The sequence below is a fragment of the Labeo rohita genome, chromosome 18 (assembly GCF_022985175.1).
Source record: "Labeo rohita strain BAU-BD-2019 chromosome 18, IGBB_LRoh.1.0, whole genome shotgun sequence".
NCBI classification, from domain to species: domain Eukaryota; kingdom Metazoa; phylum Chordata; class Actinopteri; order Cypriniformes; family Cyprinidae; genus Labeo; species Labeo rohita.
Genome location: NC_066886.1, coordinates 27,070,744 through 27,142,832, shown reverse-complemented (window position 1 = coordinate 27,142,832; position 72,089 = coordinate 27,070,744). Strand labels below are relative to the sequence as shown.

At 37.7% G+C, this 72,089-nt stretch overlaps 1 long non-coding RNA gene across 1 annotated transcript; it reads left to right on the top strand.

The window, feature by feature from the left end:
* Window positions 1-43,670: 43,670 nt before the first annotated feature.
* LOC127180516 (uncharacterized) lies at window positions 43,671-46,102 on the top strand. Its single transcript, XR_007829659.1, has 2 exons — window positions 43,671-44,922; window positions 45,353-46,102. It is a non-coding gene; the product is annotated as an uncharacterized LOC127180516 (long non-coding RNA).
* Window positions 46,103-72,089: the final 25,987 nt, after the last annotated feature.

Genomic DNA, 72,089 nt, shown 5'->3' with positions numbered 1-72,089 from the left:
GGGGGACGACGAACAGAGTCCAGGGTGGAGATGACGAAGGGAAAACAGGAGGAGTCAGAGTGGATCAGACGGGGGGAGCAGCCATGACGGAGACAGAGGGGATCTGGAGAAGAAGGAGCCAAGCAGGACCCAGGCCGCAGCAATGAAGGTGACCCACAGTGGGGCTGACGGAAGGTGAAGCCATGGTGGAGAAAATGTTGACGACCCCAGGGGCTGATCGATGGCAGCAGAGCAGGTGGTGGTGGAGCCCGAGGTGGAGAGCCAACGAGCCAGGGTGATGCAGGAGGATCTGGAGGGCCAAGGCGGAGCAGGTGGCTTTGGCGACCAAGGTGGGGATCTGGAAGGCTGCGGTGGAGCCGGAGCAACAGAGGACCAAAGTGGAGCTGGAGGGAAGGAGGAGCCTGACTGCTGGAGGGAGTTGCAGGCGGAGGAGTGGAATTCTGAGGCGGCGAGTGGTTGATGACTGGCCAGGGTGAAGCCAGAGGGATAAGGGGGCCCAGCTAAGATGGTGGACTGATGGACCACGGTGGAGAGGAGGGAGCTAGGAGCCATGGTGGAGCCTCTGGGTCGATGGGCCGAGACGGAGTCTGGAGGCAGACACAAGGTATCCTCCAGTCACAACGCCAATGCAGACTGGTAGACCCGCAGCGAATCCAGCACACAAATGGTGGGCTGAGGGTGAGCAGAGAAGCTGACAGGAAGCAGTGGCAATGGGACTGAAGATGGCAAGGCTGAGGAAAGGCATGGTAAGAAGAGGCAGGTGAGGGAGGGTGGGTGGGTTTTCAAAACAGTCCAAAAGTTCTGGGATGTGTGTACTGCCCACACACACCAAATAGCCATTCTCACCACCGGGAGTGCCAGCGACAGGGGAGCGACCTCCATGGTCACAGAAGTACAGGCAGACAGTTCTGGCAATAAGGCAGTTCATAAACGGCCTCCTTAGCCATAACAGGACTGGAAGGAAGACTGGGTATTTTCGAGCAAAAGTCAATTAAGTCCCCAGAGTCCTGCCTCAGCTCACCCTGAGTGGTGGTGCAATAGGCAGGGCTTTCCTCCGTGCCCTTTCCTTTCGGTTTCCTTTTGGTTGCCTTACCTTAGGTTGAACATACCTAAGTTTTTTGTTGTTGTTGTTTTTTGCATGCCTGTAACTGAAGAAGTATTGGATATATCTCAATAGGATTTTTGATCCTAGTTCTTAATAAACTTTTCTTTTGGAATCTTCATATATAAGACCCTATATGGTTTAGTCCCAGAGATATGGGGATCTCAATTCAGCTCCATACCCATTTTCAGTGGTCAAAAACCAAATAGTGGTCTCTTTGTATACTGTTGATATTTACTGTATTTTTTTTGCTTGTTTTTCTTGTGTCAAAATGTGTCATAAAATTGCATAACGTGACTGAGTGCTAAAAATGTACTGTAATGGTCAAGTTGAGGCATATTAACTTGCTCTCAGCAGTCTGTACATACTCTCATCCCATAACAGTGCAATCATAAAATTGTTTTTTTTTTTTTTTTTTTTTTTTTTTTTTTTTTTGAAGGACCACAAAACATACTAAAATGTACATGTCAATGTTACTTACAAGTAATGAAAAGACCATTCTGCTTAAACACAATGCTTATTGATAATTTTGTTGACTACATATACAGTCATGGCCAAAAATATCAGCACCGTTCCAATTCTGTCAGAAAATGCAACCCTTCTCTCAGAAAATTGTCACAGTAGCAAATGTTTCTGTACTCACGTTTATTTTTTTTTAATAATAATTAATATTATTATTTTTTTGCATTGGAACAACACAAAAAATAAGAAAAGTCAAATCTGATACAGTTCCACACAGAACCAAAAAAAAAAAAAAAAAAATGCACTGGACAAAATTATTGGCACCCTTCACTTAATATTTGGTAGCACCTCCTTTGGAAAAAATAACTGAAATCAGTCGCTTCTTGTAACCACGAATGAGTTTCTTACACCTCTCTACTGGAATTGTGGACCACTCTTCTTTTGCAAACTGCTCCAGGTCATTCAGATTTAAAGGATGCCTTCTCCCAACTGCTGTTTTGAGATCTCTCCACAGGTGTTCTATGGGATTCAGATCTGGACTCATTGCTGGCCATTTGCAAAACTCTCCAGCGTTTTGTTTGTAACCATTTCTGAGTGCTTTTTGAAGTGTGTTTTGGGTCATTGTCCTGCTGGAAGACCCATGACCTCTGGTGGAGACACAGCTCTCTTACACTGGCGACTACGCACTACGTTGCGCCCCAAAATTCTTTGGTAATCATCAGATTTCATGATACCGTTCACACAGTCAAGGCATCCAGAGCCAGAAGCAGTAAAGCAACCCCAAAACATCTTTGAACCTCCACCATGTTTGACTGTAGGGACTGTGCTCTTTCCTTTAAAGGCCTTATTTATTTTTCTGTAAACAGTGCCATGATGTCCATTACCAAAAAGCTCTACATTTGTCTCATCTGTCCACAGTACGTTCTCCCAGAAGGATTGTGGTTTTGTCACATAAGTCCTGGGTCTCTTACCATAGCGTTCCTTTTCATCCAGATGGTGACAGAGAGTGCGAGCTGACACTGTTGTACCCTGTGTCTGCAGATCAGCTCGAATTTGTTTGGAAGTTAATCGGGGTTCTTTATCCACCATTTGAACAATCCTTATTTGTAATTTTTCATTAATTTTGCTCTTCCATCCACGTCCAGGGAGGTTAGCTATAGTGCCATTGGCTGTAAATGTCTTGATGATATTGCGCACAGTGGACACAGGAACATTAAGATCTCTGGAGATGGGCTTGTAGCCTTGAGATTGTCCATGTTTTCCCACAATTATTTTCTCTCAAATCCATAGACAACTCTTTACACTTCTTTCTTTTCTTTATGCTCAGTGTGACACAACACAATAGTTGAGTCAACTGAGTCAACCGTTTCGACAAGGTGTCAGTCATTTTGTCCAGTCCATTTTTGAGTTCTGTGTGAAATTTTATCAAGTTTGACTTTTCTCCTCTGTTTTTTTTTGTGTGTGTGTTACAATAAGCATGTGAATACCAAAACATTTGCAATTGGAACAATTATCTGAGTGGTGTTGCATTTTCTGACAGAATTGCAAGGGTGCCGATATTTTTGGCCATGACTGTATTAGCTAAACTTCACTTCGGATATGTGCGCTAACTTGCTCTGTGAAGGCTTGTGTTCCAATTATATATATGTTATTGCCGTGGTTGAATGACAGGAGTATCACTGCTATCCAGAGCGCTTTAGGAAGCAAACATGGTATTGACACGTTTTTTCTAAGAATACAGTGATTCAATCGCAAAATGTTTTGCACCTCATTCACAACTGTATTTCGAGCTTCATAGTGCTGATTGTTCACCCCAGACAGGTGTTAATACTAGGTGTAAACAAGCTCTCATTAATTTGAAACAAAATTAATACATTTATGAACTGAGCTCTTTGATCTGATCAAGATGGGCTGTATTTTGTCTTTTTTGTGTGTATATGGAGTTCTTGATTCAGTCCTCTTCTGAAGTCAATGTTACCCCTCTGATGTGTCTGCTTGAAGTCTCTACACAAGAAACAAATAAAAATAGCAACAATGTCGCAACACCAGTTCATAATCAATACAAAACAATTATGATGTGAAGAAAAACTTTTTATTAATAAAAGCAAGGAAAACAAAGACAGACTGACTCATCAGTGGTTTGAATGTGGCTGATTTACGTCAGTTATTATTGTTATGTGCATGAGCGTCTTGTCATAATACTGACTAATAAAGCGATCTGTTAACAACAACCATTTTTGGTGGGCGGAGGGCAAGAAACTTTAAATGTTGCAAAACATGCAAGACTGTTAGTAAGTTCACATAATTTCTGAGAGAGAAAATCGTTTGATAGCTTCAGCATTCACATTTAATTAACCCAGCAATATCAGTATCTGAAAATCAAAGACCAAAATATGCAAATGAAGCTATGATGTGTGTTTGGGCAAGTATGTTCTCTCAGTAACAGATTATACTGACGGATGATGGCTGTCCATCTCCCTTCTATCTTATGCTGATATTCTTGCTTTTTCACAGAAGTCAGGAAGTTTGATGAAGGATGATGACAGGAATTAATCAATCCCTACCCCTGTCATCCATGACAGCAAATAGAAAGCTTCTCATATTAATATGTCCTCACGTCAGTCAATTTGAACAGGAAAGGAGTCTGTTTGAGAGGAGAATCTCTTCAGATAAGCGTGGAGTAATGAGCCGCTCACTGACTCTGCTGTGGGTTATATTGAGAGGAGATAATCTGAGATTGAGACTGCATGTTACAAAAAGCCTTTTCATTAAAATAGAATCATGGGAATAATTCATCAGTTATGCTTAAAAGCTTTTAGTGTCCGTGACAGCCTGAAAAGTAGCAGACTTGTGTTAAGCATGTTCGCTGACACTTCTGCTGTTGCTTTTACTGTAGAAACATTGTGGATGGCAAAAACATGCTAAATGTGTTCAGTGTAGACATACTGCATATGATCATACACTTATAATTTATAGATTCATTTTGTTTTCAAAGCTGTCATTTTTGAGAATACTGTTAGGATCAAACATAGCTATATTTATGTTAATGATTTTTAAAATTTTACATGCTATATACCTTTGCAATTAAGATGGCATTTACAATTGCCTGTTTGCAATGGGGAGTCAAGTGAGGATTTTGAATGGTAAATAATATCATTTTAGTACATAAACTGTCCAGCAAGAATAAAATGTTTTGACATTTCATTGTTGATGCGTGACGTCAAACTTAGCAAATAAATACAATAGGGAGCACTAGCACACATCTTCTTTACAGAATTTCCAAAAAAAAAAAAAAACACACACACACACACAAGTGAAGAAGAAACTGAAACAACAGATGCTTCCACATGTGATCTAACAGGATTATCAGACATAAAACATCATCAAAACTGCATAACGTTATGGAATAAAATGTCAACCAATGAAGAAGTAATAATGACTGTCAAGCTTTGAGGTGCTAATCAACTCCATCTACATTTTGATTATATCACTCTGAATCCAATTCAGTCTTTTTTTCAGCTTTTTGTTCAAAATGTTGTTTATTTCTTTATTTTTTTATTTATGAAACGTACCTACATTCAAGTGTTTAAAAAAAAAGAATGCAAGCAGATACCCTGTTCTTTTTTTATTTGTGTATGTTCACATATTCATATAACAAAATATATACAAATTAATGCGTAAATAGGTAGTATACTTAAAGTATGATGCGAAGTTCACTTAAAGAAAACTTGTGAGTATACTTGCCGTATAAACCTACTAAACTAGTAGTTTACTGAGACTATACTTCAAAGTGTAGTAAAAAATGCTACTACAAGTATTTAATTAGTAAACGGTGCCGTCACACCGACAGAGGCCGCTACCACGATAGTTCATTGACATGAGCGTTTTACCTCAGACCAGCTGTCACAGTCCAGTAACTTTCCTTGTTTCGATGCTGAAGCAGGGATGTAAGTTAGACAAGAAAATCTCTTAATGAGTGATTGAGGTGTTGTGTTGCTGGATGTAATAATGAACATAGTGGTCGTCACTTACTCCCGACATCTGAGGCACTGAAGATGCAGTGGATTACATGTTTGTGAAGGGAATGTGCCTCCCAATCTACATATATCCATCTATGCTCGCGCAAATCATTTGTGATCCAGCTTCACTTACAGCAGAAGTGTGTATAAGCGTTTTTTTATGAATCTTTGCGATCGACTTTCCTTATAACGTGGTAGTTAGGAAGTTTAGCGGCTAAATGCATCTAAAGTAAATTATAAAGTAAAGTATCTCTCAGAGCAACAGAGAGAAGAGAGGGGTGGGGCGAGCAGAGCTCATTTGCATTTAAAGGAACAACCCCTATAGAATGAGATGATTTTTGCAGAGCTCGTTTTGACACGGTAAAAGGGGTGTTGTTTTATAAAACCATTGAGAATTTTTAATCAAAGTATATTAGAGACTTTTTTATTAAGACCCTAAAGAATCATATCAACTTGTGGAAAATGGGCATCCGATGACCCCTTTAAGTATACTTAATAAAATAAACTTGAAATATACTACTTTTTGGGTTAGGGTAAAGCATTATACCAACATTTTAAGCCTTTTAACAATGTAATGTGCTAGCTGGGATCTTGTATATGATTACATTTAGTGTTTGTTTGAACCAGGGTTTTATTATAGTTAACTTTAAATAAATAAATACATTAATTAATTAAGAAATACTGGTTAAATCTTATAGAGCGTTTTGACTATCGTTATTTGATTCGCATCTTATTTTACAAGTACCACCCAATGGAAAGGAAAGGACCATCTGTTTAACTAACCAAAATTCAAAGGTAAAGGAGCCGCATACTGTGCAAAACTCCTGGCATACCCATTATCTAGGTTTCCTTGGGAGATTTTAGACTTTTTTGTGGGCTCTATTCATCAACAAGTCTGTGAACAATCAATGGTTGTGCCATCTGATGCTAAAACTAAAGATTTAGTACTGTGTACAGAGCACCACTCTCTCCTAGACACGCATTATCTTTATTATGTGCATAAGTTTTAGCCAAATTCTGGCAGGATTTCTTGTGTCTTACTGTTCGTATTTAAATAAAGCTTAAATGGGGTGTTAACAGTAAAGCCCACTTTATTCACAGTTAAATATGAGAGCAGCCATGGGACGCTGGGATAGTTAGTATTATGGGGCTTAAATGTGTCCAGGGCAACATGAATCTGCAACCCATCAAAGTTTTAACAAGCAAAAAATGTTCTCATTGTCCTCCTTTTGAAACATCTTCTTTCAGAACATTATCCTATACATGCAAAAGAGCGCACTGAATGATTTGAACGACAAATGCTGGATGCTTGGAATTGCCTGTCAAAGAGCTTCAACATAAATCCAGCTGAAAACCTGTCGAGATCTTGAAGCATTTAATGGATAAAGGCAACACTTAAACCTTGAGGAAACAGACAGTTTTGTTGCTGAATTGTAGAGCAGGTTGTTATAACAAGCAACAACCAGTGCTCTGAAAATGTGTTTGGATGCTGTTATCTGCCATGAATGGTAACGTACAGAAAGCCCTCAGATTAGTGTGTATTCACAAAATCAAGAGCAATTCAAATTATCCTGCAGTCAGACTCTTTTTGGTATTTACGCTAGTGTTATTTTAGTTAAATATATAAAAGAATGCAAGCTCTATATTCCTCAAAGAACCATGATAAAAACACTTGATTTTGTGTAAATCATGGTTTTCTGTTGTGGGACAGAAATGCCTTCAGTGTAAAAAGCACAATGTGATTCTGCTGTTGAAGTTCTTCTGCAGTGTCATTTACACGCTGCTTATGTCTGCAAAGTGCAACAGGCCTCAGTGTTTCAATGTGCAAACTTAATTCAAAGACTAGTTTACTTAACTAAATCTTTGAATTCCCTCGTTGCCAGCAGGCAGATTAATTTGTGTACTTTCAACAAAATGCTTATTAGCATTTTATGCATTTGGCAGACACTTTTATCCAAACCGAGTGCATTCAAGGTATGCATTCCATCTGTATGTGCGTTCCACGGAAATCAAACCCATGACCTTGGCTCTCTATGCACAGCTTATAGTTTTGGTCCAGCTCCAATGCAAATGAACCTAACTTCAGAAGACTTTAATCAAAGATGTCAAGCAACTTTTTGTGATTAACATTTCATGCTCTTGTTTCTCAGAGCACTTTTGCAGGAAAATATTTCAGATATTGCATTCAAACCTTAGTGAAGCTAGAATTTCATCATTTATTAGCATTATATAAGTCTGAGATCATTTATCTTAAGTCATTTTTTTATTAAGTCATTGTTATTTTTAAAGTAATTCCAGCGATCACAATAATATGTCTGTTCAGTCTCGCTCATTTGCTAGCCTCTGCATTCATCAGTTTTTCCTTTGTAAACTCAGGCTTAATTTGATTAGTTACACATACGGTACTTGAGTCAAAAAGTCAAAACAAGAAATTGCAAGCCTACATCTGAAGTAATATGTAATCAAGTAATGTGGCTATTAATGTATCTTTAATTGCTTTAATGCATTCTTTCAGCAGTGGCGAAGATAATATAATTAAATAATAATAAAACATGATAAAATATATGAAAGAAAAAGATAATAGACACAGCGACAAAAAGATGAAGATCTTCTGTGCCTCATTCTCTGATGTTTCCACCTGCTAATGTAACTACACAAATGAGTCAGGAGTTCATCTGTTGAACCAGGAGGGACGGCATTGGCCTTAAACAGCAGCTTTAAGCATTTTAAATGTTTTCCAGTCTGTTGTTCATCTCAGTATTGTGGGAGTTTAAGCTCATTCCAATTGCTGTGTCCTCAGGCAGAATTTTCTCCCTGACAGAAAAAAAGGAAACAACCCAAAACAACGGAAATCAGGACAGAGGGTTTTTTTTTTTTTTAAGGGCTGTTCATTGTAAGCGTGTGTTTGGGGTGGGGGGTACTTCTCTAATCCATTATACAGAGATTATTTTATTTTATTTGTGTGGTTTTGGCCAGCCTGGCCGCAGGGCTGAGGGGGTTTTTATGGACTAATCCTCCACAAAGCTTGTAATAACCTGTCAGTTCATCCCATGCCAAGAGCCTCTTCTCTCTCCCTCTCTCTCTCACTGATTCTCTGCAACCTGATTTTTTTTTTCCCAATCATAATGAGATATCATGTATTATTAGGGCTGTTGGTTTAACAAGTTAATTTGGTGTGATTAATTATGAAAAAAAAAAAAAAAAAAAAAAAAAATGAATGCATTTAACACACACTCACTCCATCCAGACCTGTACATCATCTTCCATTGCAATGCAGTTGCTGCAAACATGATGCAGGATTTTTCTCTTGTATATATTAAATAATATAGTTTAGCAATATCGCATGAGCAAGAGTGCTGTTTTCTCCAAATATCTGCACTACTGCAATTGTGAATTGTGGTTCATAATTGAGTGTGGTGCTGACAACAGTTCACTATGCAAGAAGTTAATATTGTGTTGAATTTTAGACATGATTAAATTAAACAAACACACAAACAAAAAAAGCTCCAAACAACTGCTGTGCCTTTCTGAGAAACACAGCAGTCCAAATTAATCCACATTTTCGAACTAATGATTCAATGATTCAGTGACTCATTCATAACGACAGTCAGTTGATTAGTTTCTGAATGAATCAGACGTTTGAACGAATTAGCTGAATGAATCACTCACTCAACTCAGACAGCGGCGTGCCACCACCTACTGGTGGTTTTAGTTTTATATTTAAAGTTTTGTTTTTTGTTTTGCTCTGCAAAAGTCATCCCATTCTGAGGGATTGTTCCTTTAAATGCAAAGGAGCTCTTTTCGCCCGCCCCTCTCTTCTCCCTGTGGAGTGACGAGCTGCTCTGAGAGATTGTTTACTTTAGCCGCATTTAGCGCGTTCAGCCGCTAAACTTGCTAACTAGCAAATTATTAGGAAAGGTGATTGCAGAGATTCATAAAAAAAAAAAAAAAAACTTATACTCACTTCTGCTGTAAGTGAAGCTGGATCACGAATAATTTGTAGATCGGGACATTTATGTAGATCGGGAGGCGCATTCCCTTCACAAACAAACTTAATCCATTGCATCTTCAGTGGCTCAGATGTCGGGAGTAAATGACGACCACTGTGTTCATTATTACATCCAGCAACAAAACACCTCATTCGCTCAATCGGAGATATTCTTGTCTAACTTACATCCCTGCTCCGGCATCGAAACAATGGAGGTCAGACTGTTACAGCTGATCTGAGGTAAGATGCTGATATTATTTTTACAGATTAATTAAAAACCACTGCATTGATTTTTATCATTATAAGGTAGATTTGTACACTGCCAACACACATTAATGTTCAAACAACATGTAAAAGTGAAGTTTGCATCCGATGACCCCTTTAATGATTTCAAATTTCAGTATTCGATATAAAAGAATGTTAATCTCATAGCATTATTTATGCAATTCTGCAATTCGTGACCCTGAAAAGTCTGTGAAGGTCTGTGTAAATATATCTAAATGCCACTTCTGATGCATTGTCTGATATGGCCACAATGTAGCCTTCAAAGTTTCTGTAATAAATTCTACATTGAATTAAAATATTTTTATATAAAGCTATTTATTTATTTTCTGACAGTAAACTTGCTCATTAGCACACCCGGTACAGCATAACTCTTGGTACAAGAGTAAAACTTTGACACCACTTTTCTCAAATAGGCAATCTTTGTTTTGTTTGTCGGTTCCAGTGACTATTCAATACTTTTGCCATTTAACACATTCATCTATTCATTGAAGCGCAAATGAAAATGGGACTGTATTAACACATCACTATATTTTTCTAGTACTCCCAGCATGGTCAAACCTCAGCCTGGGTATAGATAAGGAACTCCACAGGCTGAGTGTAGTGTTGAACATAAAGATGGTTTACACAGGCAATTTCCACATTGCCTATCAGCGACATGCAGAAAATGAAAAATGCATTATTCAGTATTTACATCCTGCTATATTAGACATAATGCATGTTACAGAAGAACAACTACTCATATTCCCCATGGAGAGATGCAGCCCTACAGGACTCAGCTATTAATGTCATGTGTTGATAAGCACGGTCAGCCACTGTAAATCTCATTTTCTGTAGAACAGTTCCACTATTGCTGCAAGAAGAGAGAAGCATTAATATATTAATGTATTATTTATATTTGTTCCATTATTTGGAATATTTAATTCTTTCAACATTATTCATTTATAAATATTGTTTTTTTTTTTCCTCTCCAAAATGTAATTTTGGACTTCTTTCCAGTAGATACTGTATGTACATTTTGTATTTTTTGCATGCCAAACACTATGGTTACTGTCAAAGCAGTGTGAAGTTTCATATTTCATTTTATGTAAAAATAGTGCCCTGAGAAAACATGTTTACTTGGAGGAAATGTGGTAGGCCTTGGAGGCATGAACTTGTAATGAAGTGATTATTTAAAAATGATCAGCATATATGCGTGCATATGAAACCCTTTTGCCTTGAGCTACAAATCAAAAATTCACATCTCAACATATTTTCAGATGTGTTTGTACACATTCCAGAATGCTGTGCAGCAAAACCGCAAAACTGATGCATGTCATGATCAAGATTATACTGTACACTTTAGAGGGGGACATAGCAAATTATGCTGACAATATAATTTATAATTTAAAAAAAGTACAAAAGTGTTCAAAAAGTAATCAATTTGCACTTGTAAGCCCCATTTTTACTAATTAATTAATTGTTTGTAATTTTGCCACTTTTGTTTTTGTGAGTTTTCTATGGAAGCCTGTTTCCACCTCAATAGTTAAAAAAATAATTAAATAGATTAAATATAATATAATTAAATATAACTAAAAGAAAAAGAAAAAAAAAACATAAAACATAAACAAAAAGTTTTTCTAATATCTCATAAGTTTATAACATTGTAGCAGATATTTGTTTTCACAAAATCCATTGTTTCATCATTATTAACATTAATTGCATGTTATTTTCATGAACTAAAAATGAGCAATACTTCTACAGCATTTTTTAATCTTAGTTAATGTTAATTTCAGCATTTACTAATGTATTATTAAAATCACAAGTTGTGTTTGTTAACATTAGTTAATGCTCTGTGAACTAACATGAACAAACAATGAACAACTATGTTTATTTATTAACTAAAATTAACAAAGTTTAATGAATAGTGTAATAAATGTATTGTTTATTCATTCATTCATGTTAGGTTAATACAACTTTACTAACACTGTACCAGATACTGTGTATTTTCATAGTTTTCCTTTCACAAAATCCACAAAATTCTGTGGCAAAGTGGTTTCTTTGTTGTCTCAAAGCTTGATTTTTGTCCACAGATGAAAATAGACACAAAAACTCCATTAACCACGAGAGGAATTGACTCTAACCCCAATCCCCATGTGACAAAATCACATCCACTTAGAGAGCAGAACAATAAAGTTCCCTCACATCACAAAACCTCTCTGCCACACTCACGCTATACCAAAAGCAGCCATTTTAGCTCAGTTTTGTACTTAGCTGTATTTTTAGGGGTCTGCTGCGACCCCAAACATAACACAACGTACATCACGCCTAATTACAGAGAACGGATGAAGTGCCCGCGCAGCCTCGCAAGCTGGCTAGCAATGGCAGCCTGTCGCTGGTAAATACAGTACTCAACACAAACCTCCTACTCACATTATTACAGAGCAGGGACAAGGTTAGGGAGGAGAGGAGTGAGGGATGAGGTGATGTGGACTGCATCTATTGTTAAAATGAAAGAGGGGATTGGTGAAGGAGGCAAGTTGAGAGTAAAAACAGATGAAGGGACAGATGGGAGGAGGAAGAGGAGGGTAGACAGATGATCTCTTCTGGCAAGTAAGAAGGCGCTTGTGGGCTAATCTCACTGACAACTGCACTTTCAGCAGGGGAATCACAACGAGCGAACAGGGCAAGAGATGTATTGATTCCAAATAAACTTATATTTCATTCACCAATTGAAAATGTATTGTTTGATGTATTGATTGAAAATGTATTGTTAAAATGTGTTGTTACATTTGTATTAATGTATTGATGGTTTCATGTGAACGGTTATTGATAGTGAAAAAAAAAGGTTCTTCAGATTAATAAAATGTTCTGCATACTAAGATACTAAGAAAAAAAAAGGTTCTGTTCACTGAAAGGTTCTTTGGAAACCTAAAATTGTTCTGCCATGGTATCACCCCCTTTTGGAAATGTTATTTTTAGGAGCGCAGGATCATTTAAAAAGTGCAAAACCTTTTGTGAGTGGTGCTAAAAGCACGTTTGAAAACAGATTAACTGAATCTGGCAAAGTTTTATGACATTGGTTGTTATGTATCGTGGCTGTTTGCAAATAAAATGTCCGGGGAGCAGAGGTACGTAAAAGGTTAATGCTCTATTGTATTTGAAAATAATGTACCACAGTAAACCTAACTGATGTTAACAAAAGCAAACATAAGATAAAAACACATTTGCTAAATAAAATCACATTTGAAGCAACCATGCCATTTTAGTTTGCATTCACAAGTTTTTGGGACGCGTACCAGAAACTATTGTGTTTTAAAAGTGAAAGTTGTGACGTATTGTCAAATATACATACTCAAAATCGGTGCTCTGCATTTAACCCATCACAAGTGCGCACACACACACAACAGTGAGAAGTGAACAAACACACACACCAGTTGGGGGAATATTACCATACTCAGTCATGGTATTGAAGGTGGAAAGATTGTTCATTCACAATCCCCTCCTTCAATACCTGCTGGTGCAGGAATCAAACCGGCTGCCTTTGGTTTACAAGCCCGACTCTCTAACCATTAGGGCACGACTGCCCCATCTGGTACCCTGTTTGTACCAGAGCAAGTGTAATGCTGTACCAGGTGAAGTTTTCAATGTCAGAAAAACACATATATAAAAGGAGAAGTCCACTTCCAGAACAAAAATTTACAGATAATCAACCCCCTTGTCATCCAAGATGTTCATGTCTTTCTTTTTCAGCCATAAAGAAATTATTTTTTTGAAGAAAACATTTCAGGATTTTTCTCCATATAATGGACTGCTATGGTGCCCCGATTTTGAACTTGCAAAATGCAGTTTAAACATGGCTTCAAACAATCTGAAATATAGATGTAATCGAGGAAGAAGGGTCTTATCTAACAAAACGATCGGTTATTTTCATTAAAAAAATACAATTTAAATACTCTTTAATCTTAAACGCTCGTCCTGTCTTGCTCTCCCTGAATTCTGTGTATTCTGGTTCAAGACAGTTAGGGTATGCCGAAAAACTCCAATTGAATTTTCTCCCTCAACTTTGCTACAGAAGCACCAACCCAGTCTTTGCAAAGTTAACATGCAAAGAAGATCACCCCAAAAACATAATTTCTTTATGACTGAAGAAAGAAAGACATGAACATCTTGGATAACAAGGGGTGAGTACATTATGTGTCAATTTTTGTTCTGGAAGTGGACTTCTCCTTTAAGTTGGTTATGCAATCATCAAATTTTTTTGTTTACAAATCATGCACTATGGTAAAAATATTTTATAACAGGTTATAACATAGCATTGTGCAATGAACTTCACGTAAATTAAATCTTCCTCTGTAATCATAGTTACAGTTGTTTGTGAAAGTTGCTGGTGTTTTATTTGAATGGTGTTTTAGTTGCAGCTGGAAACAGCAGAGAATTGTATGTATATATATATATGTTTTTGAAGTTTTGCAGAACTACATAGAAAGACACCCTTGGACAACCAATGAACCTAGTTTTGAAGATGTTTTGAATGAAGATATTTTCAGTGGGGTCCAGTGTTATTTTGAGTTAAAAAAAAAAAAAAAAAAGTTATACTAAAATGATGACAGAATGTTCGCTTCTGGGTGAACTGTTCTGTTGGTGAAGTTGTGGAGTTGTGGTCCTGGACCAAAAAGGTTGAGAACGCCCTGACATATGTCAGAATCTGTGGAAATATTGAGTTTTCGTTTTGCAGAAAGGAACTCAGTGTTAAAATTCTTGAGGAAGCCAGTCTTTTCAATGGTCCCAAAAGCACATCTTCCCCATGTCATCAATGTTACGGTAAGCTCTCCACTGTCTGGGATTCAAACACAAAATTGCAAAAACAAGAGGTGCTCTTTTGGGAGAATTGTCTAAAACAATGCACCGCTTTGCCTGAGAGAAATCCATGCTGAATACATTCACACAGCAATTCACCTTTTGACATTTGAACAATTGTCAGCTGTTCTAACAATTAAAAGGTACCTACGTGTGTACATGTTGTCAAGGTCCCATTGGTGTTTGGAAGCTCTTCCAGATCACTCACCCTGGCCTTCTAAGGCACATAGAAGTGTGTTTGCTCTCACACTGAAAATGTCTGAAGCTGCCATTGTCTTAGGTTGCCTTGAAAATCAGCTTACCCTGACTCTCCAATGTGATCTTATTAGTATTCATAGGAATGCGTTCTATAAACTATTCATTCTTGCATTCAAGTCTTTTTGATAGTTTGTTTGGAAAGACACTGATATGGGCAATATCAGCAAACTGATGCCTTCTAATAGAGTTTTATATACATTGATGAGTAAAAACATGACCAGTGACCAGTCACAGAAGGCAATTTTGAATATCTCCTAACATGGCCACATATTAGGATCTGGGTAAATTGTTGGTAAGCAAACAATCAGTTTTTGTAAACAATGTGTTGGATGCTAGAGAAATGGGCAGGAACAAAGATCTGAGTGACTTTTTCGAGGGCCAAATTGTTATGCCAAGGCAACTAGGTCAGAGCATCTCTTAAACAGCAAGGGTTGTGGGTTGCTCCTGGTCAGCAGTGCTGATTATTTACCAACAGTGGTCTGAGAAGCATAAACCAGTGTCAGGGTGTTGAGCACCTATACCTCAACAATGCTTGAGGGCAATGAAGGCTATCCCATCTGGCCTGATCCAACAGAGGGTCTACTGTGGCACAAGTCACACACAATTTTATTGATGTCAACTGCATGAACAATATGCACCACACTCTGTTTCATATGTGACTCTGGACCACAAAACCAGTCTTCAGTAGCACGGTTATATTTGTAGCAAATGCCAAAAATACATTGTATGGGTCAAAATTATTGTTTTTTCTTTTTTATGGCAAAAATCATTGGGATATTAAGTAAAGATTATGTTCCATAAAGATATTTTGTACATTTCCTACCGTAAATCTTTTAAAACTTTTTTTTTTTTTTTTTGATTAGTAATATGCTAAGAACTTCATTTGGACAACTTTAAAGGAGATTTTCTCAATATTTAGATTTTTTTGCATCCTCAGATTCCAGACTTTCAAATAGTTGTACCATGGCCAAATAGTGCTATGGCTTAACAAACCATACATCAAAGGAAAGCTTATTTATTCAGCTTTCAGATGATGTAGAAATCTGAATTTTAAAAAAAATGGACCTTTATGACTGGTTTTGTGGTCCAAGGTCACATATAGGGCTGTGTAGGTGCAGACTCAGTATGAGTGCCTATGATGACTCTTGTCCACCGTCAAAATGTAAGCATCAGAACTAGATAACTTAGAGCAGTGGAAAGACAGTTGCCTGTTCCAATGAGTCCCATTTTCTTTTGGCCATGGCCATGTACACTACGTGTGTGCCATTTACCTGGGCAAATGATCGCACCAGGATGCACTGTGGGACCAGTGGAGAGAGTGTGATACTTTGGGTAATGTTCTGCTATGAAACTATGGATCCAGTTATACTCATATGGACAAGTGCTGCCTAATTAAAGATTGTTGCAGACCAGGTACAGCCCTTGATGACAATAGTGTTCCTTGGTGTAAGAGACATCTTTCATCATAATAATGCACTCTGCCACACCACACACATTGTTTAGAAATGGTTTGAGGAACATGATGAAGAGGTGTTACCCTGGGCTCCAGATTCCCCAGATCTCAATCCAATTAATCATCCGTAGGATGTGCTGGACCAACAAGTCTGATCCATGGCGGCTCCACCTCACAAGCTACATGACTTGAAGTGTTTGCTGCTAACATCTTGGCACTTGAGGACAAACAGCACATCAGGCAGGTACTTAGCTCATCGCCTATATATTACTACAGAAAACATTTGTTAAAATTGAACTTTTTAATCTAATTAATTGCATGATGTTTTGATTAATTCATCTAATTAATTGCAAAATACATTTGACTGTGAAAATCCCCACAAAAGATTATTTAAATCTATTTTGTGTTAAATTAGAAAGTACCAAGTAGATATTACAAATTGTAGCTTTAGAAAGACATATTTGTTTGATTTGACATTTTTTTTTAGCTATCTCTTTAATGTTATTATAAGTATTATTATTTTAAATAAAATGATACTCTTAATAATCAGGTGGCGGTAAATGCCTTTATGAGTCATTGATTCATTTGAACAGCTGATTCATTCAGAAATTCAGTGAAGAGCTCACTTTATAAATGGGCCGTTGAATTATTGGTTCACACGATTTGTTCAAAATGCGGCTTAATTCAGAAACTAAACACTGCTGCATTGCTCGGAAATGCACGATGATGAACAGGTTTGGGGGCGGGGCCAGTACGTTAACTGCACTGGCTAAATTATTATTATATAATTTATTATTATTATTATTATTATTATTATATTATTATTACTATTTTAATAGTAAATGGTACTTCTTCTCTTTCTTCTTTTTTCACATAAAAGGTTGAAATGCTAGTTTTAAGATTCCTTTTAATAAACCAAGCAAACTTGCAGAACTTGACAGCTAATCATTAGCATGCATTTTCAAAGCTGTTTTAAAGCTGCAACTCTGACATTTTAAATAACTCATTGTGTGTTCCACTGGAAAAAGTATGATTTTGAGTGGCATGATGGCAAGTAAATGAGAGAAATTACATTTTACAGCAAACAATCTGCAGAAGGTGCAACTTGACTGAACAGAACACATTTAGAATGTGTCATTTCTGCCGCGTTCAGACAGACATTTTTTTTACAGTTATTGTGCAACTTTGTTTTCAAAAATACACTTAATCACACTTAATTGTTTCAGTGTCAATGAGCATGCCATGGCTCCATTTTAACACAGAGAGAAAAAAAGTTAAACAAATCTATTCTGTACTATTTCTGTATTTTTCGACCTGAGAAGTTTGACCCATGTCAGTTGCATAATCTCACGTCAGTCATGGTACAAGTGCCAAACACGAGAAAAGTTGCCCCTGGCTAGTATATGAAATTGTGATACTCACCAGCTGGCTAATAACTGGCCACTGGTTGTCCTTCTTTTTTGTCCTTAAACAAAGCTCCAAATGTGTTCATGTGAAACTGCTAAAACTGTCAGTGGCCTATGATCCACAGAAAAGAAGAAAAATTCCTCCTTCTCTTTCTAACGTTTGCACACACGCTTACACGCGGAGGAAGATCGTGCTCAGTGTGTTTTGACAGGCTGTGGCCGACAGCACAGGCAGCCGTGCGATCAAGGCCCCGGTAGATAATTGGCTCGTCTGTATCCATGAAAGCGCTATTAGACTTTTGCACTCATTCGGTCCAGACGCAACACATTCTCCAGTCCCTTATACATCTCCAAGTCAGACTCTGACCCCTGTGGGTCTTGTTCATCACAGTCATTAACCTCTTGACGCCCTTGGGGGCATCCAGGCATTTAAGCCTGTGGGCGACGACACCCGTGTAGCCCAGCTGACAGTGAACAGACGTGGGCACAGAGGGAGCAGGGAGCCCTGCCTGAGTGTGCTATTGATCTGTCTGGATTAGGAGCCCTTGTCTGTGGGGGCATCTCCTTCAGCTGACAGATTATTACTAGCTTTGCTAGGATTTCAGCCACACCAAAGACTCCCTGCACAATAACTGTGTTTGGCAGAAATGTATAATATCATACTATGTGCTTCAAGAGAGGGAGATGGAAACTACAATGGAAAAGAATAAATGTGATGCGATCTAGGAAAACCTGTCGGATGTCGCGGTGGGATGTTTTCAGGAAATTCGAAAAATAGGTCGAATGTCAATTTTTTATCAAATTAGGTTTTCATTAAATTATTTTTCTACAACATCTTGTCTATCATCTCTGAAAATATCTTGGCGAAATTCACTTGTTTAGTGCAGAAAAAGCGATTTATTGCAGAAAGCAGAAATGACTGTGTCTTTCTCTTATGTTAAGAACGCACTGCTTAGGTGCTTTCCCTTAACAACACAAAAACAGTTAACCTATTAAAATAAACCACGTGACATGTTTTATAAAGGTGTATCAATGCACATTCTCAGTCTTGTGTAAACTACGGCACGCATAGTTTTTTATTTATTTATTTATTTAATATCATGAGATGGTGGAGTGCAACAACGCAGTCTGAAGTACTGTAGCTGCTCAAACGATCTTACTCGTCTCAATCTGCTCAGTATTGGTGATGTCAGTGCCCTAAACGATGTTATAATGGACTATTTCACATCCAGAGATGAAGGATCGGATGATGAAGTTACTAAAGAGGAGGAGTCCAATGACAGTCTGTTATATGCACAGTGCGCAAACAGTTGCGCTGCACTCACTTTTCTAAACTACAATGTACACTATTCGTGCTATCTAAACATACAAGGGGTGATCAAAAGTTTGAAGACTATGCCCATTATAAACAAGAGAAAACAGATGTTAGTCTGTTTGTGTAATGATGCAGTATAGTGCTCCTGACTTGACAGACAGCTCTCGTTAAACCTGTGAATTGAACGTGAAACTTGTCTCACTTTAAACCCATTTTTCTTCAAATTCCATTCCTGAAAATCATAGCTATCAGACAGTTTAAGATAGCCATAACTTTGGTTTCGTTTAAGATATGGACAAAATAAAAACAAAAGTTTTGGAATGGAGTTGAACCAGCTTTCATATGGTATCAAAACCTAAAAAAGGTAAAATTTCACCATGTGTTGGATTTTCCTAGATCGCATCACAAATTCATCAAGCTGCAGCATTTTCATCCGACTATCTGTCTTTCATTGTCATTGTATCTATCAATACAATCTTTATAATGTATCTGTTCTGTAAACTGTTCTATCTTTCTATCAACCATTGGTCTATCAGTCATTCTTTCAATCATTCTCATTCTATCAATTTATTTGTCTAAATAAATTAATTTTTATCTATCGTTCTATGATCCATTAGTCAATCCATAGTTGTTCTATCAGCCATTCTGTCTATCATTCTATCAATCAGTTTATCCATTGGTCTATTAGTTCTTCTATCAGTCAGCTATCAGTCATTTTGTTGATTGGTCTATCAGTACTTCTATCACTTGTTCTATCTATATCGGTCTATCTATCATTCTATGCACATCATTCTGTCAGTCAGTCTATCTGTCGTTCTGTCAGTCCTTATATCTATCGTTCTATCAACCATCAGTCTATTAGTCATCCTATCATTCATTCTATCAATCGATTTTTCTGTTGGTCCAGCAATTATTTTATCAGTAGGTCTATCAATCAGTCTATCTATGTTATGCAGAAACCCAAACTGATCACACTTGTAACACAGCCAGTGTTTCATTCAAAACTTGTCATTGTGCATTCATTTGGATTCCAATCTCTCACCACGCAACCACTGAGTATGGGAGAGAAAGAGAGTATGGGGGCAGGCAGAGGGTCATGAATCATGGATGAGCCCGAAACCATGCTTGAACCATCTCTGCATGGTGAAAGCTGCCATTGTCCTACACAATTACATAGGTGACCAATTCACCTTGACAGGCCACCTCAATTTCATTAAGAAACTCAATTAGATGTGCAGTGTTACAGGAACCAAATAATTGCTTATGGCCCACCATACCATCTTCAGAGATAACTGTACACATGGAGAGGTTTCCTCCTTGTTGTCCAGGTACTTGGACAGTGGCCCATTGTCCGATGAGGTTCCGTTCACAGTGATAAGTTTTGGCCAGGTTAAAGCACGCTTCATCAACATAAATATTTGTGATGGTTCTCATCAGCATCAAGCACCATCACTCTCTAAAATATATATGCAATGCATCAAATAGTAACAGTATAGTATATAGTGCTGTACCTGAACATACTCAGCCCTCACGGGCTACTGTTGGTAGGCTGATTGATGCCACATGGGCAAAGGTGTCATTGTTCTCCTCAACTGCCTGATTTATCTCTGACAGTGTACATCAATTCTGGTCATCACCATTTCCACCATTGCCCACTCTTGCTGGCTGGTCAGCACATGCCCACCACTATAAGATTTTCTGTCAATTTCTGTCTCATAGGTCCAATAATGATGAATAATGGTGTAATGGTAAAGCATGTATATATCTTCCACACTTCCAGGTTTTCTTGAACATTTTAGATGACAATTGATCTTTTTAGATTTGGATTAACTGATCTAACAGCCTCTGCCATAGTAAGACCTCAGTTCACCACATGATTAATGATGATGGCACCTTTCTGACATATCCCTCTTCCTATGCCTTGCTATCCACCATGCTCCATGTTAAAATAAATTGCTTGTGTTTACAAAACCCCCCACCCCTTTTACATTTTTTTTTCAATTGCTAACAAGCATTGTTCAATACTGAAGCCACATTTTCAAAACTGCTCACACATTCAGCCATACAGAAGTCTATGCGGACCAAACTGTGAATTGTTTTTCATTGCTTTTTAAACTAAATGCATGCAGTGACCACATTTTTCAAAATCCACAAACACTTTTGTCATTCTTACTCCACAACCTGAAAAACACTATACATTTTCAGCACATTTTTCAAATTCTAACAAACTGTTTTCAAAACTCATAAAAGCACATTCAAATCAGAACAATGGCAAACTCTGTCCATTTCTGCTATACTGTAATATTAATTGAATAATAATTATTCCAAAGACAACTAACTGCAATTTCAGATGAAAAGCAAGCCAGATTTCCTATTTTTAGTCTTCTTCTTTCTTTCTTTCTTTCTTTCTTTATTTTTTGATAAATGGATAGTTTCAGAATGATTTTGTTTGGAAACATGGATTAAGGAAGACACATTGGTGGGGAAAAAAAGAGTGGCAGAGAGAGGGAGGACTAAAACTCTCACAGTACTGAACATCCATCTATCTATTCCACACATTTTCCTAGGCAATTGTCCTATGTAGGGTCATGAGGAGGCTAGAGCCTTTCTTGTGTCATAGGCAGGACAACCCCCTGGACAGATGGTCAGTCATCACACACATTCATATTCACACTCACTTACAGTCTCCAGTTTACCTGTCATGTATGTCATTAGATTGTGGGGGAAACCCAGAGGAAACCAACATCAACATGGAGAGAACATACAAACTCCACACAGAAGTTTTTCTTTCTTTCTTTCTTTCTTCAAGTAAATTTTGTAAATGTTGATGGGTTTTTGTTTTTGGTATGTAAATATATAGGGGTGAAAATGTTGCTTTCCTTATTCATTCTTTGTGCTGTAATACAATCGGTAAACTGAAAAGATGTTATTATTATTCTATAATGCACAATCTTTTGTGACAAATCATTGAAATTTCAAAGATAAAAGTTCATAGTTTATGTAATGCTCCCTGTTGTTAGTAATTTTTAGATCAGTGTGTTATGAATGAAACGTATGTTTTGAGAACTGTTGCCAGTGTTATGGTGAAACAAGCTTATTTTGAGACATACATGAAGTTTATTGTTGGTCTGAGTGAGTTTTGGAGGTGAGATAAACAGTTTGGCCAAGATTCATGTTGGTAATGCAGACTGTATGCACAGTTTTGAAAATGTGGCTTCAGTATTGAACAATGCTTGTTAGCAATTAAAAAAAAAAAAAATTAATTAGCAACAAGAAGTATTCATTATATCTGATTACATGTAATTTAGATGTCTGTACAAACACACATCTGTGTAGCTCTCGAAATCCCTATACTGTATATAGCTGACAAACCAATGTATTATAATATAGGTTTATCAAACAGTTAAGTGATTAACCATTTAGATAAGTTAGATTAAATAATACAAATGTATTAAACTGAATGAGAAGACATGCAAATGAAAAGCTTGATAGGAAGAGCTTTGTGTTGGTAATGAAATAGTAATAAAAAAGAGAATGAAAATAATACTTTGTAATTGTGTGTATTGTACCAAGACAATTGAAAATATGCTGAAGTGTTTGAAAAAAGTGCACTTTTGAGGAACTGTTGCTGATATTAATACGAAGAGTTTTGAAAATGTAACAGTTGCTTGTGAAAATAGTACCAAAGCAAAAAAAAAAAAAAAAAAAAAAAAAAAAAAAGACAGCAAAAGTAAAACAGTACAAGAGGGATTCATTGGATGGATCGACTCTCTTTTCTCATTTCTTCTGTTTGGCCCAATTCATTAATGAGGCTGAAACTCTGCCTGTTAAATTTTTCATATTGTGGTGTTGTGATGCTGCTCTTAACAACTGGGAATTAAACTGACAGTTGATTATGTTCATATCTATAAAGATTTGTCACAATTAGTACTGTTGATAGATTAAATCATACAAATCTTTAAAATGTAATGACAACAACAACAATATTATTATTATTAATAAATATTATTATTAATATTACTATTATTATGTTTGGATAGTTACATAATTCCATGAAAATATGGTGAAACGATGAGCTTGTGTACCCTGAGTACACAAGCTAAATTCAAGATGTTCTTGCCTTGAATTAAACAAGATATCAAACTCATTACTACTGTAAATGAACGTAGTGTAGAACATCAATAGCAATATCTAAATTTGCTTTCAAGGTTATTAGCCTTTATTTTTATAATGGTTCAGGTCATGTAGTGTTATTTATTAAGAAAATGCACTGAAAGGACTTCAGATTACCATAATGAATGAACAGATTTCTTCTCCTCCATTAATGTGATCATTTATACAGGTTTCAAACATTTTTTCTTGTCAGATAACAGTGGGAGGCATTTGCCTTTAATCTGATTCACAGCGTCCACAGATTTTAGTCATGTTATGTGTAATTTAACTATTTAAGAATAAAAATAGAAATAAAGATAATGCTGTGAAATATCACACATTATTCCAGCCCATATATAAGAACAATATTCAACAATTTTAGCTTCATTAGCAAACATTGTGCAGTACTTTATTCTACAGAATATGCTATTTGCAGTGTCCTTACCTCAAGTACTGGTTAATGCAAACCTACATGGGATAAGGTTAGGTTTTGCGGTAGGTTCAGGGTTAGTAACTAGTTATTACCTAGTTATTGTTATGTGCTTATTATAGTAATTACATGCAGAACAGGACTGTAAAATAAAGTACTTCTGGAGTGTAAAATCAAGTGTGCACACACACACACACACACACGATTAGAAAAGCCCCCAAACGACAAATATTTAAAAAACATTCAAGATAAAAATACCATCATGTCAAAATATGGCTTTAAAAGTCATTATATTGGCTGTTTTACTTGTACATATCATTAAATATAAAATATGTCATAATTAGGATTGTCAGTCTATTAAACATTTGAATCAAATTAATTGCATGATATGCTTATTAATCATTAACTACTGTAAATGTATCTTTAGAAGTCATTATATTGTTTATCTCTGTACAAACACACTTCACATTTAGCCTACATCAAGCTTGAATTGCTCAAATGGTAGGAAAATCCCTTAATACAGAACTGATGTATGGATCAAGAGGAATGATTAATCAAATTGTTTTATATAATTATCTAAATCAACGTGTTGAATTGACAGTGCGATAATATGTCTGTGATTCTCTCGGTTTCTCTCTCTCTATATATATTTTTTCATCTTCTTTTAGCCCTCCAGCTCCAGCCTCGGAGCAAAATGAGGGTGCCAGCCAACAGCGCCAGCCGAGGGTGGCAGTTTGGTGCCAAAGATGACGTATAATGTAATTAAGGCTCAGTTCCACAGTGGCAACGCAGACATGTTGCGACGTGAGGAATTATGAGTCCAAACCGCAGCTAGGGGCTCTCGTTTGGGCCACTGCCTTTTTAATATATGTTCATATTGGACAACAGTGCAGAGAGGAGGGTCAGTAATAATACTGCTGAAGGAAATATGAGGCTGGGATGAGGGGAAGAAATGAAGGATAGAGGCAGATAGACTGTGCTGGTGCTGTCCAACCCAAGTGTGGTCTTGTGCTTTCTGTTGGTTATTGTCCTGGGACAAGCTGGTGCACTACATAACCTTACTAATCCAGCGTTTTGTCCCGATCTCTTGCCTTTTTATTCTCTCCAGACTCTACCAATGTGCTCAAGGATGTGTGGATAGAAAGTGAACTGTATAAGGGCTATTTAAATCAGTGCTGAGGATATTAGAAACCTTTCTAATGACACAAATAATTACTTCCTTTTGAAATTTAATGGGTAGTTAAAAAATTAACTTCTGTCATCACTTACTCAAGCATACAAGCACACCCTATTCTGCTTCATGAAGTGCTGATTAGGTGACCAACATCAAACAAAACTTGTTTAAAAAGAAAACAAGTATAAAAAACACTAATATATACTGACCAAAATTATAAACGCAACACTTTTGTTTTTGCCCCCATTTTTCATGAACACATCTCCGCATAGAGTTGATCAGGTTGTTGATTGTGCCCTGTGGAATGTTGGTCCACTCCTCTTCACTGGCTGTGAGAAGTTGCTGGATATTGGCAGTAACTGGAACCTGCTGTCATATACGCCAATCCAGAGCATCCCAAACATCCTCAATGGGTGACATGTCCGGTGAGTATGCTGGCCATGCAAGAACTGGGATGTTTTCAGCTTCCAGGAATTGTGTATAGATTCTTGCAACATGGGGTGGTGCATTATTATGCTGCAACATGAGGTGGTGGTCGTGGATGAATGGCACAATGGGCCTCAGGATTTCGTCACGGTATCTCTGTGCATTCAAAATGCCATCAATAAAATGCATCTGCAACTGTACAATGAAAACCAAAACGTTGACATCAGCAAACCGCCCTCACGGGACAGCAAACCGCTTCCTCCGTGTCTGCCATCTGCTCTGTACAATGAGAACACCTCTCCAAAGTACCAGACATCATCAAATGTGAGCATTTGCCCACTCAAATCGGTTACTACAATGAACTGCAGTCAGGCTGAACCCCAGTGAGGACAACGAGCATGCAGATGAGCTTCCCTGAGATGGTTTCTGACAGTTTGTGCAGAAATTCTTTGGTTATGCAAACCGATTGTTGCAGCAGCTTCCGGGTGGCTGGTCTCAGACGATCTTGGAGGTGAAGATGCTGGATGTGGAGGTCCTGGGCTGGTGTGGTTACACGTGGTCTGCGGTTATGAGGCCGGCTGGATGTACTGCCAAATTCTCTGAAATGCCATTGGAGACGGCTTATGGTAGAGAAATGAACATTCAATTCACGGGCAACAGCTCTGGTGGACATTCCTGCAGTCAGAATGCCAATTGCACACTCCCTCAAAACTCGAAACTGGTGTGTGATAAAATGGCACATTTTAGAATGGCCTTTTACCGTGGCTAGCCTAAGGTACACCTGTGCAATAATCATGCTGTCTAATCAGCATCTTGATATGCCACACCTGTGAGGTGGATGGATTATCTCGGCAAAGGAGAAGTGCTCACTAACACAGATTTAGACAGATTTGTGAACAATATTTGAAAGAAATAGGCCTTTTTATAATTATAAAATTATAAATTATATATATATATATTCAAAAGTTTGAACATTTATTTGACCAAAATACAGTTAAAGTTTTTTTTTTTTTTTTTTTTTTTTTTTTTTTTTTTATTCTTTGAATGGAAAGGTTAAAAAAAAACACATTAATTTTAAACAGAAATCTTTTGTAACATTATAAATGTCTTTACTTTCACTTAACTTGAATGATGTAATGTGTCCTTGCTGAATAAAAGTGAATAATTATTTAAAATATGTCTTTTGAAAGTAAGTTTAGGAATATAAAGCAAAACTTTTAAAATGACAAAACTTTCATTTTTAAGTTAACTTTGAGAGTGAGTGTTAAGTTTGCATCTCAAATGAAACCATGGCCTTCAACCACATTCTAGTCATCGTCCTTATAAAATAAGTTATATATATATATATATATATATACACATATAATTATTATTATTATTATTATTATTTTTTTGCAGTTCTATACTGATGTAAGAGTTCAATCTGTCCAATATGTATGTACTGCTATACCTGTATGTAGATGAAATCAAGCTCCTTCTCTCTTTTACCACATTTCATTTCAACCCCTCCACAGTTCATTTCACTTCTGTTCATTTCTTAAGGTCACTTGTGAGCCATCTGATAGAGTGAAAAAATGAATCAGCCAGTGATTATTGACGCAGACCTTGCGAACAAAATTCTTCATAATTTTCACTGTCTTTTATGATTCATTCGCATGGTGTCGGCCCTTACACAAACCAGTATGTTGCTTTTCTGATGATTCACTTGAATCATTAGCAAGTGAATACTGAACAGCAGCGTGATTCATTTCACAGCGCTGAAATGCCGAGCCCAGACGTGGGTTTTCTTCAGCTCCCAAGCTGCTCCAGAGGTTGCCAGATCCATCAGGAGCGCAGGCTCCTCATGTTGGCCTGTATCGTCTCCAAATGGGCACCCGTTCCCATGGGCACCCACACACATGCACAAAGAGGGCCAAAACAAAGCCCTCCCAACCAGCCCTGGTATCTTTTTCTCTCTTGACACAATCCAAATGTTTCTCCTCTGTATTCTGTGAAATAAACCAAGCATATCTGCAGATTCTGGGTGGTTAACTCTTCACATCAAGAGGCCCTTTGCTGTCGGGCCCCCCACTCGACACAGCGGCACGTGAAGACGTGACTTTGCGACGCGTCTCTGCCCACTCACAGCACTCACCCTCTGCCAGCTTCCCCCGGGGCTCTCGCCTTCCCAGCTCTCCCTCTGAGACCCTCTGTTAGCTGTCCAATTCATTCCTCCCGGAGTCCTGAAACACTGCTGTCTGTTTACTTCAGGATTACGGCTTTTGTATGTTTCAAATGTGACAGCTGCTTCATTCATCTCCCAAGTGTGGAGACCATGAGATAAGACAGATATGGCTTTACAATCTTTCTCTCTCAGAGTAAATCCTTTTTAAATCTTCTATTTTACTCCCTTTCTTTCTCCTTTTCTCTGCCTTAAGATTACAGCATATTGTGGAGGTGCTATGGCAGCAGCTCGGACATTTTAGAGGATATTAAGATATATTATGAAGACTTAACGGTGTGCTTCCATGCCTAGATTGGATGTATGTCTCACAAAATGCACTTATAATCAGTGTGCTGCTGTATGCGGTTTTTGTGATGTGCATGATTCGGTATATTCAATGTGAGATATGAATGAGGTCTTCTAAATACAGTGAATTTATGATATATTTTTAATTAGCACGTCCTTCTAAATTCCTGAAACCCTCTACCATGACTATTAAACCTTATGTAAGCATGGCAAGGTCATGATTTCAATTCTGAAGGAATGCATGAAATAATAAAATGTACAGCATATTTTATCAATTTGATTTCTGTCTATTCATATCTATTCATCATATTCATATTTATCTCTTTTTCATGTATGTCATGTAAACTTGAGGCAGGCCGAAAAGTGTATCGCCAATTGTATTACCAGAAAAAAACATGCAATGTGATGACCAACTCATGACCAAAAAAAGAGAAGTATGAATGACCAGCACTGCTATTTATATTTCTGTGATTTGTATTACAAAATGATGTTGAATGGATATGTAAAGGTATTCACTTTTGTTTTACTGTATTGTTGACACTAGAAAAAAAAAAGAAGTCCAGCAGTAAGATATTTGATACTTTTATATCGTTTACATTAAGGTCATTGTGTAATGAGTGTTTTGATAGGTGTGAATGTCTTCTTTCACACTTCATGCATGTATTTGAGGTGTGTATGAAGTATATTGGTGAGACTTGATATACTTCACAGAGCATGATGCTGACAACATCACAGGTTAGTACCTAGGGAGTTTGCTATAAGTGAATTTTAATAACAGCCTACTAAATATAAAGCAAATGTGTTTTGGTGGTTTTTGTAGTAACATTAACTACTGTGTGAAGTTGAGTGCTTGTCACATATCTCGCAAGGAAGGGGCAAACGAAGACGAAGGTCAAAGATAAAGTCTTTATTATTTATCCCACAGGTGATTCCAAAACAGGTAAATCCACAACTGGAGGGTAGAAGTACACGTACATATTGACGAGACCAGACGACAAACACTGAACTGAATGCAACTTATAAAGACAGGTGATTATGATACATAATTAAACGTGATACAAGGCAACTAATAATGACTAAACAAGGACAGGAAACAGGAACAACCAAATATGGGCACACGAGGGAGAAACCAACATAAACAGTCCAGAGGGGTGTGACATTACTCCCCCCTCCCGGAAGGCGCGACCTCGTGCCGTAGACGAAAACGAAAACAAAGGAGTGGATGTGGGATGGCAACAGAAAGTCAGTGTAGGAGGAGGCTCTGGTGGAGAACGGACTCCTGGGAGGAGGACAACAAACAAAGTCCAGGGTGGTGACGACGGCGGGAGGTGCCAAGGAGGAGACAGAAGGGACCAGGGTGGATCTGACGGAGGGGGGAGCCAGGGAGGACACAGAAGGGACCCGGAGCAGAAGCAGCCAGGCTAGACCCAGGCCGCAGCCATGATGGTAGTCCACGGCGGAGCCGACGGAGAGAGGAGCCATGGTGGAGAAAGGGCTGACGACTCCAGGGGGCCGACCGATGGATGTGGAGGTGGATGTGGAGCCCGAGGCGAAGACGGAGAGCCGATGATCCTGGGCGACACAGAGGATCCGGAGGGCCAAGGTGGAACCCAAGGCTCAGGCAACCGAGACGGAAATCCGAAGGTCCGCAGCGGAGTCGGACCGACAGAGGACTGGGGCGGAGCTGGAGGGAGGGAGGAGCCCAACGGAGCCGGTGGGACGGAGCGACGAGGCGCAGCGAGAGGAGTTGAGTCCTGAGGCGATGGTGGGACAACGACCGACCAAGGCAGAGCCGGAGGGATGAGGGAGCCCGGTGGAGCTGGTGGGCCGACGGGCGACAGTGGAGACGAGGGAGCTGGGAGCCAGGGTGGAGCCACTGGGTCGGAGGGCCGAGGCGGAGTCCAGAACTCAGAGTCTGGAGGTGGAGACGAGGGATCCTCCAGCCATAACGCTGATGATGAAGACTGGCAGACTTACGGCGAGCCCACCGCACAGATGTTGGGCTGAGGGTGAGCAGAGGGGCTGCCAGGAGACAGCGGTGGCAGAGCTGAGGCAGCAGGGCTGATAGGAGGTGGGGTGAAAGGGGTGTGAAATCTAGGCAGGTAGACAGTTCAAGGCAGAGAGGTGGTTTAGGGCAGGCAGAGAGTTCAAATGATGGTGGAAGAAGAGGAGGCATGTCTGCATATATATCCGTATAAAAGTCTATTAAGTCCATTTGTCCCAGTTCCAAACTTAGCTCACCCTCAGCGGCAGTACAGTGGGCGATGCTTTCCTCAGCACCCTCGTGCTCCACTGAAACATCCACTGTCATGTTCAACGCGGCCGGCTCTCGCACCTGGTCAGACGGGATTGGCTCAGGCTCTGTGGCGATCCTCCACACTGTCGCTCGTGTTGCTCGTGATGGCTCAGTCGCGTTAGGCTCTGGCTCTCCGTCCGCGGTGGGCTCAGGCTCATGCTCCGCAAGCCGGGGTGGTGGTTGGCTGGGCTCTGGGTCATGCTGCGAGAGGCATCTGAGAGGTGTGGCTAGACATTAATATCACCGACTGCATCCGCTTCGTCCGCTGTAAGTGTGGATCCCTCTACCCACAGCGGTTCCCTGGGCATGACGAAGCGGATGTCGTCATCCAGACCACACTAAAATCTCTCCATAAGGCAGACGTCATCGCAGCTGGCAAGATGGCAAGCTTCGAGGAACTGCTCCACATATTCCTCTAAGTGCTGTCCATTTTTGGAGATGAAAATGGTATCTCTGTCCAGAATTGTGTTGCCCCTCAAACCTTTTGACTCAAAATCTGAGGTGCATAAACTCAGATTAATAAAACCTATGATCAGTCAGTTCTTTCAAAAACCTGTGCTAACTGAAAGAAAACAAGTCGATAAAAAGGTGGAATCTGAAATTTATGGAAGCCCATTTCCACCACTGAATAAAAAAAGGTAATTGCAACTTTTTATCTTATAATTCTGACTTTTTTTCTCGCAATTTCATTTACATCTTGTAAGTCTGACTTTTTTTCTCAGAACTGTCATATAAACTCACAATTCTGACTTTTTTTCTCAGAACTATGAGATATAAATGCACAATTGCTAGTTAAAAAGTCAGAATTGACTTGCAATTGCGAGTTTATATCATGCAATTGCAACTTTATTTAAAAAAATGTCAGAATTGTGAGATAACAAGTCACAATAACCTTTTTTATTTTTTTATTCAGTGGTGTAAACGGGCTTCCATAGAAATTTGGTAGTAATATGGGGGGGGATCCCCTGAAGTCACTACATTTTAGTAAAGTGCAATTTAGGAATAACTAATATTTTCATTAAAAAGAAAATTCTTCTCCTGGTCAGAATGACCAGAACACAACATGAGGGTTAAAAACAAATATATAGACACTGGAGATTGACATTTCTTTTAATGGTAATTTAATGAAATGGCCTCTTGTGAAATCTTCATTTCACAACAGTAATCAAGATGAATTTGAGAGGTCTGAAACTCTATGGCCTTGAACACATTTTCTATAAAAAGCATCTTTAATCATCTAAGAAATATTATGGAAGTGAAGCTTTAGATATCAATGGATAACTTAACCCTGACAAAAGTAGCAGTTTGCAATACATCTGTCATAATTTGCTATATTAAATTATGTCTTGATTTAACCCCAAAAAGCTTTAATAATACAGGTTTTAAAATTTCCATAATTTCTCCATTAAATTCAATGTTTTACAAAAAAAAAGTAGACGTGAATTTAACAAAGGTGATTTTTTTTTTCTTCTTTTTTTTTTTATACAGTAGAAAATACAATTACATTTAGTTGGCACAAACGAAACGGTTAAAACTGGTTTTGTGGCAAAAACAGAGACTGTGTTTGCAGAAAGACAGAGTGTCATTTGTGGATCTTCAGTTGAGGATAATGTGATTTTAATGGAAGTACACTGCATCTAACAGCTCAACATAGTAGCAAACAAGCAGAGCTGCAGCGTTCGTGTTGTAAAAGAGATGACATCTCATCAGGCATGTGCACCTGTGCAGTTTTTATATATATATATACATACGGACGTGTGACAGTCGTAGCACGTAGCACTTATAAGGCTACATGTTGGCATCATGCAGAAAGCGTTCCATCAAATCAGGTCAAACAAATCAGCTTGCATGTCATCATAACTCACTGCTAACAACCCTTCTGAAGGGGGGTGTTGGGGGAGATATACATATGAAGGAGACTATGTTTATTTGTGAAGCCTAAATAGAAAGCCTATGTCTTTTAATATGTGTTGAGCAAAGCTGCTCTGCATATGTAGTTGTAAAAATAACACTTTGCCTTTTGCCTGCTGCACATACTTCCTGTTTAATGAGCTTGTTAGTATGAGTGTTAGGGAAATGTAACCCATTGTTAGAGTGGGATAATGCACAGATGAGAGCTTTTTTGGTCCAAACTTCCAAAAAAAAAAAAAAAAAATAAATAAATAAATTGTAATACTTTAGTTGATTGTCACATCACATACTCACTAATTACTAATTAATAATGTAATTTATTACTTATTAATTGTAAATAATTAGTGTGTATGTGTGTGTGGGTGTGTTTGATTTATATATCCTGGTGCAGTTTTTTTTTTTTTTTTTTTTTTTTTTTTTTTTTTTTTTGAGAAAGTAAAAATGCAGAGTTTCCTGTGACAGGTAGTTTTAGGTATAGGGTTGGTGTAGGGCAATTACGCCTATGTTGAGTCCCTAAAAGGATAGCTGGCCAGACTGTGTGTGTGTGTGTGTGTGCATGTGTGTAAATTGAAGAAGCTGTAAATGAATCATAATCATATTACATTTTAGAAATGCTAACTTTAAATAAATAAATAAGAAAGAATTATTTATTTATTTATTTATTTATTTTTTGGTCTCTAGTGACCAGTGGCTAGACTTTGTGTGCAATTGCACTAAACTGAAAGATTTTTTGAATTATCAAAATTAAAATGTAAAAGTAATATCAGTAAGAATCAATGAACTGAAAACACTGCCATTGTATGAATATTAAAGGTCATAAGATGTCTATTTTCCACAAGTTGATATGATTCTTTAGGGTCTTAATGAAAAGTCTATAATATACTTTGGTTAAAAATTCTCAATGGTTGTGTAAAACAACACCATTTTTACAAATCAGCTCTGCAAAAATCATCCTGTTCTGGTCGAGGCTGCTTTAAATGTTAATGAGCTCTGCTCGCCCCGCCCCTCTCTTCTCTCTGTGGAGTGACGAGCCTATTTATTTTAGTCACGTTTAGCCGCGTTTAGCCTAGCATGTTATAACTAGCACGTTATTATGAAGGGTGATTGCAGAGATTCATAAAAACCCTTATACTCACGTCTGCTGTAGGTGAAGCTGGATCATGAATGATTTGCACGAACATAGACACATTTAGATCGGGAAGTGCATTCCCTTCACAAACAAACTTAATCCACTGCATCTTCAGAGGCTCAGATGTCGGGAGTAAATGACGACCACTATGTTCATTATTACATCCAGCAACACAACACATCAATCGCTCAGTCAGAGATATTCTTGTCTAACTTACATCCCTGCTCCAGCATCAAAACAATGGAGGTCGGACTGTGACAGCTGATCTGAGGTAAGATGCTCATGTCAATCAACTATCGTGGGAGCAGGGACAGGCATCTAAAAATAGCTTGATTTGAAAAAGGGAATATTATTTTTACAGATTAATTAAAAACCACTGCATGGAGTTCAGAAGGCAGGCGGCGAGACAGACGAGATGAAATGGCCAGATGAGAAAGCTATACACAGGGAACTCGGGAACTAGGGAACTAGGGAAACAACAATGCAAATAACCACAATAATCTGTGAGTAGCATGGGGAAAGGCCGGGGCTTTTATAGCGCGCCTGATTGGTCACAGGTGCCGACCCAATCAGTGCGCTGGATGACGGGAGATGTAGTCCGGGGTGTAGTGCAACAGTCTGTATGTAAAGATAGGGTGAGAGCGACATCTGGTGGTGAGCGGGTCGCAGGTCACCGACCAGATTCATGACATAGCCCCCCACCAAAGAGCGGCTTCCAGACGCTCCAACCCACCAACAGTCCAGGGGAGCGGTGGGGCGGGGGCGAAACAGGGCGAAGGTTGGAGGACCAGGTCCATGCGGAGGACCCGGTGACTGAGGCAGGACCGGCAGGGCAGGAGCCCACCAGGGCGGAGCAGGAGGCGCAGGAGCCCTCCAAGGCGGAGCAGGAGGCAGAGCAGGAGGTGCAGGAGCCCTCCAGGGCAGAGCAGAAGGCGCAGAAACCCTCCAGGAGGTGCAGGAGCCCTGCAGGGCGGAGCAGGAGGCGCAGGAGAAGGCACTGGAGCCCTCCAGGGCGGACCAGGCACCCACGTCATGGACTGGGACCTGGGGAGAGCAGGGACAGAGGAGGCAGACAGAATAAGGAGAGAAGCAGAGAGTTCATAGGGGAACGCCGCAGCTTCTCCGACAGGAGAGGCCTCTGGAGCTGACTCGTGGACAGACAAGACCTCTAGAGCAGACTTGTGATCAGACGGGACCTCTGAGGCAGACTTGTGATCAGACGAGACCTTTGGAGCAGACTTGTGATCAGACGGAACCTCTGGAGCAGACTTGTGATCAGACGGGATGTCTGGAGCAGACCTGTGATCAGACGGGACCTCTGGAGCACAGTGTGCAGCCCACACACACCAAATGGCAACCGCCATTAAGGGAAGAGCAGCGACGGGTGGCAGGACCTCATTAATGGTTGGTTTATAAGGCGCTGATGCCACTGAGATGTTTGCTGCCCACACTGACACTAGTGGTGGGTCCAGCACACTGGCCATCATGATAGACCGTGACCTTGGGGTGTCAGACGAGACATGGCGAGGCTCTGGGTGGTCAGACGGGAAGTGACTTGACTCTGGGCGGACAGCTTTGACTTTGCTTGACTCAGGAACGACGGCTGTGACTTTGCTTGACTCAGGAACGACGGCTGTGACTTTGCTTGACTCAGGAACGACAGCTTTGACTCTGCTTGGCTCAGGAACGACGGCTGTGATTTTGCTTGACTAAGGAACGACAGCTTTGACTCTGCTTGGCTCAGGAACGACGGCTGTGATTTTGCTTGACTCAGGAACGACGGCTTTGACTCTGCTTGGCTCAGGAAACACAGCTGCAACTTGACTTGACTCAGGAAACACAGCTGCAACTTGACTTGACTGGAAACAAACACAGCTGTAACTTTGCTTGACTCGGGAAATACAGCTGTAACTTGACTTGACTCGGGAAACGCAGCTGCAACGTGACTTGACTCAGGAAACGCAGCTGCAACTTGACTTGACTTGGGAAATACAGCTTTAGCTTTGCTTGGCTCAGGGGTTGCAGCTGTGACGTGACGGAGCTCCGTTTTTGCCGCCATTTTGTGAACGGGCTCCACCGTCACCGCCATAACATGAGCGCGCACTGGCGCGGCTGCCATTTTATGAATGGGCATCGCAGTCGCCGCCATTGCATGAGCGCGCTCCGGCGCGGCCGCCATTTTGTGAACGGGGTCCGTTGTAGCCGCCATTATGAGAGCGTGCTCTGATGCAGCCGCCATTTGACGAGTGGGTTGCACGGCCGGTGTTACCGTGATGTTGCGTTGCTCCTCCATCCACTGTAAACAATGAGCCCACAGTCAGCAAAGCATAGTCCATGAAAGCAGCTAATGATGAACGTGGAGCCTCGTGTCTCAGCCTCGCCTTTAACAGATCATTTAACCCATCACAAAATATTTCACATAAAATGCAGTCCGGGAGAATGGAATGGTTTGCAATGGCCAAAAATTTACAGATGTGTTGTTCTAGTGATCGTGGCCCTTGTTTTAGTCTGAACAGTATTTTGGTTGTGTCCATACCTGTACAATGTCCGGGTTTGAAGCTGCTGGATCCTTGTTTGACGGAGTATTCTGTAACGTGGGGAGTAAGGCAAGAGGCGAGCGGATCCAAATGCAAGCTTTTATTTAAAGGACGAGACAGAGACATGGGGAAAACAGGCAGGGTCAGAACAATAGCAAACGGGTATAACCAAGGCAAGACATGGAGATCCGTGGCGAATGTAATCCGTTAGGGGGAGAGACGAGGGAATAATCCGTGAAACGAGCAAGAGTGCAGAAGGCAGGCGGCGAGACAGACGAGATGAAATGGCCAGGTGAGAAAGCTATACACGGGGAACTCGGGAACTAGGGAACTCGGAAACCCGGGAACTAGGGAAACAACAATGCAAATAACCACAATAATCCGTGAGTAGCATGGGGAAAGACCGGGGCTTTTATAGCGTGCCTGATTGGTCACAGGTGCTGACCCAATCAGCGTGCTGGATGACGTGAGATGTAGTCCGGGGTGTAGTGCAACAGTCTGTATGTAAAGATAGGGTGAGAGCGACATCTGGTGGTGAGCGGACCGCAGGTCACTGACCAGATTCATGACACTCACACTGCACTAGTTTGATCTTGGTTCACTCTTCTTCCACTCTCTTCCATAGTTTGGTAACCGTAGTGGGTTTCTTAGCCATAATTCTGTTGCTAAGAATTTTCTAGAGATTTTCAGTCAGGTTTAGATCAGGACTCTGGTCTGGCCATTTCGTTATTTTAATGCTTTCAGCTTCAAGTAACTGCTTTCCTTGTTTTGCAATGTGATGGGTGCATTGTCTTGAAAGAAAATTGCAGGCTGATTGGAAGATGCTTGCAGGGAACCAAAGAAGGTTCTGATAAACATTTGCATTCACCTGCCATGTATCTGTATAAAAGGCCCAACTCCTGCAGTGGAAAACATCCCCCCAAACCATGATACTTCCTTCTCTGCCTTTCACTGTCTTCTTCACACACTTGGGCTTCAGTCTTTCTTCAGTTTGATGCTGAACACAATGTTTCCCATCAGACCCAGATAAATTAAACTTGCTCTCATCACTAAAGCAAACTTTGCTCCTCTCTCCACACAACATGCTTATCAGCAAAGGTGAGCTTAGCCTTTTGATTATTTCTGCTGATAAGCGGCTTGGTCACTACAGAGTGTACTTTCGGTCTTTCTTCTCTTACAGTTTTTCTCGAATGCTAAAACAATATAACCAATCTTTTGAACTAAAATTGCAAAACCATAATGCCATTTTTCAAAAAGCACACCCATTTCCCTGAACTATAAACACTATTCCCCTGCTTTAACACATGAGTCAGATTTGGTGAACTGTCACGTATCGTGTGAGGAAGGGGCGAACGAAGACGAAGGTCAAAGATAAAGTCTTTATTATATTCCACAGGTAAATCCACAGCAGGAGGGTAGAACCACACATACATTGACGAGACCAGAAAACAAACACTGAACTGAATGCAACTTATAGACAGGTGATTTTGATAAACATAATTAAGGCACAGGTGATACAAGGTTAACTAATGATGATTAAATGAGGACAGGAAACAGGGGCAACCAAATATGGGCACAAGAGGGAGAAACCAACATAAACAGTCCACAGGGGTGTGACAATATGTCTTTGCAGTAAATGCTACATTTTTGATCTAGTTGTCATAAAGCATCAAGCATATTCTACACATTTTGTATTAGACTTTTATATATATATATATATTTACCATGAATTGTTCAAGTGAATATTGACTTTAACTAATGTAGAGACTACAGATCAACCAATGATAAAGCAGTTCTCTGAAATAGCTCAAAGGTACACCTCAACATCTCATGAACCTTTAACTGGAAAGCATATATAGACAGAGGACAACATAAGAGTTACAAATTCTGACAGTGCACTTTCAAATTTTTATTTCCGCCTTTGCCCATATTTCTTTTTCTTTTCTATTTCACAATGACTTTGTAATGTATTCTTATTTTATTTTTTTTTTATCTTTATATTTTGTCAGACCACTAGTAAAAGTGTAACTGTGAATCCTATCCTGTCTTTTTTTTAATCAATATCCCGCATACAGTAATGTGTAATTTCAAAGAGGAAGAGTAGGAGGTGAAAGAGGAAGAGGAGGAGAAGAAGGAGGTGGACGACAACAACAAAAGAAATGGAAGAGAAATAGAAAGGGCAAGAGCAAGAAAACAAGCAGTCTCATATATTTTAGTTGATGCGTGCCAGGGTTGAATCAGGCATGCAAGAGGATTTTACCCCCCGCTGCCTGTCTAGGGCCAATTTAGCCTGTGATGTTGAGGAGGTTCTTTGGCCTGTCCCAGACCAAAGACAGGAAGCTGGGGCAGAATAATTATTTTTGTTGTTTGCTGTTTTTTACTGTACTCTACAGTACAATAAATTAAGGATTAAAACACTTGCAAATGCATACTTTTGTTGCGTTCATCGTGATTTTTTTTTTTCCAAGCAACACTTATTACCAGTTTTTGTAGTATTGTTTTGAATTGATCTCATCAGCGTCTAAAACTGTGTAGTGTGTGTGTTTTTGAGGGTTTGTGTGTCATGTCTGAGAGCAAAGTATGTTTTTTCAGCAAGATTGATTTGTTTTGAGTGGAGAGCTTCAGTTTGACCTGAATATAGTAAGTTTGGGGAATTGAGTTAGAAGTTATGGATTTGTGTTTAGAGAGGCATAATTTAAAAAAATGTGTTTAAGCATTTGAAAAAAAAAAAAAAAAAAACTTTAAACATGCCGAGACAGATCCTTACCATGTTCAGCACTGAATCGGCAAGCAGTTCCAGCTGCAGTGCTGAACCATTTCCCCATTGAGAGTCTGTACATTATCCTGCATTATTAGCAGTGGCTGAAAGGGTCGTACCTTTGGCCTTCATCTGGACAATCTCCTGTTGCAGTGTTTCAGTCATGTTAGAGAGGCCCGCCATCTTGCAATCTCTGTGAAATTTAGAGCAATGCTGCCAGCTAAATAGGGTTTGTCATATAATTAAGGAAATTAGTACCAGGTGCCAGATTAACACTATTAACTTGGAGGTATCAGCAAGTGTTCTCTTATTTTGATAACTTCAAAGTATCTAATTTAAGTTTTTTTTTCTGTTTTTTTTTTTTTTAATACTGTTTTCTGAAGTTTTCCCATACTTCAGAATACAATTAATTAATGAAAATGCTTTAAAAACTGCCTTTCTGCTCCATTTTATAGATTGTTCTCCAATTTAGACATCCACTTGTTTATATACACACACACACACACACACACACACACACAAACACATGTTTTTGTGAATTGTGGGGACTTTCCATAGACTTCTATAGATTTTATACTGACCAAACGATATTGTCTATCCCCTAACCCAACCTTAATCCTAAACCTAGCCCTCACAGAAAACATGTTTGCATCGTTACACTTTCAGATAAACATCATTTACTATTTTTAATCATTTTTTAGCATTGTGGGGACCGCAGGCCAATTTCAGGTTTTACTATCCTGGTGGGGACATTTGGTCCCCACAGTGTAGCAAAAAACAAGTACACACACACACACACACGCAAATCTACTTCTTGTCAGAGGAAAAAGGAGGCCAATCATTAAATTCAGAATTTTGTCCATTTAAATAGTTATTATTAAGTTATTTCTCATTCAAAATAATCAGAATCTTGCAAGTAAAATAGTTCATTAGCCTGTTTATGGTTGCCAAGCGACGTATCTTGCTGCCATATTAAAATAAACTGTGAGGTCACTAGCAAGTTCATCTACATTTTACAGTGGTTTCTCAACGCTCCTAGTCTCAACGCTCCATTTAAAGGATCCTAATGTGATGAAAGCAACACTTTCAGACAAAAGAACTTGGGGAAAAAATAGGGTTGATGGTGTCAAAATTCTCCAGTGGCTGCTGAGTTTTACAGTAATTTCAGTTCACAGCTTACTTTTCGTATGACAAATAAGTAAGCCAGTAAATCTTCAGAGTTTATACAATTCTCTAAAGAGGTGACAGACTGGGGCAAATCTATTCTTCTTGATGAGGATATTTTAAACAGGGCCCTGTTAATCAGCAGAGTGTCGGCACTCTCTCATCAGTTAATGCTGCACAATGAAAGAGCCTTAGCCAACATCACAGCACAGAGCTGTCCATCACCTCGCCCCGGCCTTCATCTCTCACACACCGACAGAATGATTAGAAGAGAAGAGGCAGATTACTGTCAGATTTGTACCTGTCCGTGTTCCCGTCTCATTGTCATCTTTCTTTCTCTCACTCTCCTCCTCCTCTCTCATTCTCAGAGAATGGGTTTGCAAACTTTTTGATGACACAGACTTCCAAACATCATGTTCCATTTGTAAAAGAACTCCTGTTTATGTTAAAACATTACATGTGCCTTGTATACATGTCCTTAATAAAATAAAATAAAATAAAAAACAGAACATTTATTTACTTACTCTCTCTATCTCTATCTCCCTCCCTCTCTAATTTTTCATGGACCCTCTATCACCGCCTTGGCCCCATTTAAACCCCCCTGTCTTACAGCATCAAATGCATCTTGTTTCAGCAAAAAAATAGTTATTTATGACTTGAGAAAGTGTAAAAAAAAAAAAAAATCTAATTGTAAGGCCACTTACTGTGGGAATTATTAAGAGATTATTGTGAACTACCTGAATTTGTAGCAGCTGAAGATGTTGAGGTTGTTATTTTTAACAAACGGAAATCCTAAGGGGAGTAATTTTCCTTTGTTACCGGGACGAGGGGGAAATAAGTTCGGTATTAGTGCAAAAATAACCTAATTACGAAGATATTAGTACGTAAACCACATCCTTTACATTACTTTCAGGACGTGCTTTATTTGCTTGCAGACCAAAGAGGAATTTAGCATTGAAAAAAAAAAAAAAACAAATTAAGGAACTCGGCTTTCTTCCTAAACAAGAATTACTAAGGACTAACCGAGCAAATTAAGGAAGCATTTATGTGGTAGTTGAAACCCTTTTCTTTCTCTCTCTCAATCTCTCTTTTGAGAAAGGAGGGAACGGTTCCCTGGAGGAGGAGGAGTGGCCCATCCCAAAGGCCTACTGAGACTGATGTCTGCTTCCCAGCTGTGCTGATTCACTCCCCAGGCTCTCGGCAAGGCCGTGACGGGGCCGATTACTCAGGCACCTTCTCCTCACGGCACCGAACCACTTTGGCCCAGTGGGACGTCCATTAGTGCGTTGCCTCAAAAAGTCACACCATCGCACTCACTCTTGGTCTTGTTACCTCAGGTCCTAATTGCTGTGCTGACAAACAGACAGTGAAAAGAGAGTGGAGGAGACAGAATAAAATGAACGGATTTGCTCTTTGTCCTTCATTCTCCCTACCCAGCCAACTGTTTGCATAGCTTAGCTGGCAATATGTGTGTCTGCTCAGCTGAGGGCTGAGGATGTATTTATAGTGACTCCATAATTGAATGTGATGATCTTTCATTCAAGCGTGCAATCATATTATAATTAATTATGCATGACACACTGCTCAGTCAATAAAGGAACAGATGATAACATTCAAAAGTGCTATAAACTTTTTTTTTGAAAAACACACATATCATTTTCTTTGTACCTGAGGTGTTACAGAAAAAGGTTTTGTGGGAAATTACACCTGTTTCTCTGGCAGTGCTTAAAAAACAAAACAAAACAAAACAAAACAAAAAAACCCTGTAACATTAGCCAAAATGTAACCTTAGCTTTATACTGTAAGGAAAAGAAAAAAAAAGTGTGGGATAGCATGTTGTGATTATGTTTATCAGTTTATAATATTCATTTAATGCCGTACATATTTTAGGTGAACAAATCTCCTTTAAAGGAGAAGTCCACTTCCAGAACAAAAATTGACAGATAATGTACTAACCCCTTGTCGTCCAAGATGTTCATGTCTTTATTTCTTTAGTCGTAAATTATGTCTTTTGAAGAAAACATTTCAGGATTTTTTTCCATATAATGGACTTCTGTGGTGCCCCGAGTTTGAACTTCCAAAATGTAGTTTAAATGCGGCTTCAAACGATCCCAAATGCGGTTGTAAATGATCCCAGCCAAGGAAGAAGGGACTTATCTAGTAAAACAATCGGTTGTTTTCATTAAAAAAATAATACAATTTATATACTTTTTTAATGTCAGACACTCGTCTTATTTCACTCTGCCTGAACTGTTTTTTTTTTTTTTTTTTTTTTTTTTTTTTTTTTTTCCGGTTCATGACAATTGGGGTATGTCCAAAAACTCCCATCTCATGTTCCCCCTTCAAAATTGTACTATATTGCAGTTTTATCTTTTTTTTTAAGGGTGTTTGATCTTCTTCGCATGTTCACTTTGCAAAGACTGGGTCGGAATTTCTGCAGCGATGTAGGATGATTTTGAAATTATTTTTGAAGTTGAGGGAGAAAATATGATTGGAGATTTTCGACATACCGTAACTGTCTTGAACCATAATACACAGAGTTCAGGGAGACCAAGATGAGCGTTTGAGATTAAAAATTATTTAAATTGTATTTTTTTTTAATTAAAGTAACCAATCGTTTCATTAGATAAGACCCTTCTTCCTCAGCTGGGATTGTTTACAACCACATTTCGGATCGTTTGAAGCCGCATTTAAACTGCATTTTGAGCCTATTCTGGACTACATGTGCAGCAATATAATGTCTAAAAAGTGTAAAACTTTTACAAATAAAGGTTATTTATTGGCATTTATGTTTTCATGAAGAACGTTCAATAAACAAAATGTTTTTTTATGGTGGAAAAAAAGTTTTTTTTAGATTCTTAAAATGTTCTTCACTCTAAGAAAAATGGTTGACTAAAGGTTCTCTGGGGAACCAAAAAATGGTTTTCATCCTTTCGGAACCTTTATTTTTTAAGACTATAAAAGGCACTTCAAACTACTGAGAAATAGTTACAGATAACCAGACCCACCCTAAATTTGTGCTGTCTCATTGTTGGCTAAAGGCGTGTGCCTTGGATGTCAGATAGAGTGACTGATATCTGGTCACACTGGGACGATAACACTCCATCACACAGCCTGTGACATTGTGCCGCTCAAATTCTTTCATCTATTACGGCGAGGGAAATTAGCTTTCTGCACTCAAATCCACTGTATTTCAGGGGATTAACATAGCAGAGCCGGAGCGCTGAGATGGCATTAGTACCTGATTCCAACTGGATCAATTTCATATGTGTGTTCACGTAGGAAAAGCTTTGCTTACTTGAAAAACTAGACCTGCAAACTTTATTTTTGGTTTTCAATGGACCATCATAGCAAATTGAGTTGTCTTTCCACCCAAGCACACGGATGCAAAAAGAAACAGCAAAAACGAACAGTAGAAGATAAAGAAAAAAAAAAAAAAAATATATATATATATATATATATATATATATATATATGCCGGAGCATTTATTGCTGTTAAACCCAATGGCATGTTTCCCCTGTCAGAATATAATCTTTGAAGATGGATGCCTGCAATGTTGTTCTGGAGTTTCATAAAACATATTATGTGTGGTTTGTTTTTATTACTTTTGGAATTTACAGTAAATAAGCTGACACGTGTGACAATTTCACCTCCAGGTGAATAGAGATGCCCCCACTGATAAAGTCCCTCATGAGCAAGGTCACATCGCAAAAAGCATAGGAGAATGCAAGCAAACAAAGGTAGCTTTTGTGTGCAAAAAAAGAAAGATAACAGGAGGAGATTACATGTATATGTGTTTGTGTTTAGGTAGAGAGCCATATGTTGATTTCACCAGTCTATAAGGCTGCGTGACCATAAATCAGGGTGTGAATTATGGGGGGGTTTGAGAGGGTTTGACCTTCCAAAAGGGTTTGTTTTGGTCACCCCTAAAATGGGTCACAACAAATAAATGGTAACCCTTTATAATAAGGTTCCATTTGTTAATATTAGTTTACATTATTTAACATGAAATTAAAATGAATATTGCATGTGAAACATTTATTATTACACAGTAAAAATAGATGGGTTATTTTTTTAACCCAATAGATGGGTTACACATATTGGGTCACTGTGTTGGGTTATTTTCTAAAACGTTGGGTTATTTTTTTTAAACATCGTTGGGTTGTTTTTAATAATAACCCAGCGTTGGGTTTAATTGGTTCCCGCGGCGACAGTTCAAATTTTAACGGTCGACAGTGTCTGACCACAGAAGAAGCTGCTGCTGCATCAGTGTGAGGTAAGTAATAGGGTTTAAATAACTCTTATAACATTATACTTATACGAAGAACGTGAAATGCACTTCAAAATTGAACTTTTGTTGTTGTATGTTTGTTTTTTTTTAACGAAGATGTAGTTTCCTTTAGTCAGTGTATTGTAACGTTACTGCAGAGAATGAGCTCCATTGTAAACGAATAACGTCACGTTAACTTAGCTGTCCCAGTTAGGTTGCTAGCAGTAATAAATTAAATAAACATTAGCAGAAAGTTGTAAAACTGTTTAGAGATGTATTACAGTAACCTAAAGTTAATAATGTATGGTGGAATGTATACAGGACTACTTACATTACTGAAATCACCGTCTACCATTACTACAGGTTTAGTATTATTTTACAGCTGATGAAGGGTTCTAGACATACGGTTTCTGACTACAGTTTGTTTGGTCGCATTAATGGTTATCACATTTAACTTTATATGGGAAATGGCTAATGTTAAATGAGACATTGTTGATTTAAACCGCGCCGCACGAACCTTTCAACTTCGGTCCAGTATGTAACCTTAGCTCAGCGGCAGCTCAGAGAGATGCGCTCAAATTCAGTTAATTCTCTGTTTAGAAAAGTCTACAAATAATCACATTTCCCAAAAGCAAGACGTGATGGGAGAAACGAAGCTTTTCAAAGTTTCGAATCAATTAAACGAATCGCTTAATTCGCAAAATGATTCACTGCTTCCAATCGTTCGTGACACAACGGCGACGCCTGCTGGTCAAAACAAGGCAAGCGTCAGTTGTTTGGAAAGCGAGCACTAATTGGAATAACACTAAATGTGTTTTTATGGTTTATTTATATTGAATATTGTTATGCATATATTAGATTCGCCTCTAATTACAGCCATTTCTATTATAAAGCTATGACAGATTTGCATGTTTTTTTAAATGTGTACTAAATGTGTTTATACTTATTTTTAGACATTGGGTTCTTCAGTGAAGGAAAAATTACAACAGTGGAATCTCATACATTAAACATCCACATGCCAATTAACTGAAATATTTCAAGGTAAGTAAACTATTTATATTAGTGATCCATATACATTACCAGTCAAAAGTTTTTGGACAGCAAGATTTTTAATGTTTTTAAAGAATTCCCTTCTGTCTAAGCCTGCATTTATTTCATCCAAAATACAGCATTTAAAATAACCGCTTTCTATTTGAATATATTTAAAATGTAATTGTCCAGTCTTTTCAAAGCTTTTAAAATAGAAAGCAGTTATTTAAAATAGTAAAAATATTTCACAATATTACTGCTTTTACTGTATTTTGGATCAAATAAATACAGGCTTAGTGAGTAGAAAAGAATTCTTTAAATAACTTTAAAAATCTTACTGTTCAAAAACTTCTGATTAGTAGTGTAGGTTTTCCAACAATTATGAAAAAATGTTTCTAGTTTATCTGTAAAATGTTTCTTCTTCTGCTTCATCTTATCACAGAGGAAGGAGTCAATGAAGGAAGTTTTATGCGACCGGATGACACCAGCATTGCTGCACTAACTCCAAGAGAAGAAGTTTTTAGCATTTTCAACGGTGAAACAGTGGAACAGAAGACCTTACTACAAGCAGTGGATCTGTGTTTCAGACATTTCTACATTTATGACATCTACTACCCAAAGCTCCTCTGCACCCATTTGCAGCACACAGTCTTTAATATTCCAGGAGTTCTTTCAACACATTACCTCTTCCTTAGAAACTTTGTATTTATTGATCCGTAAAAACTTTTTATGTTGCTGATTATCAGCAAGTCCAGCAGCCAGCAGATTTACTTTGTTTTATTATTATTATTATTATTATTATTATTACTTGTGTTTATGATTTTTTATTTTTGTTTTATTGATAAAAGTTTGTATGTTATGTTTGTTTTATTTGTGCACATTTGTGTATGTGTTGATATAAATAAATATGAATTGATACACATTTATGACCCTGGACAACAAAACCGGTCATAAGTATCATGGGTACATTTGTAGAAATAGCCAAAATTGCATTGTATGGGTCAAAATTATCAAATTTTCTTTCATGCCAAAAATCATTAGAATATTAAGTAAAGATCATGTTCCATGGAGATATTTTGTAAATCTCCTACCATAAGTATATTGAAACTGAATTTATTATTAGTAATATGTGTTGCTAATAACTTCACTTGGACAACTTTAAAGGCAATTTTCTCAATATTTAGATTTTTTTGCACCCTCAGATTCCAGATTTTCAAATAGTTGTTCTATCCTATCAAACCACATATTAATAGAAAGCTTATTTATTGAGCTTTCAGATGATGTTTATATTTAAATACAAAAAAACTTGACCCTTATGACAGGTTTTGTGGACCAGAATCAGATAAATAAACATTAGTTTTGAATAGTTGGTTTTGAATTCAGTGTACATCTTGAAAATATGTCAGTTGTGTGTGCATATTTGTGTTTTGAATGTATTATATTTTCACATTCTTGTACACTTATTTTGTAAACATTTGCAGTATGACTGTTTTACATTTAAAAATATATTTGTAAAAAAAAATATTTGCATATTTAAATAAAATATTTATTTGAAAACAAAGTAGTGTTATAGTGTATTTTTATAAAAAAAATAAATAAATAAATAAAAACTGATATAAATGAATCTAAATAATTAACTCAACTGTTGGGTTACTTTTAACCCAACTGGATTTTAACCCAATTCATTGGGTTAAAATAACCCATAGATGGGAAGGTGCTATACCAACCCATAGTTGGGTTACTAGTTGGGTTATTTTTAACCCAACATTTTTTAGTGAGTAACATTAACAAAGGAGAACTCACAGTAAAGTATTGCCAAATAAAGCTATGTATAGCATTACTAAAATGATCTAAAAACAAACAAACAAACAAATTAATTAAGTAATTAATAATAGAAACTATTGAACAATGAAAACAATAATATCGTATCAATTTGCTTTAAAATGTAACTGTGTAATTATTCCCTGGCATACAGGTATATTGTATATTAAACATTGTCAGATTTGCTTAAAATATTCCAGAATAAGTAATTATTCACTAATAATTAATTGAGCTGTTAATTCTTTTGCAGCTGTCTGGATCATTGATTCAGTGAGTTGATTTTGAGAACCAGCGCTGTGCATCATAAGTTAAGTTGATCATAGAGATCATTAGTGGCAATGGTTCTATAATCTACTTTAGGGTTACATGACTTTTGGGAAATGCAGCCCAGGGCCAATATTCATAAAACATCTTAAGCTCATAACTTGCCAGTTTAGGAGAAAATCTTATAAATAATGGGTGCTCCTAAGTGACTAAGACCAAATCACAAACTATTTTATTTTATTTTATTTTATTTTATTTTATTTTATCAGCAGGGCTAAAATGGCTGTTGAAAATTTTAGAAAATCACTGCAATTATTTGCACACATATGTTTTCCCACACATCTTTCTTTTTTTTTTTTGGTTTTGGAGGTTATTCCAACTCCAGATTTTCCTTTGCTTATATATTTGTTTTCATTAACAAGTTGGGCAAGAAGTAACAGCTGTTTTTGCATCCAGTTTGGTTTTCTTTTACATTTACATGTCTTAATATCAGCGATGATTATTCTACTCTGTTAATTAAAAGCCTGTTTATATGCATATCTGCTAATTGTTTACGGGAAGCACACACGTAAGAGGCTGACAATTAGCTGAACATATACTTGTCTAATTAGTGACACTTAGCCTGCATTTTAATATCTTTATTTGAATGTGGCAACTCTATAATATTTCTATGAATACATTTCTGACAGAGATTTCATTATCAGCCAATCACAGTGTGCATAGTTAATAAGCATGCTGACATCATCCATAGCAATGAGGTCAACCCCACCCTTATTCTTAGCCTAAGACTTCTCTCTATTCCTTAGGAAAAGTTTGTCTCAGTAGCTTTGTGAAATATGTTTTAAGAGAAAACTCTTTGCTAAAAACTTTTATTGCTATTAACTCTTAGTGGTAAGATCAAATGTTTTATGAATACGGGCCCAGATCTGTCAGACTGATTTTCTGAGTAAATGATTCATTCAAAAGATTCAAATTAAAATAATGAATCCCACACAAACCCATAAGAGAAATAGGTCAGATTTGCTCAATATATTCCAGAATAAATAATTATTATTCACTAATAATTGTCTGCTTTTGCTGTGCTATTAATACAAGGACATTTGCATCTGTCTGAATCATTGGCTCAGTGACATGAATTTGAGAATTTAATGTGTCAGACTACTTTTCTGAGTAACTGATTAATTCAAAAGTTCCAGCTCAAAATAATGATTCCTACATAAAAGTGTAGGTGAACACAGACAAGTTCTGTGTACAAAACTCAGAGAAAAACAGAGGAGATTACATGTATATATGGTTGAGATTGAAGCGGAGAGCCATACAGTATATTGATTTCACCAGACTATAAAGGTACGTGTGACCTCTATGTGGGTCACTTTATTGGTAGCTGTGAGCACATTGATTAGCTGGCAAAAGAAACAAATGACTTTCTGCATACAACACCAGAAAATAACCGCAAGATGTGTGTTTTTTTCAGGAAAAAAGCGTGGCGAAAATATATGTATATAACACCCTGAAGGGTGACCCAAAAAAACAAGCTGGTTGTTTTTGCCTAAAGTCACAGTAACTTGAAGTACAACCAGCCTGCAACAATTCTTCCCAGAAAACATTTATCTGTTCTCATGTTTAAAAATGTGATTTTGACCATCTGCGTCCTAACACATGCCAATGCCCATCAAACCTGTGATGCGTTACATATGGAGCGGAGGGTTCGATCCTGTGTTCGCTTTCGCAAATCGCAGCGGATGAAGCGGAGTTATATTTAGCTGCTATTTGTGTGAAGCTGTTAAAATACTGTCATAGTGAGTCACTAGTAAATAAGTTTGAACATGAAGTCAAGGAAAGAACAGACAGACGATGAGCCAGAAAGAGCCGGCAGGAGTCTTTAAAGGGGTGCTATTATGCTTTTTCACTTTTTGAACTTTAGTCAGTGTGTGGTGTGTATCTTTGGGCATAAAAAAGATCCACAAAGTTACAAATCTCAAAGTCCACTCCAAAAGGAGATATTTAATTTTCAAGAACTACAGTGAATGGCTCCTTTGGACTACAACGTTTGTTTTCCACATGCAGTGATGTCACAATGCGGTTCATTAGAGCATCATTAAATTCAATCCCGCCCACGGAAATTCAAATTGTTGGAGGGAGGGTAGACACGAGGTGGGGGATTAGCATTGACTAGAGTGGGCGCTTCAGAGCTGTAATGCGCCACAGACGTGTGCATTACAGGAGGTCAAAACACATGCCGAAGCCGCAATCTATTCCAGTTGCCGCGTTGGAGCCATAACATGCACAGACATGTGCAGTGTGTAGTAAGAGATTTATTAGGCTGCTTTTAGCCTTATGCTGGAGCTGGTTTCAGGCAATGAAACTAAGTATGTAAATAATTAAATACATTAGCACAATAATATCTTGTATTGGCGATCTCGCAAGCTGACGATAGGATCTACTGTAGCGTATTATTTACTCACCCTCCATGCATCCTAGGTGTATATGACTTACTTCTTTCAGACGAATGCAATCTGAGTTATATTAAAATTTATCCTGGCACTCCCAAGCTTTAGAATGGCATAGACGGGTGTTTCTCCTCATCAGTCCAAAACAAGTCCAATAATATGCATCCATCCATAATAAAAAAGTGCCTCACACGGCTCCGGGGGGTTAATAGAGGCCTCTTGTAGTGAATCAATGTGTTTTTGTAAGAAAAATATCCATATTTAAAATGTAAGAATCACTTTAATCTAGCTTGCGCTAACAGTTGTACACGGAACTTGCTTCTTTGACTAGGGGTGTGGCAGTACTGAAACAGCGTCTAAGCTGTTCGCCAATTGCAACACAGTGGAAGAGCTAACCAATCACAACACATTTTGTTTTTCGGAAGGTGGGCCTTTATTAAACCCAGAGCTAATCGAACCATATGTGTCAGGTTGGGAGAAATGTATTGTAATAATGTAAATTATGTTAAAAATAATGTGTTTTTCGAACCACCAAGCATGAAAGCATGTTCTAGTACACCCCCAAAACAAAATCATGGCTTTGTAAAAGAGCATAATAGGACCCCTTTAACATTCACTCCAACAGAGCCAAGGTCAAACGTTTCCAAGATCTCCCTGGATAACTTTATTCAATAAATACACAGGTAATGTCTTTATTTCACTTGTAACTGTGATTTAATATTCAACAGGAAATGTAAAATGTAAAAAAGCACCATAAAGGTATATAAAAAGTGGTCTGATTAGTACACCCAAATATGAAAATTACCCTATGATCTTCTCACCCTCAAGCCTTCTTGGGTGTAAATGACTTTCTTCTTTCAGACAAATACATTCAGAGTTACAGTGGAAGTTAGTGGAAGCTAGAGATTACAGTTAAAGTTTTAAATACGGATATTATCTATCTATCTATCATCTATCTACCTGTCTATCTATCATCTATCTATCTATCTATCTATAATAAAAATGCATGATCACGCATGATGACATACATGAACGTAGTGATGAACACGGACATGCAGTGAAGAGAGCAAAGCAAAACTATGGTCACAAATTAAAAGTACAAAACGAGGATTTGTACAGAAAAAAAATGTAGGATGTAAAAATGTAGCACTTTTTTTTTTTTATGATGGATGCACTTTATTGGATTGCCATTATAAAGCCTTGAAAAGCCAGGGAATTTTTAAAAATATAATTTGTCTGAAAAAAGAAAGTCACATACACATAGGGTGGCTTGAAGGTGAATAAATCATAGGGTAATTTTCATTTTGTGGGTAAACTATCCCTTTAACATGTTCCAGAATAAATCATTATTCACTAATAATCTTCTCCTCCACTGAGCTGTTAACCTGAGAACATTTGTGACTGTCTGGATTATTTTAGTTTATTACCATGCCCACTTTTTCCTTCTTTCCTCACTGGATGCTTTGTACCATGGTGCCATGAGATTTATAACTGGATGTAAATTTTCAACTCATCATTGTGTTTTATACAAAAAAAGTGCTTGGCCTTCTTTGATTATCCGCAGAAAAATGCATTGGTATCTGTTGATATATAAGGCAATTTTGGGGCGTTTACCATTTTATCTCTGTTGTCTCATACAAAGGACTCCGTTTGGAAATTATATTCTTCCTGTGCCTTTTGTCAGGACTGAATTTGGTAAAACCTCTTTTTTAAATATGCTGCCACCTCAGATTGGAATTTTCTCCAAAACGAGTTGAAGTTACAAAACTTGGTGTTTAGAGAGCAATTTAATGGTGTGTGATTGTTTTTAATGTGTTGCTTGTTGTTTTTGTAATGTTTGTTTTAACTGTGTTTTATGTAAAAATTGGCTGCCTATCTTGGCCAGGACACTCCTGGAAAAGAGATTTTAATCTCAATGAGTTTTATTTCCTGGTTAAATAAAGGTAAATTAATAAATTAAATGATTCAGTGAGTTTTCCACAGGACATCATACAAATCTAGAAATACACAAGGGTGATTAAATGACAATGCAGGCTCACTGGCAAAATGTGGCTGTGACGACATTATAGCTAAATATTGTGTTGCTTGCACATTTTGCCACACTTTCAAAGATAAACATCAAATGAGTGGACCTAAAACCACATTTAGTTTGATCTGAAATAGAAACAATTGAATTTGCAAATGTTTTATTTACACTGGTTGTTGAACATGATGGCAGTTCAGAAATAAATTATCTGATGAATGGCATTAAAAGGCTTAAGGCACCTACACTAAACCTGACACTAAATCTAACCAATAGTATTAACAAAAGCAAACACATTTTTATAAACAACCATGCCATTTTAGCTTGCATTAAAAAAGTCTGAGCTCTTTTGAACTCATTTTAAGCTCTACTAGCCTATATACACTCTTAAAAATAAAGGTGCTTCACAATGCCATAGAAGAACCTTTTGGTAACGCTTTAGATTACAACCCGCAAAGAACTACGTAAGTAAACTGAATTTACGGTGTATGTTTCTGTAATTATAGTGTACCTATAAAGAACGTACATGTAGGTATAAGGGAACAATATGTTATATTTGTGTAATAAGGGCATAACAAACCAGATATTCAACATGCAAAGAACTACATAAGTATACTGAATTTACGGTGTACGTTTCTGTAATTATAGTGTACCTATTAAAGAACGTACGTGTAGGTATACGGGAACAATATGTTACGTTTTGGTAATAGAGAGTAACAACCAGATATACAACCTGCACAGAACTGCGTAAGTAAACTAAAGTTACGGTGAATGTTTCGTATTTATATTGTACCTACGTAAAAGTATAAGGGAACAATATGTTACGTTTGGGTAATAAGGGGGTAGCAAACAGCTATACAAAGAATTTATAATGGATTAATTTAAAAAACTTAACATGTACCTGTTCTATTAAATCGTATGTTTGGTGTATCTATAAGCTTTTTAAAATTACTGGGAAAATATACTCTTGTTCCGTGTAATTACAGGGTAATTGTGCCCTCTGCGGGCTGTAAATTAAAGTGGCGATTGTTCCCCTCTTGTTCAACGAAGTTACAGGGTTCAATACATATAACAACGCGACGTAAAATGTGGTTCTACAAAATGTACATTTATTTACATTTTTACAGACACTAAATGTACAATACTGACATATTTGCATCATCTAAACATTTAACGTTTACTTAATATGAAATTATAACATTTCATTCTGTTCTGTGTGATTTCTGTTGCCAGCTCGTTTCCAAGAATAGGTCTACATAATGTTATCATGACTACACGTTAAACCCTTAAAATAAATAATATTTCTGCAATCGTTTAATCATTCATGTAATATTAACTTCGTTTGCCGTGGTGGAACACAAAGGCGTTTTCTCTAACATGCTGTGACTAACAATAGAACCATAAAATACACCGAACACGCATCATAATTACAAATTAAACCATTTTATTTGTGTGCTGTAACACATATCTTCAGAATCCATACGATTTGCGAGGACCAGAACCAAATTCAAGGCTTTGTCCGGCGATCTTCATCTCCATCTCTAGCAGCGAGTCCAGCAGCAACAGCCGTAAACCCGTGCTGAAGTGCATTTTGCGACAGGAAAATCGGACGTTCATTGGCTCTCGCCTGCATTCGTCACAGATTACGACATGCCGTGTTTCTGGTGAGATGTGTTGGAATGACGCGCGGGCGCCTTCGAGGAGTGGGTCAAGACAATAATCTGGATAATATTTTCAGCGATTAACAATTTAAATTCTTCTCTCATCCTACTGCACCTCAAACCTACTGTATTCCGCCAGAGAGGACTGCGGCTGCAAACGCATCGTTATTTGGATTACTTTTTTGTATGGCTGTTGACATTTTTGCAATAAATAAATGATTGTGATTGCACTTTCCTGTTTTTTATATTTTTATTACTGTCCAGTCATAGTTAACGTTAGGTTTAGAGGTAGAAGTGGGATTAGCGACTATAAAAAAATATTTTCAGATTGTGTGTTTATGTATTGAACCTACCCTGTAACTTCCTTGAACAAGGGAGTAGGTCCTGGCTGCAGCCTGCAGAACGGGGTGGAGCTGCATGTGGGGCAGGGCTACATGTGTCGCCCCGCCCACAAATTATATCATTGGTCAGCAGGATTTTATTTCCACTCGTTTGTCGCTGCGTTGGTGAGTAGTTGAGCTACGAGTTTTGTCTTATTTGATTAGTTGTAATGTTTGATTACAACATTGCGTTAATTATGTCACTAATGAGCGATTGTATAAGGAGATGTGAAGTAGTTAAAATAAGACTGCCCTCGTGTGTGTGTGTGTGTGTGTGTGTGTGTGTGTGTGTGTATTATTACATGCTAAATGTATGTGGTAACAACGAAAGACACAACAGGTGGGCCTCTGCTAATAAAACAGTTATGTTAAACTGCTGTTTTGTATGACCAATAAAATGAAATACTCAAACTGCATTATCTTCATGTTCTTTGAGTTTATTCCTCTTCATATATTGTTTAGTCCAACGCTTTTGGACTTCCAACTTTCTTTAACATGAGGTAATCTCTATATTTTATCTCTACATGTATACATAATTTATTGTGAAAGGTTTTGTTATCAGAACAAAGCAATAGCTGTCATGTAGTTCTTATAAAAATGGCACTTTATCAATTCATAATTCTAAGACAGCATTTTCAAAGAAACTTTAAGTGTTGAGTTGGTGACAAAAAAAAAAAAACATTAAATACAAGTAAATGTGTAAATAAAAATAAAAACCCATAAATAATTTAAATTTGCAAATAAACATTAATCGTTGCGATATACAGTTCTTAATGCACAAAGATATGACAGGTCGAAAGCAGGAAGTGGATGCTTGCTTAGAAATAATAATGAAATTTTGCCCAAAATAATGAATGAAAACATAATGTATTATGTTTGGTATAGATTAATATAACGTGTAGATAATTAACGAATTCATAATATATTGTTTATTTTTGTATGTAAGTTAATATCACAAATGATATTTTATATATATATATATATATATATATATATAGCTTCAGCTGTGCTCTTAACCATATTTCCTGTTTACAGAGGTGTCTACGTCATTACATGTCATTAGCCAACTGGACCATTTATTAATATCACATGTAGATAATTAACGAATTTATAATATATTGTTTAATATTTTATATGTAACAGATATTTAATATCACGAATGAATCGTAGCTTGAACCACGTCAGTACATGTCATTAGCCAATGAAAGCATTTGTGGGCGGGGCGATGCGTGTAGCCCCCATTTTTTCCCAGTAATTTAAAAATTTTAAAAAGCTTACGTATAGATACACCAAACATACGATTTAATAGAACAGGTACCTGTTAAGTTTTTAAATAATTCCATTATAAATTATTTGTATATCTGTTTGCTACCCCGTTATTACCCAAACGTAACATATTACTCCCTTATACTTGCACGTAGGTACAATATAAATACGAAACATACACTGTAACTTCAGTTTACTTGCGCAGTTCTTTGCAGGTTGCATATCTGGTTGCTACCCCCGAATTACCAAAACGTAACATAGCCTATTGTTCTCTTATACCTACACATACGTACTAATAGGTACACTATAATTACAGAAACGTACACCGTAAATTCAGTATACTTATGTAGTTCTTTGCAGGTTGAATATCTGGTTTGTTATCCCCTTATTACCCAAATATAACATTTTGTTCCCTTATACCTACATGTACGTTCTTTATAGGTACACTATAATTGCAGAAACATACACCGTAAATTGAGTTTACTTACGTAGTTCTTTGCGGGTTGTAATCTAAAGCGTTACCGAACCTTTTTTGTTTAAATGGTTTCCATGAAGAACCTTTAACATTTGTGACAAAAGAAGGTTCTTTAGATTATAAAAAGGTAAGACAGAGATGGTTCTTTAAAGAACCTTTGACTGAATGGATCTGTGTGCATCGGCATCGCTGTGAAGAACCTTTTAAAGCACTTTATTTACCAGGTGAGCTACAGAACAAGTTTTCTTCACCAGAAAAGCCAAACATATGGAGCTGATTATGTTATGCATTCATCAAAATGTATTCAATTACCAATAATGCACTATGACAAAAGTGTGTAGAGGTCATAAAATAGTAAGTAAAAAAGGTTGGGTTAAAAACAACCATTTCTGGATTATTTGGCAAGCTAGCTAAGGGTAAATGTTGGAGAGAACACATGCTGGGTTATTTTGATCCAGCTTGTTGGGTTTTATAAACCATGTGCTGGGTTGTTTCTTGACATAGTGCTATCAGTTAAGGTTTTTCATTTGAAATAATAAAAATGTACGCTAAAATCTCTTCTATAAACATGACAATCATAAAATCCTCAAAAAACATTTTCGAGTAGCAAAAGCATCCAATGAGAAGATGTAGGAAGAAAACTGCTATCAGTAGGCTGTTCCAGTTCATTACATTACCTATATGCATGACTTATCTTATATTCATATTTGACAAGCTACATCGATAACAGCTTTATCTCTTGCTATCTTGTCTGTAAGGCATAAGTTTAAATCTGTCAAACACATAGCACAACCACAGCTGCAACAATGGTGTACTAGATCAATAGCACAACTATTGTAGTCAGTGGTGCGCACGGCAACTTTGTTACATATAACAACGAAACGTTCAGCCCTGGTCGCTTTGTTTGTTTGAGGTGAAACATCCATGGTGACGCTGGCGTATTGTTCTGATGTTGCGTTTATAGAAGGTTAGCGTTCCAAGCAGACCCTTACCAATAAGAAGTATACTTCAAGTTTATTTCATAAAGCATACTTAAGTAAAGCTCAAGTATATTATTAAGTATACTTTTTGTACTAAGTATACAAATGTCAGTGTACTAGTAGTAGTATACTTCTGTACTATTTCAGTACTCCTTGGGACTAAATTGGCCCACTTTCTAGTATGTAAAAGTATACATTTAAGTATACTTTAAGAATAACAGTAGTAAACTTTAAGTACACAACTAGTTTATATCTATGTTTTAGTTTGTACTGCAACTTTACTAAAAGTGGACTTATAGGTATACTGATAGTTTACTAATTAAATACTTTTTAGTACACTTTAAAGCAGGGGTCACCAGACCCGGTCCTGGAGGCCTGTGTCCCTGCAAAGTTTAGCTCCAACCCTAATCAAACCCACCTGAACCAGCTAATCAAGGTCTTGGAGGTAAACTCTGCAGGACACCGGCCCTCCATGAACAAGTTTGGTGACCTGTGCTTTAAAGTATAGTCTCAGTAAACTACTAGTTTAATTTGAAAGGAATACTATGTAATACATTCCTTAATTTCATTCAGGAAGTTTTCTATAAGGCAGGTTTTCTCTCGGGACAGAACACGAAATGGCCTCTGACAAATGTAGCCAGTTTTAACCGGTTTGGCACAGAATACGCAACTTTAGGTTACACTGATCCAGTGCTGGGTAGGTATGTGAGGGGGTTCATCATTTGTATTCGACAGTAAAACTGACCCAGCAGCAGAGTTACAGAAAAACTACCCAGCACCTGGGTAAAGACATTAAAAATAACCCAATAAAACAGGCTGAACTCACCATTTGGCTTTAAAAAAAATACCCCCACATTTGTGAAGAGTGTTGTAGGAATCTTGTGAAAATTAGCCTTTAATAATCAATAAATTGTGTTTGTGTGTGTGTTTTGAACTGTCCTTTAAAATGTTAACAAGTGTACCCATGCGGCCTATGGGATTAGCATAAAGAGACTGTAACCAGTTGTAATCATCAAATGTTGTCATGGATCCTAATGTACCTCAAATTAATCTTTAGATTTTTGCTAGCTGCAAATGCAGTCTCTGATATGCAGTTCAGACTTAGATGCTCTTTAATCTGTGCAAGCCAAACCAGGATTGAACAAGGAAAATCAAATAAGCAGATGGCAATCTCCTGAAATTAGAGTATAGCTCCTTCTTCCAAGTACCAAATTATATCAGCAGCTTTACTTTACCAGTGTTAAGCAGGACGACAAGCTGTTCTTTTATGTCAGAAACATGTAATCCCTTGAAATGCATAATCTGTGCAAAAAAACACCATAAAACTGATTAAGGTTTCATTTTAGTGAATGATTGTTGCTCTTAATTAATTGTGTTTAACAGCCCAATGAGGAATTAGTTTGATTTGTTTGTTATTCAGATGTCTTCTTCCACAAGACACGAGGGAACGTCTGTGTGGATGTGTATGTAAATGTGTGTGCACTTGTCAGAGACATGTATCTGTTTGTGTGTGTGAGTGGGTGTTTGCATGACTGCTGTTGTTTTTTGCCCTTCTCTGTGTAAATGCCAGTCAATCCCAGCTGAGAAGGCATTAGTCTGTGTCGAGCACGGACTGCAGAGGGAGGGGACGCCACAATACATGTCTGTTTTTAGGTGTTGCGCACAGGTGACTCTCGGATAGGGAATTCGGCTAATTAAGTAACGACAACAGGATACAATCCAAGCTATCCTAGGAGATCTGCCAAAGAGTTGGAGCTTTCAATGAAATCTCGCATAATTCCCAGAATTCCATTTCCTCTTCTTTGTCATTTTGAGGGTCCCGGGACTACACTGCGGAATGAAATGTCTGGCATGTCACATCTCTGGAATATTCTGATAGGTTAGATATATTATGATGATGATAATGATGATGATGGTGGTAACCATGTATTTGATGCAGTGCCTCTAAATATATCAATGTAGTTATAATAAGGGAGAATGCTAATGAAAGTCATTTCTGTCTTAGGAGTAGATAGATAGATGAGTTTTAACAATGTAATTAATTGGAATAGTCACAATTCTGAGATATGATGTGTGAAACTTTAAATACTTGAAATTATATGAACATTAACGTAAATTAAGTAAATTAAGTCAGCTAAAAATGAAAATGGAAAATAACACTGATTCTGTGATTTAAAATCACTATTACAAAATTGCAGATACTGTGTAAATGTTTTATAAAATATGTGACAAGTCGGCTGCCTCCCCCTAATTATCATCATCCTGTCCAGTAATCACCGCCCTTCACCAGGCCCCCGACGGGAGTGGGCGTGCGAGAGAGGAGGGGCGCCGAAACAGCCAGGTCTGGCAGCGTGTGATGGGCACACCTGACGTGAATGAAGTCTCATCACCGTCGCTGTTGAAATGCCGAGCGTGCCTCTCCTCGAGAGACCGGTCTCTTCCCCGTGCATGCACGCTGGTGTACTTGTGGGTCCAGGAAGGGATCAGCTGTGGATGAGCTGGATGAAGCCACTGGATGAAGCCGCCGCCCCTCGCGCCGCGGACCCGAGAAGGGAGCGCGTGCGGTCGCCGTACTCCGCCCCTTACCTGGAACCTATCCCTTCCTTCATGGAACCCCCAGCACGACGAGGACACCAGAACCCCTGTTTATTTTAGACACTTTTATTTCCCCTTTTTGGACACTTTTGTTTATTTTATGTTTAATAAAAGCCTCTCCGAGGCCTGACTTCACGCCCACTGTGACTGTCGTTTTGCTCCTCCCGCCACAAATGGTTAATGTGAGATGCGAGATACTGTATAATGTACTGCATTGTGAGACATGTTTCAAATGCAAGGAATGAAGTCTTTATATTTTATTTCACACTGAGACTGAAATGTGCTTCCATAGGTGCCTTCTTATAATCCAAAATAGAAAGGAAAAAAAAAAAAAAGCCTAACAGACATATAAGACCACATCATTAATCTCACCCGATCTACAGAAATACTGATAGAAATATATTTACAGATGGCTCACCATGAATATAAACATTAATTCATTATTGTAATGACATGTACCACATGACATCACCAAATCGTGTCTAATCTGCCGGCACTGATAACACACCATCAGGACAGAATGTAATCGCACCTCAACTGCTCATCCCACAGTGTGCACAACAACTGACTCATGAAATGACATCATTCATAGCATTTATTACACGACTGCATAACACTGCTTAGTATCTGAGGATCTGTGAGCTCTATATTGAGGTGTTTCTATTTCTGGCACATAAACATGGCTGTTTTCTTCTGCCCTGAGAGGGTGTGAAGGTGATTTGCCTGAACTGTCCCACCACATCCCCCTGACCCTCCACGATTTCACCCTGCTGCTCTCTGCCCTTTTCTGGCCTGTACTAAGGATGCCCACCTGCCTGTGAAATGGAAACCATCCACTGTTCAGGGCTGCACAGAAAACCATAAAATGGCAATTCCACTTTAGCTGGAAACAGTAGAAAACCACTGATTAAAAGTTATGTGAAATATACTCATGCTATATAAAGAGTTAATAAAAAAGAGGGAGAGAGAACAAATACAAAACGTATTAAAGGTTTTGTTTTTTTGTTTTAATGTTTGAAACAGTTATAACATTGCAGTATTGTGATATTATTTTGTTCTTTAATAAACCCCTAAATATTTAGAACATGAATATAATATATAGTTTTGCCATTTTAACAAAAACAACATAGTTGTTATTAGTATTAGTTTTAACATTAGTACTAGTATATTACGTAAAGTTGTTGTTCTTATTATTATTTTTAGCCAACTAAAACTAGTTGAAAACTAGTAAACGTTAAAAAAACATACAAATGACAAAAAAAAGATTAATACATCAATTTAAAATTTTAAACAAAAACATAAAATAATAATAATAAAAATAAATAAATAAATAACTTAAAGAAATAATAAAAACTACACTGACAAAAAATGATAAAACACTCCAGTAAATTTCTAGTAAATTTCCCAAATAGTTAAACAAAATGTGAAATTTTGAAGGACACTGCAATTCACAGTGTACAAATGTTTTGGTGCCATTGTATTTACACTCAAACTGTTTCAGTTCATGTTTTGGAACTGGATATTCCTTTTTAAGGCTCAAATCAGGCACAGTTTTACCTTTTACAGTGTACCATCATTATTCTATGGTAACACCACAATACCACAACAAAGGGAAAGTTAGATATGGTCTGAAGTTCAGGTGGGGAAAAAAAAGAAAGAAAAAAAAAAAAAAAAAAACACCCAAATGGTTTTCATTCCTCCACTCCAAAAGCAGTGGACTCGATTAGGACCGCAGGACTGGATTAGAAAGCTAGGCCAGGGCAGGAGGGCATCACAGCACACAGGATATTCGTGCAAACAAACTGGCATGACTCCGGTGGCACATACCCAGCTGTGCCTGTGGTGGGAGACGATAAAATGGGCAAATGTGTAGGCAGCCAGATGACCACATGGTTGAGTGGTGAGCTTAGAAGGATTACAGACAGGGAAAATGTTCAGAGCTTACAGGGCAGAGGAGATGTTGCTTGTTTGACATGTGGCAGGAATTACGCTCAGATTAGAGGTACAGCATACAGCCAAAACGAAGCTTTATGGAAATACAGCCAAAAGAATGGTTCATGGAAATAAAGAAAAGGAAAAAAGAGGATTAGAGCTTGAATCCTTTTACTCGAGACTTCTTAGGCAACTTTAATTTTGTTTTCACATTCAAACGAATTAATGTGAGACTTTGGAATTTGTGAGTACTCGCATTCATACGCAGCAACGTATTAGAATGTATCAGCGATAACCAGGCTTTCAAACAAGTTCTTGTCAAACATGCTGGACGAGTGTTTTTCACGGCAATGCTTAAAAACTGTCCACTAAATATGTGGTAATGTCTAATTCTGTACCTCTCAATGCTCAAGTGCAACCTTTATGAAAATAGCAGTGCGTCACCGCTCGTCTCATCCCTCGCACACATACACACACACCACCCATCTGTGTTAGAGATGTCACAGTCCTAACGCTGGAGAAATCTTAATGTTCCACTTTCATGCACGGGGCTCACCTCGGCTAATGGCTAAGCTGCCGTGACCGCTTTGCATTCTCTGTGCTAAGCTCAATTCGCCATTGCCTTTCCGCCTCTGACAGGAGAGCTTTTTTCACCTCACCCGTCTCTGCGCACCATTCCAAAATGGGAACATCCACATAAATACACACGCTCGCAAACATGCGCGGGAATACACGCGCACAAATGGGCACGGGCACAGCCAAGCTGCCTTTGTTTCCCCAACCCAATTTGTTCCTGCCAATATCGGTCTGATGGATGGCTTTTTATTATCATGCCATGGCGACAGATTGAAAGATTTCCTTGCCGTTGCCATGCTTTTGTGTGTGCAGCAACATTTGCCCTGGATTTAATCAAAAGCAAGCAGACACGCACACATTCGTACAAGCCACACACTCACACAGAGTGATGGAATTGGCAAAAATTCGCATGGATCAGAAAGAGACAGAGAACATGAAAAGTGGAAAGGAAGCTTGGAAATGGGGAGGGCAAAGACTTTGAGCTCCAAGTGATGATTTTCTGCTGCTCTTCACATCTGAAACAAAACAGATCGAGCACAGGGTGACCATTATCCAGGGACAGTACCCATTTTTGGTGGCCTATCTACCAAAAAATGTCCCGTTTTTCATTGTGCATTCAAAACATAAGGGTTATGTTTCAGGGAAACATAAAGTCAGGCCCGGTTCTACAGGGGTGCTATAGGGTGCTATACACCCTCAAAAGAAATCAATAGCACCCTCAGTTAAAGCTGTAACAATGGCAATTCATTGCAGATTTAGCAAATTATTCAGTGCGCTTTACGGTTTGCAATCACAGACATCTGTTGATTTCTTGAATCAGAGGAGTTAGAAATTAGAATACTCACCGCTCAAAAAGTTTTTGTTGAGGTAATGTTGTGTTCAGCACAAATCTCATTATAACAAAGTAGATGCAATGTAAATAAGAGAGATAAGAACTTTCCCACATTCCTTGCCAAATTAGCCAGCAAGTTCTGTGTACAACTGTTAGTGCAAGCTAGATTAAAGTGATTCTTATGTTTTAAATATGGATATTTTCCATATTTAAAAAAAAATGAAAATAACATCAGTTCACTACAGGAGGCCTTTATTATTATTTATTATGGATGTATGCACTTTATTTGACCTGTTTTGAAATGATGAAGAGAAACACCCATGTCATTCTAAAGCTTGGGAGTGCCAGCATAATTTTTAATATAACTCTGTTTGCATTCGTCTAAAAGAAGGAAGTCATATACATCTAGGATGCATGAAGGGTGAGTAAATAATACGCTACAGTAGTGTTGGGTCCTATCGTCAGCCTGCAAGATCGCCGATACATGATATTATTGTGCTAATTTATTTAATTATTTACATTCTTAGTTTCATTGCCCAAAACCAGCTCCAGCATAATGCTAAAAGCAGCCTAATGTTTTTAATATGACTTAATTTGTATTTAACGTGACAACAACTAAATAAAAACATTGTTAGTTATACAAAAAGCAGCTGCAGAAAACGAGCAAAGAACATTAACATTATCAAAGAACATCATCACTGATTAGCCTAGCCTAGTCTAGTGCAAGTTTATGCAAAAAAAAACAAAACAAAACAAAACAAAAAAAAAAAACACTTGCATTATAAATGATGCGATAAACAGTCTCTAAATGGAAACAGTCTCAGTTATCAAGTCGTTTTGATATTCTGTATTCTGATCAGTATGACGACTGCTGTCTATGTCCACGACTGCTGATGGGCTGTTCCGTATTACCATATTTCTGCCCTCAGCCAGTTGTACACTGTCTGCCATTTTCTCGAGCAACTATATCGACAGCAATGTCTTGTAAGCAATGCAGGTGTTTTGTAGTTGGATGTAAAAGTGAACAAAAGAGTCCTCATTTTCTCCCGACATCAGAGCCACTGAGGACGCAGTGGATTAGTTTTGTTTTTTGATGGCAACGTGTCATTTAAAGAGACATGCACCAAAATGGGTCGCTGTGAACAGAGCTGTTTTTGACAAGGTAAAAAGGGTGGTGTTTTACACGACCACTGAGGAATTTTAACAACAGTATTTTGCAGACATTTCATGAAGACCTTAAAGAATCATACCAACTTGTGGAAAATGAGCATCTGATGTCCCCTTTAATAGATTCAGTTCACATCCTTACAGATTACGTTAGAAATGATAATGCTGTCTATCAGTATGTGCTACTAATGTTATAGTAAGGTTAAGGTAGAGTTAGTAAGATATGGGTTAAATTTGCTTAAGTGTTGTGAAATATTTAGAATAAGCTGTAGGTTGAGGTTTGCTCTGAACTTGTTTGGTGGAAAGGTCTCGGTGATGTATCATACTTGATCACTCAAATGGTACTCCATTTATTATGGAGGAAAAATAAGTGAATGTTGTATTGACTGCTGAATTAAAAATGTCCTCTTTTTTAAATCAAAGATGATCTGGATCACTTTAAATTAACATTGATATCATTTCACCTGCCATGTAACGATTTCTCCTCATCCTCTAGATATAGCCATTATGATTATCTGGTCTCATACGAGGAGCAAACAAATGATGAAAAGAGGATTAAAAGATATTTCCTTCACAAGCTGCACCTAAAATGCCTGCCATTCTTACCACTACGGAAAGCTTTCAATTTATTTTCCTCTTCTTCAGGGACCGATTCACACGGGCAGGGGGTGCAGGAGATGACACCGGCTCCCGTGAACAGTCTCGTTCCTATAGGTCCATATCTCTCCAACATCTTTATGATAAAAGTGTCAGAACAACAAGTACAGGTGGATGATATATGGTCTGAAGCTTAAAGCTGGTGAGGAACGCGGGCATTAACACCGGTGCACTTTAACATACACACACGCAAAAATCACAGACTCCTCCGCTCTCAGGCACTCATGGAGAGAGAATATGTGGCCCCAGGGTCCCAACAGTAATCTCACATTGCATGGTAACGATGGGGGGGGATGATTCCCTCTTCCCCTCGGCGCTCGGAAGTCGGCACTCTTTGAGTCAGCTTGATTTCTTTTTCTCTCCACTGGCCGTGGGAGGAAGGACTCCTTTGTGTAAGCCCACACAGCCTTAAAGCTTTCAGATACATTTTATAACGTGTGTTTGAGTGTCTTCTTGTGCTTGTACCAAAATGGGGCTACAATTTATCTATCTGGTGTAGGTTGTGTGGGTGTAGGTGCTTTGTGAAAACTGGGCCACAGTGATGACAGCACTCATATAGTGTAATAATAACGTTATCCAATGCAAAAAGAGGGAGAATGAAAACAAGAGTAAATCAAATTTTTACGGTCCGCAGAGAAAAGACTTAAACTCTGTATTTCTTTCCACTAGCTTTCCCTGCTTTGTCTTCATCTGCTCACAAGTGGGACAAAGATGAGAGTTCAGTTTTAAAAGTGAGGCTCCTCTTCACTATGATACTTGACTTGATGGAGCACTATCGCTATGCTAATTTGGAATTCATATTGTAGTTGTACATTTAAAGATGGTTTCTTGCCTGCAGAATAAAAGTATAGGGAATAGAAGTAAATATGAAAAAAAAAAACTCCTGAAATATTTATCAATTGGCTTATCTCCTACTGTCCAGAGATGAAGTACTTTTACTTTTAGTACTTTTAGTTAGTTATATTTTCAGGCACTATTTCTCCACTTGCACAAGGTATGGACACATTGAAGGAAAACAATTGCGAGTCAATTAATCAATCAATCAATCAATCAATCAAACACATTTGATTTGGTTTGATTTAATCAATCAGTCAGTCAAATCCCTCATTCAGTTTATCAAACTTCCAGTCAGTTGTTTAAACAGTCAATCAAACATTTCTCTATTTAATTTGTAACCAGTCAGCCAGTAACTTAATAAAAGCATCAATACTATTGAATCTTTATCAATAAATGTGTCTGAGTGTTGATGCTAAGATGTGACCTGAGTGTGAAAATTTCATCAGCTAACTGCCGGTAAAATTGGGGGGCATGGGACAGAAATGTTCTTGGTGTGATTTCTTTCATCTCCTCTCCCTCTCGTGTCACATCTCACCTCGCCTGTCTCATTCTTACCTCAAGGACCAGTGGAACTATAATCATTCCAACCTTGATTTCTTGCCATTTTGCTATCATGAGGCTGTTTGATGGGGATAATCAGTCTCATTCATTATTTATTTGAAGATGGTTGTGTGTGCGTATGCTCGCTCCGTGCCCTGTGTGCCCTCTCGTCAGAGTGATTAGCACTGAAGATTGCTTTAATTAAGCTAAAGCTGTGTATCCACAGATACCATATTCTGCCTACACCATCTTCCAGTGTCTCCTGAACTGCCTGGAAGTGTGCGGGTCACTGCGCTGTTACCTCTCTCTCCTCCTCTTTCTCATGAAACCTGAACCCATAATAGCATGCCCGAAGCTGCCATTAAAAATACTTCACCCACTTCAATGAACTTTGCCTACTATGTTAGATCATAAAATTGCATTGTAATAACATAATCATCACAAGCTCCCATATGCAATTACTTGTAATTCAAGTTCTGCAAGTTTTCAAATTCACAATGTCAAATTTGGAACTGGCATGAAAAGTGAATATAATGCCAGTGTTCAGAATATTATTGTAGTATACCACATTTGCGATTTTTAAAAATATGCAAAGTATGCCTTTTTGTAAAAAGTTTTGTAAAACACTTGAGATTAGAGAACATGTATAGATTATTAAAGGGATAGTTCATCCAAAAATGAAAATTTGACATTTATCTGCTTACCCCCAGGGCATCCAAGATGTAGGTGACTTTGTTTCTTCAGTAGAACACAAACAAAGATTTTTAACTCAAACCATTGCAGTCTGTTAGTTATATAATGGCAGTCAATGGCTCCCAAATCTTTTAGAGTGAAAAAACATACACAAACAAAACCAAAGAAATCCCTGCGACTCGTGGCGATACACTGATGTCCTAAGACACGAAACGATCCGTTTGTGTGAGAAACTGAACAGTATTTACATCATTTTTTACCTCTGATTCACCGTTATGTCCTATTGTCCTGAGCACATGCACAGCATCTGTAGCGTGACATGTGTACGCACTCTTGGCGTACTATACGCAAGCGCTGGAAACGATCTGCGCTTATACGTCATTCATTGTTTACACAGTGCACAGAGATTGCGGACGTGTTCACTGGCACTGTGAGGATCTAAAGATATTTAAAAGTACAGGTCATCGCAATGGAAGACAATTTTTATATATCATCAGACAACATGATTTTTTTTGCCCATCCATATTTATTTGAAAGTCAAAGAGATGGAGGAAGCAGCTGCAGCAGCAGCAAGTCGATCGTTTCGTGTCTTAGGACATCAGTGTATCTTCACGAGTCGCAGGGTTTAATTTGGTTTTGTTTGTGTATGTTTTTACTTTCAAAGATTTGGGAGCCATTGACTACCATTATATGACTGACAGACTGCAACGGTTTGAGTTAAAAATCTTCATTTGTGTTCTACTGAAGAAACAAAGTAACCTACATCTTGGATGCCCTGGGGGTAAGCAGATAAACGTCAAATTTTCATTTTTGGGTTAACTATCCCTTTAATTAAGGCAACTGTTGCAGTAGTCATGGAATGAGGTAGGGTTTAGAGATCTAAAATATGGTCTTGTAGAATAAGGTAATAATATGTGCTTTTTAAGCAGTAATGCAAATATGCTAGTAATATGCATGACAATAAGCATGTAGTTAATACTGAATAGTGTTCCCTAATCACAAGTGTTACCGAAATTTCTTTACAATATTTTAGATTTTTGTGTGTAAAAAAAAAAAAAAAAGAAATGTTTTTTTAATGAAATGTATTTTTAGCTGAATCTGAGCCTGCGTGTATCCCATAATGCATGTGCTGTACTTGACCTTGACCTTGAACTAGAAATTAAAACAGCAACAATATTACATTCTTGAATTTTTGGTGTTATTATTGTTATTATTAGTAGTTGTAGTAGTAGCACACTTTTTATTTGCCAAAGTAATAAAAAATAATAATTAAAAATAAACTAAAAATTAAATACAATAAAACAATTCAGTCAACATTTCCCATATTTTAACTTGACAATGTAGCATTTCTTTTGGTGTGTAAACAATTATCATTTATTAAAATAAGAATAAGAAATAAACAAAAATACACATTAAATACATTCTACATTTCATATTTAACAAATTTAACACAGATATTATTGGGTATACATACCAATTTATGTTTTTTTTGTTTTTTTTTTGTTTTTTTGAAATAATTCACAGTATACATTATGTATTATTTCAATGTACATTTTAAACTATTCAGTAATTAACAATTACTGAATTTCACTGAAATAAAGACCTATTAATTCTTCCCATTCTGAACAAACCGGTTGTGATTTGGCAACTCAGTTTGACCACTGTTGTGTGTCATCAAAGAAGGAAAGATCTAACAAGATGTTATTTAAACATTACCAATGCTAGACACTGTTCATCTGGATGGTGACGAGAGTGGGGACAGTCACCATTCAACCTGAGATATGAAAGCAAGGATAGCTTTTAAAAAGGCATTTGGCTGAAGCAGAATGCAAACCGTATTTTGCTGTTGAGAGCTGTTGCCGTGTAAGCGCTCCCGGCGATCACCTCTTCCATGAAATGCTCAATTTTAACGACCATGCTTTTTAAAAGCACTTTTGTGAGAGTAACGAGAGAACAGTCATAAATATTAAGACCATAGTAAAGCAGCTGTGCTGCTTGACATTTTGGTCTGAAGTCAATCAAACATGTCAGGCCTCCTTTGAGGAAAGATCTGCATGTGAGCCTCCGCTTCAGAGTTTCTGTGCTCGCCTCCTTCCGACAGATTTTTTCATTTATCCAGAGATTTGTTATAATGTCCTATCATGTTTCTTTCAACACACGCGCTTGATGTGTGACATTTCCGTCTTTCTCTCTTTAGCATAGTTTTGTTATAAACGTTCAAACGGATGAACCAATTGAGTGGTGAAGGAGCTCCAAAATAGCGTCCTTACCGTCCACTCCCACTTCCTGTCAAACATACAAAGATTTTCTGTGTCGTTTTTGCCTAATACCAAGTCTTTCATCTCCAGATTTCCTTTTGTGTTCTGTCTCTTCCTCATCTTGTCTACGTGCTGTAATTCTAGAATAGAACATGGCATAGCCCAGAATTACACACTGTCATGAAACATACAAAAGTGTTGAAATTATGCAAGGCGAACAGTCATGTATCTGTCAGATGTGCTTATTGGTGCTGCTGACGTTTCATTAATTACATATGGCGTAATCAGGGCAGGTTCGCACATTATTCTCCAGAAAAGAAGACAATGACAAGAAAGAAGCCAGGCTGTGGGATGCACAGACATGTACAGTACTATCCAACTCAAAAGCCAATTTTTAAGTATTTTAATACACGTTCTGTCAACAAACATGATAAAAGAGGTTCTTTTTTTTTTTTTCGGCATTGATTTCCTGTAAGACATTTCAGCAATAAACTCCTGTAGAAAATGGGACTTACTTACAAGTTACATAGAAAAACAATAGTATTTCTTTTTACATTCACATTAGAACTTGGTAGTGCAAATGGCATACACTTTAAAACATGGTTTGTTCATATCACCAACTGGTAAATTTGAGCAGTAGTACTAGTGGTTCTTACCTTATCCCATTTTGAAATTGACCAGATTGTTGCTGTTGCCGTTATTTAGGCCAGATTTGATGCAACTTATCATTAACCTTACTGATGATAATAGGGGTCATGAATAATGTGCTGATGAAAATAGACTGCAGGTAATCGTACATTAAAGAGTAAAAAACAGGTCCAGCTGAACACCAAGCAAATGATGGTATCAGCGACATGGGATAATAAGCCAGTGAATAAAACGGGAACTGCTAAATTTACCATGCAAGTTTTCCCACAAATGAACTCCCAGCGGTATTCATTCAGTGCTCACCCTAAAGAACAGAAGATGATTATATTTAACGAATAAAAAAACTCTGTAGAAGGGAGAGAGAGCACAAAATGCAGAAGGAGAGACAAAGAAACAGATATAGAGAGTGTCTGTATCAGCCTTTCTCTTCTTCAACTGTAAAGTGCCTGTTGTTGTTGCTATGTTTTATGTGTTATTGCCTGTCACTGTCACGTCATTGAACCCAGGGTGCGCTCATCTGCAAAGTTGCGTTTGTTCTGGTGGAGAGGAGAAGAGCACAGGGAAATAATTGATGCCCTGATTCATGCAGCTGATGTATGCCAGCAGCTCCGGCTTTAAGATCTTGAGAGGAATAGAAGAAAATCAGTGTTCCATTAGCAAGTCGTGACGAAGCGAGTGCTTGCGAGTGCTTGCGAGTTCACATCTTACTGCATGCGTCTGTGTGTGCGTGGCAGACATAACACTTTATTTCATCTACAGTGAGCAGCAGACCCCAAAACCTGCTTTATTCCAATTAGCGAGTCCGTGTCACTGCCCAAAACAAGCTGGATACTTAATTCACAGCTGGCAATTACGTTTACCCACTTTAAAGGTTTAGGAAATTTGTTTCAAAATGACCCTCAAAGGTGCAAGTGAACTTAAATGTCATCCAGAAAGTTTCATTATTTTGCCTGCATCTGCAATAATGAGGCTGGACTATCCAAGCCTGTAGCTGACATGTTTCAGATTCAGTATAATATTTAGTTAATTGTCTTGATGTACTTTAGTTTAGTTAAATCACAAAATAGTTTTATATTATGATTATTATTATTATTTTGTAAATAAAACCAAAATCATTACAGTATGTAAAAAAAAAATAAAATAAAAAGTTCAGTCTTTCTATCTCATCATTTATTGTTTCATTAAATGTGTATCTTGCCATTTGTGTGTAATTAATGTGAAATTCACTAGCAATTTTTAAGTTGTTTCTACACTTTTTACCCTGTCAATTTTAAGAGTTAAACTTCAAACCCCAACTTTTAATAATTATTTATTATAACATTAATTGTGAACATATGCAAGATTTCTAAACTTAATAAACACAACGTGCATTCAGAATAATTAGATATTTAAAGCATTCAAATATCTGCATTGCTTAACAGCATGTGAAAAAAAAAAAAAAAAAAACATAACCATCTGCTTTATATAATAATAAACAATGTCAGTTTATCACAACATGCTCCTGTTACAAGAGGATAACAATTAATGCGATTAGCATTTTAAGTTGTTATACATGGCATCCAGATCACTAACGTGTTCTAGAAATAGTGCTCAGGGAAACAAAACCGACTTTTTTCTTTCTCATTCAAACATCATTTTAATTGAAAGTGAATTGTTGGATTTGTGCTATTTTTTTTTTATTTTATTTGTCATAACTAAAAATACAACAACATATAGAAGACAAAAGGAAACACTTTAGATTAAGGAACACTAGTCACTATTAATGACTTGTTTATTATTACATAGTACTAACATAATTGCTGTTTAGTAGTACTTACAAAGCACATATTAATAAATGACCATATTCAAGCTCCCTTAACCCTACCCAACACTTAAGCATAACTACTTACTACTATTAAGAAGTAAATTGGGAGTTTATTGAGGAAAAACTCTTAGTTAAAAGGATTGTTCACCCAAAAATGAAAATTTGCAGTTAATTTACTTACCTTCAGGCCATCCAAGATGTAGGTGACTTTTTTTTTTTTTTTTCTTTAGTAAAGAAGATTTTTAGTTGAAACAGTGATCCTTTGTGGTTCATGCAATGCAATGCAAAGTGAGTGGCTGCTCCTTTTTAGAATAAAACAAGCTTATCACACAACACAAAATTAATACCCATGGCTTCTAACAATATTTTGCAAGAATTTGCAAGAAACTGAACATTATTTAGAATAGTATTACCTGTAATCCATTAACATTATTTTTGGTTCTTTCAGACAGTTTATTTCAATTAACTGGTTCAGTTCACTAGTTAATTTGCATAATCACACAATGACGTAACATATATGAAATTATATTATAAAAGCTCCCAAAAATGATATGAAATGTGGATGTTTTACATGCCTAAAGCATATGAAGTCAATAAACTTCAATGTCTTCATTAACCTTTTTTAAAATAAACAATGAAAAACCATACAAATGTTCATTCAGCCCCTTTATTAAAGTTCTCAGTTCACGCTGTATCATCAGCTCAGTTGTCTTTGGTCTGAGGTGGAACCGTTTCCTCAGTTCAGTGACAGTTGGAAGAACTGGAGTGCTGAATGAGTTTATTCGTCATAGGATCATATACGCTGGTATTTTGGTTTATTTAGAGTCAGAGTGACTGTCAGGGATCTGAAAGTGAGTTTTGATTGAGTAGCTTGTAGGTCTGTGCTGCTCAAGACTTTTCAGACTGTTCAGTCTGATTTGGTGAACTGGTTTATCTAGTTCGCTAAAAAGAACCAGTTCAAAAGAATGATTTGTTTGTGAACCAGGCATTACTCCGGATTGTTTGTCTGCGGCTCTGGATTACAGGTAATTGTCACAAATCTTGTCCATGATCTTCAGTCTGCTTGGCACCAGAGGTCACCTTGCCATTCTATTGACACTCACACTACACAGACTGTTGCACTACACCCTGAACTACATTTCCCATGCTCCACTTCACTGTTTACGCACATAGCTGCAGCCAATCACACACAGTATGAATACAAGGTCCTAACCACTGTTTAGGGCCGAGTATTGTCTAGCATTTAGCACTCTCCAAGTGTTAGCTACATTAAGGAGCCTCTCTGAGTATTTAAGTCTAGTTAAATCTTGTTTCTAGTCT